The sequence below is a fragment of the Sparus aurata genome, chromosome 16 (genome assembly GCF_900880675.1).
Source record: "Sparus aurata chromosome 16, fSpaAur1.1, whole genome shotgun sequence".
Classification (NCBI taxonomy): Eukaryota; Metazoa; Chordata; class Actinopteri; order Spariformes; family Sparidae; genus Sparus; species Sparus aurata.
In genome coordinates, this window is record NC_044202.1 from 9,661,237 (window position 1) to 9,723,518 (window position 62,282).

General features: G+C 41.5%; 3 protein-coding genes and 3 non-coding genes across 11 annotated transcripts; 4 read left to right on the forward strand and 2 right to left on the reverse strand.

Annotated features, from left to right (window-relative positions):
• Positions 1-1,144: 1,144 nt before the first annotated feature.
• Positions 1,145-14,278, forward strand: dpysl5a (dihydropyrimidinase like 5a). 3 transcript variants are annotated; one of them, XM_030391869.1, is made up of 13 exons: positions 1,145-1,346; positions 4,630-4,900; positions 7,451-7,609; positions 7,848-8,027; positions 8,191-8,259; positions 8,368-8,412; positions 8,518-8,593; positions 9,209-9,365; positions 9,452-9,593; positions 9,801-9,943; positions 10,052-10,259; positions 11,860-12,028; positions 12,535-14,278. In XM_030391869.1, exons 2-13 carry the CDS (start codon positions 4,640-4,642, stop codon positions 12,618-12,620), a joined length of 1,695 nt encoding a protein of 564 aa, XP_030247729.1. In that variant the 5' UTR covers positions 1,145-1,346; positions 4,630-4,639; the 3' UTR covers positions 12,621-14,278. The 3 variants fall into 3 exon arrangements, with proteins under 3 accessions (XP_030247729.1, XP_030247730.1, XP_030247728.1); XM_030391870.1 differs by lacking the exon at positions 1,145-1,346 and adding an exon at positions 3,354-3,397; XM_030391868.1 differs by lacking the exon at positions 1,145-1,346 and adding an exon at positions 4,365-4,475.
• On the reverse strand, positions 10,952-11,023 carry trnaw-cca (transfer RNA tryptophan (anticodon CCA)). Its single transcript has one exon. It is a non-coding gene; the product is annotated as a tRNA-Trp (tRNA).
• Positions 14,279-15,528: 1,250 nt separating the features above from the next.
• On the forward strand, positions 15,529-21,965 carry mapre3a (microtubule-associated protein, RP/EB family, member 3a). 4 transcript variants are annotated; one of them, XR_003980962.1, is made up of 8 exons: positions 15,529-15,682; positions 17,682-17,809; positions 18,098-18,243; positions 18,351-18,543; positions 19,504-19,646; positions 19,744-19,896; positions 20,126-20,184; positions 20,485-20,675. XR_003980962.1 is itself a non-coding variant. In XM_030392031.1 (7 exons), exons 2-7 carry the CDS (start codon positions 17,689-17,691, stop codon positions 20,551-20,553), a joined length of 825 nt encoding a protein of 274 aa, XP_030247891.1. In that variant the 5' UTR covers positions 15,529-15,682; positions 17,682-17,688; the 3' UTR covers positions 20,554-21,965. The 4 variants fall into 4 exon arrangements, 2 of the variants coding, with proteins under 2 accessions (XP_030247891.1, XP_030247892.1); XR_003980963.1 differs by having other exon boundaries at positions 18,351-18,507; XM_030392031.1 differs by lacking the exon at positions 20,126-20,184 and having other exon boundaries at positions 20,485-21,965.
• Positions 21,966-23,805: 1,840 nt separating this feature from the next.
• Positions 23,806-23,878, forward strand: trnaa-agc (transfer RNA alanine (anticodon AGC)). Its single transcript has one exon. It is a non-coding gene; the product is annotated as a tRNA-Ala (tRNA).
• A 15,895-nt stretch (positions 23,879-39,773) lies between these two features.
• Positions 39,774-39,846, forward strand: trnaa-agc (transfer RNA alanine (anticodon AGC)). Its single transcript has one exon. It is a non-coding gene; the product is annotated as a tRNA-Ala (tRNA).
• A 1,563-nt stretch (positions 39,847-41,409) lies between these two features.
• LOC115565934 (otoferlin-like) lies at positions 41,410-60,437 on the reverse strand. Its single transcript, XM_030391603.1, has 43 exons — positions 60,241-60,437; positions 58,950-59,020; positions 58,459-58,585; positions 58,309-58,363; positions 58,006-58,137; positions 57,569-57,631; positions 57,382-57,466; positions 57,134-57,293; positions 56,729-56,915; positions 56,438-56,624; positions 55,926-56,149; positions 55,412-55,520; positions 54,876-55,059; positions 54,569-54,689; positions 54,354-54,454; positions 54,008-54,098; positions 53,797-53,913; positions 53,525-53,677; positions 53,251-53,440; positions 52,920-53,044; positions 52,667-52,801; positions 51,598-51,759; positions 51,393-51,512; positions 51,145-51,306; positions 50,845-51,007; positions 50,519-50,592; positions 50,305-50,331; positions 50,077-50,208; positions 49,889-49,961; positions 48,977-49,086; positions 48,707-48,844; positions 48,397-48,528; positions 48,164-48,291; positions 47,888-48,058; positions 46,607-46,767; positions 46,306-46,448; positions 46,113-46,201; positions 45,917-46,015; positions 45,568-45,809; positions 45,270-45,448; positions 45,043-45,143; positions 43,686-43,895; positions 41,410-42,141 (listed from the first exon to the last, which is right to left on the reverse strand). Exons 2-42 carry the CDS (start codon positions 58,993-58,995, stop codon positions 43,715-43,717), a joined length of 5,379 nt encoding a protein of 1,792 aa, XP_030247463.1. The 5' UTR covers positions 58,996-59,020; positions 60,241-60,437; the 3' UTR covers positions 41,410-42,141; positions 43,686-43,714.
• Between the last annotated feature and the right edge of the window lie 1,845 nt (positions 60,438-62,282).

Genomic DNA, 62,282 nt, shown 5'->3' on the forward strand with positions numbered 1-62,282 from the left:
AGCCGGAAGATTTGCCTAGAAAATAAAAGCATAGACGTGTTTCCCAGTTTGTGATTTAAGAGGACATTATTATCATATTATTTTATCATGTGGCTAGCATTTGTAAGGCAAAGAAGACAGGTAGGCCTCATCAATATCTGTATTTAATCATGTAAAATTCATCCAAATTGTTGTGATAGAGTGGGGATAATATTATGCAAACAGGACATGGTTCTCTGTTTTTACAAAATTTCTTACGTTATTATTATAAAAGGGGCAGGTGCATTAAGTTTTTCTCCTTCCTGCTACTGTTTTGTTTGTGAAATGTGTGGATGTTTTTGGAAACTATACATTGAAATTAGCAAAATTATACAAATGTGAATTTTTATATTTGTATATATTTTATGTCTTCATAGTGCTATCACATATGAACACTTCCGAAATTATGTTAAACCCAGCAAGATCTGCTTTGAGTAGTCTAGTTGGTCACTCGATGTGCAATTTACCAAATCCTCTTTAATTTTGAGAGATATTTATTGACTGATTCATACTAAAGACAACATAAATTACTACTATGCTGTGTAAGTATAATTGAGACTGTAGAAAAACATTTTTCTAATCAATTTTGGCAACCTAGTGGACTTAAGTAAGGCATTTTCTCTCCCTGTGCATGTCAGGAGAAGGTAAATATCTGAAGATCTGACTTGGGCTTGTAGTAAAATCTGTAAGAAAAACTTGGTTTAGCTTTTGAAAAGGTCAAAAATAAATATATATCAAAATAGTTGAGATTCATAGGCACTTTTTTAAGCCTTTCAATGTCCAAAGTTCATGTAGGAGAATTACTTTAAATGTAATTCAGGTTGCATTTTGAGTAGAATCTATTTAAGTTATTTCACACCAGCTTACAATCTGCAAAAAAAACCTTAAAACCTTAAAATACATATAAGGGAATAAAAGTGAAATATTTGTAGTGGAGAGGAAGTTTAACGTAAAGGGAAATGGAAATAGTCAAGTAAAGTATTTCATAAAAACCATTAAACCTAAAACAAATTGTCAGCAAGGGGGGAAACTATCAAAATTTTATTTCGAAAGCCATGACCGGAAGTCTCCCTTATACCTTCCTGCTGACTTGACGGTTATGATGCTTGCTGGTCCCGGACCGGCCAGGAAGGCATCCATCTGGTGTATGTATGTGTATGTGTGTGAATGTGTGTGTGTGTGTGTGAGTTTGTGAGTGTGTATCTCCACGGGAAGTGCCATCCACGGATTGTGTTGCGTTCAGTTCCTGTCAGAAAGTAAGCAAGCAGAGAGCCGAGAGGAGCAGCAGCAACAGCAGCAGCAGGAGCAGCAGAGGGCCCACAGAGGAGGTATGTGCTCCACACCATCAGCTTTATTCTCACTAGTCTGTCTGTCTGGAGGAGGTGGAGGGAAGGGGGGGGGGGGGGGGATGGAAATCCTGGACACTTTGTTTCCATGCACCCCCTTTTGGCTACACGGTCTGAGTGTCTTGCCCTGCCAACCCTCCCTGGATCTAAACACACACACCCTGGAGTAACAACTAACCGCACCTCTTGAATCTAAACCCGGCTGCGTGATTATAAGCGTCTGGCTGCGAAGTGGAGGAGGAGGAGGAGGAGGAGGGAGGAGAGGTGAGGAGAGGAGAGGAGAGGAAGGCGGCTTTCTAGGTCGCTAATGAAGGGCTGTGCAGCCGATCATGCCGGATGGAGGACCGGTTTTCTTTGTGTCAAGACGCGCAAGTGGAAGTGTCACCGTCTCAGCGCGATCACACCGTGGCAGCGAAATCACATGATTCACTCTGTTTCACGCTGATTCTCGGATCGCAAGTGATTTGCAGCATTGATTTTAATGGGCAAACGCAGAGAATTGGAGACGTTTGACATCACCAGGGGCCTGTAGATACACTCCAAAGTGTGTTTTTAAAAAAAAACAACAAAAAAAAAACACGTGCGTAACTGTAGTGGCACAAATTGAGACAGCAATCAATTTATGTTTTATTTATAACAGAATTCATTTGCGATAATTTACCGTACGAGCCTTAAAACAGGTAACTCAAGCTCACCTGTTAATATTGACTAACCGGCGTCAACTTCCTCACTGGTTCCTGATCAATGAGGCCCCTATATTATAATAATAATAATAACTCTACTATGGCATGTAGCTGCCTCCAGGCACCATAGTGTCTCCCCCCTCTCTGCCTTCCAGCCTGTTACAGAGAATGCATGGCCGTTTTTTTTTTTTTTTTGTTTTTTTTGTGTGTGTTTTAAGGTTGGAGCCTCCTCCACTATCAGCCATCAGATCTGGATGTGTGAAGGAGTCCATGCCATGCAGTAAAGTTGCCGCACCCTCATACGCACGCATCCTGCACGCACACACGCACGCAAGCAAGCAAGCACGCACACACAGTACATCACAGCATTAATACAGTGGTGTAAAAAAAAAAAAAAAAAAGGGAGGAGGCAGATCTGGGAGATTCTTTGTTATTGGTGAATAGATGATCGCTTATGATGAGGGTGGTGGTCACAAAACCATGTTGGGATCTTGCCTGGTGATTTCTGTGCTCAGAGAGGAGAGCAGAGTGGGTGATATAGCCAGGATATTTCTTTTTTCTTTTTTTTTTTTGAAATAGTGAGGTCATCACGAGACCCCACCCTCTCACCCCCTGCCAAAATTCACCCCCTGCAGTTCAGCAAATTGAATTTCAGAGCAGGGAGATGTAAACGACGATCCAATTCTGCACGCTGCCAAGAACACAGCTCGGGATGCTGAATCCAATATTCCTTTTATTTGTGGTTCAAAAGTCATTACATTTTCAGAATCTTCTGGGACACAAACTAGAGAGAACTGGTTTAATAATACTCACAATGTGTACTGCATTCATGATTGTTGCAAAAATTCAAAAATTCCCTGAAGAAATGGTGAGGACTTCCCTCTGCTGCACCTTTGAACCGTCATCACAGGATGCATGTGTGTGAGCTGTGATCAGCTCAGCACCGACAGGGATTTTATCTTTTCAGACTACTTCGTGAGATCATTTTGAATGCCGAAGACTAAAACTGCTGACGTCTAATATATTGCAAGAAATAAAAGCATAGGATGGAGAAAAGTTCAAACACGTTGACATTCACATGCTCATTTTGTCCTGTTCAGCTCCGCCGTGTTTTCAGCTTCCAGTTAGAGTCACTTCTACTGTGAACGTGTGTGTGACGTGGTGATGTAATGTGATGTCAAGAAGTCACAGAATCAAAGGCGGGGCTACTGATGGGGCGTTTCATGAGCAGTGTTTTCTGTGGGAGAGAGAAGCTCCCGCTGGTGCCGACTTTGGGCTTTTTAACTTTCAAGACCTTTTACATGCACAAGAATCTGAACACGCGGAAGAAAAAGACAAAGAAGACAAAGGGTTTGTAACTTTTTTTTTTTTTTTTTGCATTTTGGCTTTTATTTCACAGATGATAATCTAGAGACAGCCAGGAAACATTTTCTGCATTATAATCTCTCTACGAAGGAAAAAAAAAGTCTTCATATTTGGACTTTTGGGACATCTTTTGGATGACAGTGATATATCTTTCATATGCTGATATAGGCCAATAATATCATGTACTGTATATGTACATAATATATCTGTTAGGCTTTAATAGAAACAGAAGGCATGCTCACTGGTACTTTTATGAGGCACATAAAGAACAGTAAGAAGAGGAGCAGTGGAGGACATTATGTGACTGGAACATTTAATGAAGAAAGATACAATTATGTAACAGAGGTTCCCAGCTGGGATTGAACCAGGGATGCTGCCTTTACATGGTATGCTTCTCAATCTCAGCAAATATTTTGATAACTGATTGTCGCTTTGAGTATTTTTCAAAGAAAAAAAGGCAAAATTCTCTGTTTCCAGCTTTCCTCATGTGGATATTTTTGTGTTTCTTTACTCCTCCGTGACAGTCAACGGAATATTTTTTATGTTGTGGACGAAACAAGACATCTTCTGAAACACTGAGCAACATTGTCACCGTTGTCTGATATTTTATAAACTAAACAACTAGATAGATTACTTGAGAAAACAGTCAGCTGATTAATCAACAATGGACATAATTGTTGGTTGCAGAGGAGTACAGTAGAGCTGTCTGGCGAGTGTGCTGTGGAATAAAACCCACCTAAATGTACTTAACTCATATTTTTCAACCATTATGAGTCCGTCGAAATATAGTGAGTGAGCATCATTGTAAGCTTTACGCTGCTTTATTCCTTTCAAAATAATGGCCTCATTGACCCTACTCCTCTTATTGTGATCCACAACTGGACTCAGCTTCTTTTCTTTTCGCCACGACGTCACCGTTCGCTGGGACGTCAGGTCACAGGCGGTGACTGACACGGCCTACTCAGCCCTGTGGCTGATGTCAGTCACAGCCTGACCGACTGGCCACAGAGCAGCACCACTGATTCTTGTCTCTGCTAGAGTAACTACACTGTGTCAGGATGAGGTACTGTAGGAAGTGATTTTAGTCAAGTTTCTTAAGGAAAAAGCTGCTGGATGTTGAAGTTGATGTTTGTAGTTCAGCTGCCTACAACACCTAATGAAAAGGTTTCAGAACCCATCACTAAACCCTTCTTTTTCTCTCTTTCTCTTCCACGCAGAGCTATAGCCATGTCTTCCAGCTCAGCGATGGTGCGGATCCTGATAAAGGGCGGCAAGGTGGTGAACGACGACTGCACCCAGGAGGCCGACGTCTACATCGAGAACGGCATCATCCAGCAGGTGGGGAAGGAGCTGATGATCCCGGGTGGAGCCAAGGTGATCGACGCCTCGGGGAAACTGGTCCTCCCGGGCGGCATCGACACCAGCGTCCACCTGGAGGAGAGCTTCATGAACGCCACCACGGCGGATGACTTCTACAGCGGCACCAAGGTAAGCGTCCGGCTGGAAATAGAAAGATAGAGGGGGTTCATATTGGAAGTAGGGCGACTGGCGGTGTCCTAATTGTAGAGAAGAGCAAAACTGAATGTCACAGCATGTTTTTTAAGTCTTTTCGGCGCAGTTTGTGTGCTAAATTTACCTGAGCTCTCTTGGATGGCGCCCTGAGTCGGATATTTCTTATGATCACAAGTGTTTTTTTCTCGATCAGACAGATCAGTGAAAGCTTTCCACTGATGCTAACTTTAGCCGAGATGTCAGTGAGACTTCTTCAGTCCTGTTCTGATGAGATGAAACAACTTGCTGAATATTTTTGCTTCAAATATGCGGGTTATTTTAGACACGAGCTCTCTCCCTGTCAAAGTAAAATGATTTAACTATGATATTTTAAGCATTGAAATGGCAAAACTGCCGGATTAAAGTTATTTAAACTAGGCGGATGATGTTGGCAGTTGGAACGCTTAGTTATTTAGTAATTACGTACTTTGGATGTTCTTACAGCCGAGGCATCCATCTTGGAGCTAGAGCCCCACAATAAGTTGATTTAGTAATTATTAAAGGGACAGAACATGATGAAGACTCTATTGTAACTGCGTCAGCGCATAATATGTCATTTTGAAGACAAAAAAACTCCAAAAAACACTGAAAAAATTGTATTCATTTACTGAAGTGTCTGTCCTTGATCGCTGACATGGAGCCGTCGTGTCAGCGATGCATCGTTCATTTTCCCAGCAATGTCCTCGCAGGAGCTTTTTCTTCATTTTTGCTACACTACTGTACACACCCAAGCAAAACAATAACAATTCATAAATCATGCAGGATATGAACTGCTGCAGCCAAAGCAGAGCTGCAAGTGTGAGTTACAACTACTCAGAATTCCGGTTTAGTCTAATTTTTTAGGACAATTAGGACGGGAATATTTCAGGATCTCTGGTCACCCTAGAGTCCAACAATGTTAAAAACCAACATAATATGTATTTATACTCGAGGCAACAGTGGGTTTTGGGAAAAATCACATGAGTCGTCAGAGAGTGAGGAAGAAAGAGGGTGACGTGGCTCGTGGCAGACAGATTTTTGTGGAGTACGCTGGTTGTTTGAATAATGAAGACGACTCCCATGATCTCCTGCTACTCCACGATGTCATTAAGCTGTCTTTTGTCCCTGTTGTTTTGATTGAGAGCCCCCCCAGCGGCAGAAATTATATGCTGCACGTACGTACTTGAAATAGACAAAACAAGCTTAGAGCTAGAACAGCAGGTGTTGAGATGCTGAGATGGGCGTGGACAGTTTACAGGCAAAATGATGAATAGCCTTATTCAAGAAATTAATCAGTAGATGTGTGCCTAGATAATGAAATAGTTGCTGGTTGCTCCCCCGCTTGGCAGTTGTATGTGTTATTTTTCTGGACGAGTCAGAGAGCTGCACGGTCTGTGTCTCACAACATCACACAAAGATGATTTGGCACTCCGCTGCTGACGAGGCTGCCAGAACACTGTGCAGCGAGAGTCATCATGGCTGCTGATAAGACGGGATACCCTCACTCTGCTTCAGGGCACCGTGATGACTCATCGCTCTGTAGCACTCTGAGATGATGGAGGTTGAGAGATGATGACGGCCGCCGGGCTGCGGTTGCTCCAGGCAGACTGCAGCCGGTAGACGCCGGTGACAGACACTATTCTTCACCGCTCTCTTCGCCTCCTCATTCCTCTCTCTCCGTCACTCTCCCCCTCGCCCCTCCCCTGCCGCCCATCCGCCATGCTCCTCGAGAGCGAGCCCAGAGACAAATACGGATCAGTATCTGTTTCCATGGATACCGGGGGGCTGCTGCAAAGACTGCTGCAAAGCCTTTTCAGTCGCGCCATTGTGCTTGGGAGACAATGGTTCTCAGACCCACGCCCCCCTCGTCCTCCCTCCCACTGCACACTACTCCACTCTCTAGGGTCAGCTGACAGATGCTCGTTGGAGCATGCACTTATACACAAAACACACTCTGTCCTCACGTTATGGCTTTTTTAAAGGATTTACTGTTGTGTTGATTTAGAACACCTACGTTTGTTTGTTTTTTTCAATGGAGGATAAAAAACTGAGAAGTGCTGACGCTGAGAAGAAACTGCAAAGTTATTGCTTTATATGTCTCTTGATTGTGCCGTGATGGGCAGTTAATCCTGTGCTTTAACTACCAAAGGATTTATAGTATTTCCCTCAGCAGCCGTCTGCTAATAACCGTAAAGATAAAGCATAAAGGACAATTGAAGCTTTTACTTATACGCTGAGAGCAGGGGCTGCGTTGATTAGCGGATTACTTCAGTATTCCCGGGGCCCGATAAATCAATGTCAGCTTCTTTATCAGCATCGTTTGATGCCTCAGTTTAATGTTCATGTCACTTAACCTCAGTTCATTTTAATCTTTAACGGCAAATAATTAAAAGGAGAGCCAACCCACTGAAAGATTCTAATGCAAAAACCAAATACAATCATTTTGCATGTCACATCCCACGTTTTTTAGGTTACTTGAGAGCTAACGCTGTGGATTTTTCTTTCCAGGCTGCTCTCGCCGGAGGTACAACCATGGTGATCGGACACGTCCTGCCAGAGAAGAACGACTCTTTGCTGGAAGCCTACGAGAGCTGCCGCGGCTCGGCCGACTCCAAAGCCTGCTGCGACTACGCTCTGCACGTGGGAGTTACTTGGTGGGGACCCAAGGTACTCCAACGCTGAGCCTCCGTCTGCACAGGATTATATTTTACCCACAATCGTTAACTGTTTCTGCCTTCCCTCCTTATGGATGCTTCCAATTCCTAGAGACCTTTTTGACATGTTGCGGATCTGCAGCGAAAGTTGATGGGGTCCATTCGGGGATGAGACCCATCCTCCATCCTAGTTCCTTTGAAAAGTAGTTTTTTGTGTCAACCCCGTTGACCGACTGTTCCCCTCCCCGCAGGTACGAGCTGAGATGGAGAAGCTGGTGAGGGAGAAAGGGGTGAGTTCCTTCCAGATGTTCATGGCCTATAAGGACATGTTCATGCTGAGGGACGGTGAGCTCTTCCAGGCCCTGCAGCACTGCAAGGACATCGGGGCCATAGCGAGAGTCCACGCTGAGAACGGGGAACTGGTGGTGGAGGTGAGGGAGAATCACTTCACCGTACTCGCATTCACATTTCTGTCTGCTGTTGTTGAATGCTTGTGTTGATGAACTTTGTCTGTAGTTTTATTGATTTTCATTTATTCTGTCACGTCATGTCGCGCTGATTTGTTGTATGCATAATTCATGGCATTCTTCTCAGGGTGCAAAAGAAGCGCTGGACCTGGGCATCAGTGGCCCAGAGGGGATTGAAATCAGCAGGCCTGAAGAGGTATGGTAATCAGGAGGATCCTGCTTTTGCCCGTCAAGCTAAAATAAACTTTTATTATATCCATACTCTTGTCAGGGCGATTCCTCACTTCCCTCTGTTTCTTTACAGTTGGAAGCAGAAGCGACCCACAGGGCGATTACCATCGCCAACAGGGTGAGCAAAGACCTCTCCAGCACAAATAAACAAATGAATCAAGCTGAAAAGAGAAGATCAGTTTTAATATACCACATGCTGTACCTTGTGTGTGCTTTCTGTTAGGCCCACTGCCCGATCTATCTCGTCAACGTGTCCAGTATGTCTGCAGGGGACGAAGTTGCGACAGCTAAGATGCAAGGTAAGGCCTTTCTTCATTGAAACAATAAGCTTTTTTGTTTAAATAGTGTTCTATATTGAGTCATGGCTTTCTTACTTAAAGGACAGGACTCAAAACTAAAAAAATCAGTGACTGTCCACTCACCCCCCTTTGAGATGGAAAGTCGGATTGAGTTTCTTAGTCCACAAAAATATTTCTGGAACTTCACAGCTAAACAGCATTGCAGCATTATGCTAAACAACTGACGTAGATGGCTCCAGAAGTCTCCGGAAGCACAGAGATCTCAAACTTTATGTGAAAAGATGTTTATTTACACCTGCTTTAAAGCCAAAACCTTCGCTGTAGCTGCTAAAAGCGTCAGGGAGCACCCTGCCTGAGGGAGGTGCACACGCTGAACCACATGTAGAGGGTGTAAATAATGCCTTTTTAAAATGTGGGACTTGGATTGTTTTACTGTGAAGTTCCATAAATGTTCTGTGGACCAGGAACTTTCACCTGACTTTACATCTGCCAGAGGGTGAGTGGATAATAACTGAATTTTCCTTTTCTTTTGGGTGAATTTATCCTTTAATCTCTCTGCCCCTTTCTTCTATCATTTGATCCAGTGTGCATCCATATTGTACTGTCTGATCACAGGTAAGGTGGTCCACGGGGAAACAACCACAGCCTACGCTGTGCTGAACGGCATGCAGTACTATCATCAGGACTGGGCCTACGCTGCCGCCCACGTTACTGTGCCCCCCCTCCGCCTGGATCCCAGTACTCCCAATTACCTAATGAGCCTGCTGGGAAAGTGAGGAGAAACACCATAAAATCGCACATTAAAGGTAACATGATGTCATGAATTAAAACCCCTCCTCTCGCTCCGTTTGGCCGCAGTGACACTCTGAACGTCGTGGCGTCCGACCACCGTCCGTTCACCATCAAACAGAGAGCCATGGGCAAGGACGACTTCACAAAGATCCCCCACGGGCTTCCAGGAATTCAGGATCGCATGAGCGTCATCTGGGAGAAAGGAGTGGTATGTGTAGCTCTTTTGTTCCTGTCTGGCTGCCAGAGAGCTTCAGCGAATAGGACATCTGTTTGGGTTTGCTGGTTATCGATTTGAACTTTAAAAAAATTAAATAAAACACAGACAGCAGAGACACAAAAACACCTTCCCTCAGGCAGACTCTTGCCTTCGGATTACAAACGTAACTCTAAATTGTGTCTTTGTTACGATCCACAGATCGGAGGGAAGATGGATGAGAATCGCTTTGTGGCGGTCACAAGCTCAAACGCAGCCAAGATCTACAACCTCTACCCCAGGAAAGGGAGGATCATCCCAGGAGCAGATGCTGATGTGGTGGTCTGGGACCCCGAGGGATCCAAGTATGAAACCTGATCCATTTTATTGATCGACGGGCTCATCTTGCTGCAGCTTTTATCTCAGCTCTGCAAAGCTGATTAGGTTGTTTTTTTTTTCCATCTCTGTCTCAGGACCATTTCCGTGGATAACCAGGTCCAGGGAGGAGATGTGAACCTGTATGAGGGTCTGCGTTGTCATGGTGTGCCCCTGGTGACCATCAGCCGCGGCCGTCTCGTCTATGAAAACGGCATATTCACGTGTGCCGAGGGCTCTGGAAAGTTTTGCCCCTTGAGAACCTTCCCAGATTACCTTTACAAGAAGATGGTTCAGAGGGAAAAGGTACCTGACAGATGCATCAATGTGGGAAGCTAGTTAGTAATTCAGCCTTTGATCATGTAATAACAGAAGCCGATTATTAAATATTATCATGATAAAACATTGGATATGAGACAGCTGTTCAGGTTGAAGTCTAGTCTTTTATTAATTTCACTCACACACTTGGATAAACAGCTGTTTATCCAACTGTTGCCTAATTACATTATTGACACTAAACTCCACCTCCACTACTATTATTACTGCTATGGCTACTGCCATGACTGCTTTTAATGACGGCTACGCTAAAACTGACCTGACCGCTATATTTCATTTTTGTTACCTTCTCTTGTTTTGTTTCCTTTTTTTCCCACCTATCTTTCTTCTTTCCTTGATCACTTGCCTCGTTTCCTTTCCTCCTTTTCTTGTTTCCTCGTTTCTTATCTCCTCTCTTGGTTTCCTTGCATCTTTGCATGCTTCCTCGACTGGAGGGGACAGGAAATGAAAGTAGAACATGCAAGTGAGAGAAATGTGGATGCAAATTGGGATGCACCCAGTCTATCCTTCTGTACTATTTCTCTCCTTGTTTCCTTTCCTCACCGCAGAATAAGTGTGCCAGCTGCACAAGAGTGAGACAAATTTAACTGGATGTGTGTTTTTTTCATGTGGAAGGTTGTTCTCCCTTTCCTAGTTTGACTTTAATGAACAATCAAAAACATTGACCCTGACGTGATTTGAACACGCAACCTTCTGATCTGGAGTCAGACGCGCTACCGTTGCGCCACAGAGTCGGTGGTAGGGAGAGGGATAACTGGCTACCATATCGGTGGTCAGGGGAAGTTCAGCTGGTTGCAATCTTCAATCTCACCACTAGATGGCACTAAAGTTAAGCTACTTATTAATGCCGTGACTAAGGGGTTAAGAATAAATAACAGGTTACAACGCCCTCAAAACTTGACTACCTTTCCACATGTGAGAAGTATAGTGACTTATTTTAGTGTGATAACAAAATCAGCCAGATATACAACCTGTATTTTTCTCCTTTCTCTTCCTTGTTTTCTTCTGTGTACTTGTTTCCTTCCTCATTTGTTTCCTTCCTCATTTGTTTCCTCTGACCCATTTGTTTCTTTTTTGACCTCCTCTTGTTTGGCTTCCCAGTTTCTTTTGTTTACTTGTTTACCTCACATATTCCCTCATTCCTTGACTCTTGCTAGTTTCCTTTCCTTCCTTCTTACTTTCCTTCATTTTTCTTATCATCCGACTTTTCTTTCCCCTGCTTCCTTTCCTTCTTTTCCTTGTTGACCTGTTTGCACTACAAGTACCCTCGGTGCTTATTTCATGTACGTTTGCAAGAACTCTAAGTTCATTCCTTCTTTTTTCATGATCTTTACAAATAAGCAAAAGATTTGAGCCCAACGTGATTTAATCACACAACACTCTGATCTGGAGTCAGACACGTTACAGCCACACCACAGAGTCAGTGTAATGAAGTGGAATAGAGCATTTTGTGGCTGTCGTCAGCCTTTAAAACTCATATTCTTCATACTGAGTCTTACTGTCTGGCTGTCATTGTGACCACATTTATCTAAGCTCCTGTGTGCATGTGTGTTGTCATGTTGACTACCAGAGCCAGGCTGTGAAAGCTGTTGAGCGGGAGCCCTACGCAGGTGACGTTGTTGCGGTGGCCAACTCAGGAAAGAGGGACTTCGGGGCTTCAGATCTGGACACTCCGACGCGCCCCTGCACCCGACACGGGGGCGTGAGAGACCTCCAAGAGTCCAGCTTCAGCCTGTCCGGTAAGAATCACCAAATCTTAGTATTTTTAAGGTTGTTTGTAGGTATTCTGTTACACTGCTGACTGAAATGCTTCTGCTGAAACTTGAAGGGATGCTGTATTTTGTCAATGCCTTTGTGACTTTTAATAGCTACACTAATTTTCCTGATGAGGGTGCCATATTTAAGGAAATTTGGGGGGAAACAACGTCTTGGGGACCCCATACAGTTTACTGTTGGTCCAGTAATTGCCCACATCAGTTGTGCAGGATGAAATGCTGAGGTTGTGGCTTAATTTCACAGGATTTCAATGCTTTTCCCAAGACAGATTTGGAAATATACAGCACTTTATATAACAATGTCTGATTCTATGGCATTTAAAAGTATGTCCAGGGCTTTGTTATGTTTTAATTAGCAGACATAAGCTGTTTAAAGAAGCCTTTACAATACCACACAAGCTGTGCATATAGTAAACACTGCCAGTAAATAGTAAATCATCATGCTTCCCTGTTTGTTTGTGCACCTCTAGGGGCCCAGATCGATGACAACATCCCAAAGAGATCCTCGGCCAGGATCCTCGCTCCTCCTGGGGGGAGATCCAGCGGGATCTGGTAACCAATCAGACGGGGCCGCTACACGAGGCAGAAGAATGATACCCGAGGGAAACGTATGGCCAAGCAGGATGACTTGTTTTTCTTTCTGGAAGCGTAGAATGTGTGTCGGGGTAACAAAGTCATGTTTTTGTTTTGAACTCAGTTACATAGGACCGTAAAAATGTTTAAACCGTACGACATCGCCGTAATAATATTGGAATATGGATCAAGGTAAAGAATTTCAGTCAAACGTTAACCAAATATAAGCAGCACATTAAAAAACAAACAAAAAACAAGTTGCCAGTGAAGTACTTTGTCTGACGGATTACGTTAGGGGGAAATATCTTACTAATAGTTTTAGGAATATGAAGGTGAGTCGTGGTTTTTATGATGCGATTGTGTTACCTCACTGTAAAATACGATTTTGCACTTGTATCATGTACTATTTAGATGCCTTTTTACATGATTTCATGTCACAAATATCACAAATGTCTTTTTACTGCGAGCCACGGTGAAATGAAATGTAATAAATTATTACAAGGGTGTCGGCATGACGTTAACATGTCAGTTACGAAGAAAAAAAAAGAAAAGATGTAGTTGCAATTGACCAGTGGATGAATAATATCATAATGGAAGCTAACCTTTTTTTTTTTAAATGTTTGTTTTTATTTATTTTTTTTATATTTTGTTATTTGTGGTTAGGGCGACGGTCTTTGTTTCTTAGCTCGTTAGAATTTCAGGTCATGTTTACAGCCTTATAGCAGAATAGACTTCTGTTTCCACCCCACCCACACCCCACCAAATGTGAATGAACCTATGCCTGTGTGTACTCTGCATGGTAGCATAGTTAGAACTACTGTTGTGAGCACTGACGCTGCTCGTGTTACGCGGCATTCCTCGTGATCGTATTCCATTTTTTCCACAGAGAGCAAAAAGTCTCACCCAAACTGCCTTTTTCTCACCCGAGAACACTGACACCCATGAAAACACGTCGTCCCGTACAGATCGGTGCAGATCGTGACGCGATAGGTTCGCTGTCGTTTCTTTTACAGCAGGCACACTTTTTTTTTTTTTTACTGCTGGGTTTAGAATGCTCCTCTGATCGACACTCCCGATGTAACACACCACTGTGAAGCATAGAGAAAGGTGGAGGGGTCCTCTTTAGCGTTCACAAGGATAGATCTTTGGGGGGATCAGATGCCTTTCATACTGTGTGTCACTGGAAGCTCGGCATCATAACTGGAAGGCATGCTTGTTCAGCAAACACAAAAAAGCACTGATACTACTACTACTACTGTATTTTTTATTGTTCGTCTTTAGTTGCAGAATGTCTTTTGTGAATAACTCTCGTAGTTTTGTTATTTTTTTCTGTCAACACTGCAGTGTAAGCAGGGGTGCACGCAAGGTTTTACTCATGTTCAGACCCGGTTATGTTCAGGAGAACATCATGTTACAGTTAAAGTCCTAAATGTTTCTTTCTTTCAGGACGGATTTCACTTTCTGATCTTTAGCAGCTCCAGTGAATTTTCCTGTTTCCACCCCCACTCCTCCCCGCCCTCCCAAATGTACACTGGTGCTGAACAATGTGTCATCACATTGAATTCCTTTTTATCTCTTATTTTGTCTTGCAGCTCTTTATCACATGATTTGAGTGCAAATAAACCACAATGAAATCTCCAACTGAACCCTCCGTGTTTTTACTTAATACACTTGACAGCTGCGTATCGTCTGCTGCTTCAAAAGCCATGAGTGTTTCCGACCTCCGTGGCTTGTGACCTTTCGACAAAAAAACCAACAAAGTCGCATGTGAACAAACTGAATGCAAAAAAAAAAAAAAAAATCAGTACGGATTTGTGCAGCAGTACCTCCTGTGTTCTCCTTTCCTGCTCACTCATCTCATTTCACAACTCAGGTTTGTCTTGTGACTTTGGAGAGGCGCTACCTCATACTTGCCCGGCTTCTGGTTTCCTCTGAGGGTCATAATCCCTCTATATTTCTTCTGATTTATGACATACCTTCACACCTTTTTTCCCTTTTAGTTATCATGACCTGTTCCTGGCTTAGTAAAGTGTGTAGTCGACTGTAGTTTAAAAAGGAAAGGGTCGTGCATTTTGTAAAACCTGCCTGGTCGATTTTTCTGTCCGTCACAGGGCTCGCACCATGTCGCTCATTGACTTAAACAGGGCAGTGGTGTGCACTGACTCTTTAAAAGTCAGGGGCAACAAAATTAATTAATGAATGAGTGGTAGTTTATGGCAGAATTTCTTGCAAAGAACATGCCAGAGGGGGAATTATTAGCAGTTAACGTTTCTGCAGACCACATATGTGCATGTCATAGTCTAGGTACCATACTGACATGTTTACTGCCTGTGTTCCATGCTGTGAAGTTGAGGGGACCGAGGTGGAGTCAGAGGCGCCAAGTCTATACGTTTCAGCATTTGTCAGTATGAAACCATTTGATATTTTTAAGGAGACCTGGGGACAATTTACGGCTGTGCTCCTTGCTTCTAAAAATGAAAGTTGAACCTGAAGAAATGTTAAGTTACAACATAATGAAAGTCAAAGTTTTAACTTATCAGTGCTTTTTGCAGACATTTACTCTGCTGTGTGAGTTGTTGAGAGGTTGTGATGGACGGTTGGATTTTCACTATTTCGTGTCACTGAGGACCAAGTAACCGGCCTCAGCCCTCACTGTCCTGTGAGCGCTTCAGCTTGAGTAAAGGCTTCCTCCACCACCGCTGCTGACTTTCCTCCTCCAGCGGCAGATAAAACATTCTTGTGTGGCCTGACCTCACCAAAAACCTCGTTCACCAGCAGGCCTTAAAAAAAAAAATAAATAAAAATCCAACCAGACGCATCATGTGTCTCTTAGCTGGAACAGGCCAAAGTCCTATTTATAATGAACCTTTAACAGCATGGAGTCGGGCGCATGCGCGCTGGGGGCTGGATTGTTGCAGCCCCAGACAGGGCGGCCCGTTACCAAGCAAGCACTGCACCGCGCAGGGTCTGACAACGACGACAGCAGCGGGCACTGACACAGGGAATACAGCCAGCGTGATAACAACACAGACTCTCCTGAACACAGTGAGTATCGTGAGGAATCCTTCCGACCAGCCCGCGTTGTTTGTGCCTCCTTTTTTGTGCGTGCGTTCGCTGGAGGGGGGGAGCGGTTGTTTTATTCCCACGCAGGGAGGATATTTCCCGTGCACTGACAGTCCTGAGGTATTCCGGGAGGCCTGTAGAGGGGGCCGCTGGTGGAGCAGCAGCAGCAGCCAGCGTTGCGGCTTTTTTTTTTTTTTGTATCCAAAAGGCACCCAGCAAACGGCCACATTTATTGTTCTCAGCTCGGGCTTGAAATGTCAGGGCCCCCCTCCTCCTCCTCCTCCGCCCATTTGTCCTCGCTACACTCCGGGCTTTGCGTCCTGGATTTTGCTGCAGTCATTACCCGAGCTTTTCTCACAGGCCTGGCACATTTTTTTTTTTTTTTTAGGGGAGAATAGATCAGCTTTTTCATGCGCCCTTCTCGATACGACCATGTATTATGACATTAAAACGCACTGCAGGATGCGCGCCTGACGCAGCTGAGCCTGCGTGGATCCGTCTCAGCAAACAAGATACTGCTTGTTATTTGCTTTGTAAGTTGTAATCGTGTAATTGTTGGCTAGCCGAGCACCCCCCCTACCGCCCCCCATGGGAGCCTGCTGCTGGTGTAAAGCACGCTGCTGAGGGTGCATGCACAATATTATTAGTGGCACCATCGCCAGAAATCACCGCGGACGCCTGGCCCGCTGCAGGGACGCGTCATTCGGTTGCTACTAGGAAATGTGTTGACCATGCTGTAATTCCTCCCAGAGTCGAGAGTGACCTTAAACTATAATCTTTTCACAGTTTGACTCGTGTTAAAGTGGGTGGTCAATGTGTCACAGGCCCGTTTCTGACGCTGCAAAGGCAGGCAAAGTGAGCACAGAGGGATGGTGAGGGGCTGCTGCTGCTGCCAGATGTGTAAAGCTGCTCACAAACATTAGGATATTTCTGTTTAATCTAGGGGGGGGGGGGGGGGGGATTATGCTGACCACACATGTGTAGATTAAAAACTGAAACTGTAAAGATGCAATCTCAGGCGACTGTGTTGACGGTCCCAAATCCGGGGGGGGGGGGTGTTTCACTTGGTGTCAGTGGATTTTTACGGGCCCTGCCCTGCGCAGCTGCAACGGTTTTCTGACCCAGCCAAAAAAATCTCCACTTCCAGAACCATCCAGAAAGTACAGAGACCCTCCCAACACACTGACTGATCATTTTTAACAGTTTGCTTTGATAATGGTAGGGTCGAAATGAGTGCTACCATAGTGGATCCCCCATCAACAATTAGATCAAGAAATGGGTTAATTGAAATAAGTCAAATAAAGCAGGTCCATGATTAAATCCGGAGCTGAAACAATTAAAGCCCGCCTGATGCTCAGTCTTTTGGGCTGATGTTGATACTGATGTTAATATTATGAAATTCCAATAGATGATGTTTATTTACAAATCATGTATGAAACCTTTTCCAAATTGGAAAAAATTCAAATATTGACAAACATGGCATTATAAACACACCATACATATATGCATAGCATAATATGCATATCTATGAAGTAGTCATCAGCTCGACTCGCAACAGATATGTTTTCAGGATGTTATGGCATTTACAGACAGATATAGGATCAGTAGATTGATCTGTATTGATAAAATCCTTACTTGTAGCTCTAAATAAGTATTTCAGTTCAAGTCCAAGAAGTCTGTTAGGTTGGGTAAAGATTACTTGGCGGGCAGCTTGGTTTAGTACAGGGTTGGATCTTGACGGATAGAGAAGTGCCCCGCTTGATTAAAGGATTAGAGCAACCGGTGTGTATCTGTTTGCATACAGTCGCCGATCAAAGACACATGAAGTAATCAGTTTGAAATATTGTGATTTGTCTCAGGTCGTTCTTTGCCCCATGACCCCACTGTCAACCAAGGTCCATTCAAAGTTTTTGAGCTCTAGCTCAAAGACAAACTGAATGAAACTGACTCCCTTCTGACTTCTTCTGTTGTTTCTTTGCAGGTAGGGGATGGCAGTGAATGTGTACGCCACATCGGTGTCCATTGACAACCTCAGCCGACATGACATGCTGGCATGGGTCAACGATTCTTTGCATCTCACCTACACTAAGATTGAGCAGCTCTGTTCAGGTAAGGCTAAAGCTGTGATTAAAACAGACTTAGACCTAGGACAAGTTCACAAAGCTGTGAAAAGCATTTTGTGGTACAGCACAGAACATGTAGACGCATTTAAAACACAACTGATTGGCAGAAACAACCGTCAGTGTATTTCCTCAGACTGCCACAGCTTGTTTAAATAAGTTATTGCAAGGAGAGTATCTTGTTTGCTTTTGATCTTGGGTTATCCATACCTGCGATCAGTACTGCTCAGCAGAACAAGACATTGAAAACTAATTGTTGTGTGTCTGTGTTTTCCAGGAGCGGCATATTGCCAGTTCATGGACATGTTGTTTCCAGGTTGTATCCTTCTGAAGAAGGTCAAATTTCAAGCCAAGCTGGAGCACGAATTTATACACAACTTCAAAGTTCTTCAGGCAGCCTTCAAAAGGATGAGTGTCGACAAAGTCAGAACATTTCTATCATCATTTCTGATCATATTGAAGATGATTTGTTGATCATTTCCCTACTTTTTGCGTGATATATCCCAACATTTCCTGTTTCCGCCCTCCAGATTATACCTGTAGAAAAGCTCGTAAAAGGGAAGTTCCAGGACAACTTTGAATTCGTGCAGTGGTTCAAGAAGTTCTTCGACGCCAACTACGACGGGAAGGAGTACGACCCTTTACTAGCCAGACAGGGCCAGGACGTGGCCCCCGCCCCCAACCCAGGTGATCACTTTATCCACAAACCAAAGAGAAATCCAGGTAAACCACACAGTTCTGCCTTTGCTGCACGGTCTTCCTGAGCTTTGGATGGCCTCGAAAGCGCTCCCTGCAAGCGAGTGGTGTGAGCAGCACGATTCACAGAATGACTGCTGTCCTCTTAGATCCATCTCACTGCCCGGCACTCACAAAGCAACATGATGGCACTGTGTAGGTATGACTGAGTCACTGCTGGGATAGTCACCACGGTGACTATTGGGATGCAGCATTCATGGGGTTGAACATACAAAACATGCAACTCCAGTTGTTATTTGTTTTCCCGATTCTAATTGATCATGGTCTGTGATGCCAGAAGTCCTGCATCGAGCAGCTGATGCAACAGCTCCATCTCTCTCTAAAAGCTGGACTGATAAGAGAAGAGAGTTTTTGTTCATTTTACTAACAAGGGTAATGTCAGCTTGAACAGCCTTGCTATGTCTCTGTGAAAGCTTTTTGCTTGAATATCATGGCGGACGACCTAATTTGACTTGTAGCGTGTCATTAGCCTGGTTAAGCAGCGTGGTTGTTAATGGGCAGACTGCATTTTAAAACAACAGCATTTTGTTGGCATGTTTTGAGTTGATCTGAAACACCTCTGCTGAAGCACTTATAGAGGTTTGGCAGGGCGTAGATTTTTTTGTCTTCAAAGATTTTGACTTCAATCAGTTTGACTTTGAGGCATCTTAAAGTATTTATGTTTTTATTAATAATTTGGATTTTTAAAATCTGGCAACCCAAATTTGTGTCTTTTATTCTGTTGTAAAAAAAACAAAAAAAACATTTGAAATCCTTTCACAAAAATGGCATACCAAAGGCACAACATTATGCTGTAAGCTGATATCATCAGCTCTCTATAATGTGCTATATCCATCGCCACAATGCTACACAGCAAGTATAAATGCAGCCAATCCCTTTTTAATTCAAATAAAAAAAAACATGTCTGATCACCTCTGACCGCTCCAGGACCACAGAGGACATCTCCAACAGTTCCCAAAAACATGCCAACACCACAGCGGGTCCAACACAACGTTCCAGCTATGAGGAAGAATCCATCTTTGTCTAGAAACGGCGGCAGCGACGCTGAGATCATGGAGCTAAATCAACAGGTAGAGTTGCCTCGAGGTGAAGGACAACTATACTCTGAAACCACGTCATCTATGTCTTTGTGCACAGTCGCTCACTGTTTTCTCTCTCCTGTCCAAGTTGATGGAGCTGAAGTTGACTGTAGACGGACTAGAGAAGGAGAGAGACTTCTACTTCAGCAAACTACGGGACATTGAGCTGATCTGCCAGGAACACGAGAGTGAAAACAACCCCATCCTCAGCAAGATAATTGACATTCTCTACGCAACAGAGGTATCTATCCATTATCAGCAACAAATACAGGCTGCGCTGCACCATTTCAATCAAGATTCAAGGGTGTATTGCTATAGAGTCAAAGCGAAATCTCAGCCTCTGTGCTCTTAAATAGACTTAATTCAAACATTAACGTTTTTTATAACTGTTCTCAACAGTACGTTGCGTGGCTTGCTCCGTATGTTTCGATGAGGATAATACTGTTTTTTTTTTTGGGCCCATTTCTCAGTAGTATATCCAGCTGCAGCTGTAGCACGAACGTGAATGAAGAGTGTTTACGAAGTTTAAGTGAGTTGAACTTGTGAATGTGGTTTTGTGGGCTGGTTGGGTAACAGAAGTGACCAAAAACTAAAAACACTGACGCGAGGCTGCGTAGCCCGAACCAAGACGACACATTTTTATTCCATTCTGTCAGACTATTTCACTATTGTAGCTCATGATATTTATGTATAAATACAATTTTAGCCTAGAAGTTAGCCTTGCTGTATAAGAGATTGCAAAGAGTGAGAGAAGTGAGTGGAACAGCAGAAGATGTTGTATTGAATTGAAAATAACCCTAAAAATACCTCATTTTGTGTGTTTTTTTAGGAAGGCTTTGCGCCTCCAGAGGACGAAGACCTCGATGAACAAGCTCACCTGGACCAGGATGAATACTAAACCCGTCATCTCCCTCCACCCTGACATCTCCATCTCCATCTTCCCTTTCCTTTTTCTTTTTTGCCCTCATTTGTTTTCTACTCTGCACGCTCTATAAATACTCCACCATTATCCCTGCTCTCTGTCTGTCTTTTTCCTTTCTTCCACACACGTATATCTGTTCGTAACCTCCCCCCATCCGCCCTCTGGCCATCATCATACTATACACACAAACACACACACACACACACAACTACTCTGCATCATCATCTGCTGCTCCCCCCCCCTTTGCCTACACAACAGTAACGTACAACATATCCCAGTTATTTCAGCATGAGTAACACAGAACCTGGCATGGAGGTTATTATGGAAAAACAGTGAATTTTAAGTCTGTAAATATTACCGACATTGTGATTTCTGAGAGGACAATGTCTTTTGCTCATTATGGAGTTATTTATTTTGCCTTTGGTGCGCTGTGATACTTCTGTTAGAGCGCAGAACAACGCCGCTCTGATGTGCCATAAGGACACTCCCCGAGCAACTAAAACTGTAACTAAAGTGACTTTTTAATAGCAATTTTTTCTTATTTATTTTAACTTATATTTCCTTTAGATTAACTATCTGTAGCAAAAAAAATTGGTGCAAAACCTACTGTACATGAGTTGAAAGCTGAGGCCATGTTTGTTTTTATTTTTGAGTTGTGGTTTGTGCTTGAGTCAGCATCAAGCTTCCAGTTTTCTGTTACGGTGGGTTCATGGCATGTAGAAACGCTGAAGGAAATCCCTTGGTGTAATGACTCAAGGCGTATGATCAGTGCTCCGCGATTTACTCGTTATTGATCAGCAACATATCTGAGCATGAGAATGTTACACACTGACTGTGAATGAGTGATATTTTGTATATGTATGTATTTTGTGTGGAGGTTTTTTGTCCGATGTCGCACGATCCTGGTAAAAAACTGCAGTCGCGTCTTGAAGGCCGAGGTGAAGACGCCTATATGTTTAAAAGTTAGAGGTGGAAAGCCACCCGCAGACTGACAACATGGTTAGAGATTATAGCAGTTCTAATGCTTTATTCTAAAATATAAGGGAACCTGACACAGAATTAACACAAACACATTTTCCACATGACAGCTCTTATCATGTGTTTCTTGCTAATCTTGTGTTTTACACTTTTGATATGCTGTTCCGGGTTGCCCAGGGTGTATGAGTTGCAGTTTGGAAGAAAGCCGGTATAAACAAATCTGTGACCAGTCGACTGGTCACTATCTGCATCCAGTTAAACACAAGGAAGTCTCCTAGTCCTTCCCCAGCTATTTTTTATTTTGCAAACTGGCTGTCATCTGCTCTGGAACTCGCATTCATCGACCATGTTAACATCTACAGAACACTCATCTTTTGAGTTTTGAATAAATAAACCGTTGTGAAATAAATGGCTGTGGTTCATTTGGGTGAGAATGGACTTGTGAACCACACAGAGCCACATGTGTGAAATTTAGCCCACAACTTATACATTTTTTGGTTTGTATTTTTTATGTTTTATGTCTGAGATTGTGACGGACTAGTTTCTTGAGAGGGACAAAAGATGAGTAGGATGAACCTGAGATCTGTTTTTTGTTTTAATGGGTGTGTTCCTATCTCTGCAGTGTTGTACAAAGTACCCAAAGCTCTTGAATAAAAGCAAAGATATTGTGCTAAAATATTACTTTGGTAAAACTGAAAGTCCCCATACATGTAGTGCTTGAGTAAACGTTTAAAGTATCTGATATGAAATGTAGTTTAATAACAAAATTGGAATTTTTATATTGTTATTATTATTATTATTATTATTATTATCATAATATACTATTTTATTTCCAAAATGTGCTGACTTGGCTGTGATGCTCTGTGTAATCCGCAAAGTAACGAAAGTAACTAAAGTAATCGAATACATGTTGTGGAGTAAGAGTTACAGTATTTGCTTCTTGTGGAGTAAAATAAAGTAGCAGAAAATGTAAACGTCATATAGCAGCGTCATGGACCTAAACATTAGCCCTTTTTACACAGCGTCTCCGCATTATCTCCGGAGCGGTGGTTCGCCAATTCTCCACCGATGGTGATTCACACAGAGCGAAGCATCTCCGCTGTACCGCCTGTAATTCACACAGAAAGCCGGCGCTGCGGCTCCTAAAGAGGCGTGACGGTACACGTCATGTTGATGATGTCGGTGTTTCCCCAGGTGTTCCCCCTGTTAATCCAAACTCGCGGACAGTTTACAATCATATAGATTGTTGAGCTTTGCAGCATCACCAGCGCTGAACTCGGGGGAATAAGTTAACGGAAGAAGAAACCATCTTTAGCCTCTCTGGCGTATTTATTTGAGACAAAGCAGTCTTACACGTTGTCTTCACAATGCGGGAATGAACTCTGAACTCAATGATGCTGCATGAGCCCTTGACCTGTAAATTTGCGCCACACTGTGGTGAACATAAAATACCTCAGTAAAACAGCAGTAACACAATAAAGAATGTCTCTTAACATAGATGCTGTTATAATGTGTAGTGATTGAGATCCTGACCAACCAAACATCCTGGAAAGTGACGAAGTTACGTTTTTCGCGCTAAATAACATAATCATCAGTAAACATGACGCTGTCTGACTCCCTCACTGGCGGGGATGGAGGCTGTTTTCTGGGGGAAAGTTCCCTGAAGTCTCGGTCGGGAGGGCTGACGGTCGCGATGGTTTATTTTCATCAGAAACACTCGGTGAGTTAAAGTTTTTTGCCGGTGACAGACGCTGTTTTTTTTTAGCAGAAATGTGAGGTAGAGTCAGTAGGACAGGCGGGAGGACGGACGCTTCTCCACGTACAGCGGTGGTATTTGTTTTCCTCATGTAAGTTGCCAAAGACAGTTACAGTTACTACGTTACTTTTGTTCGGTCCTGTAACGTTGCTTTGTGGGACATTTCTCTGTATTTAGTTGAGTGAAGGACCTGTGCAGTTATCAGACTGTCAGACCGACACGCCCTCGCTCCGCGCCTCCGGATTATCCGTTCACACTGGGACGGTTTACCAATAATGCGGCCCTGATAGTATCCAGAGGCGGATCAGCGCCGGAGCGAAATTTCCCCCCTCTCCGCATCTGAAACTTTCACACAGGGGAGGGTGCGGAGAATTGGCGCAGGATCCCCGCATGCAAACGGCAGTGTGAAAGGGGCTATTGTAATAATTACAAAAAGTTCCCACGACTGCCCATTCACAAATTTTTTTAAAGGCTATGAAGCCAACGTACACAACGGGGGATTAGCTCAGATGGTAGAGCGCTCGCTTAGCATGCGAGAGGTAGCGGGATCGATGCCCGCATCCTCCAAGTATTATTTTTTTCGCCAGGAATCGATTTAAACGCTGAATAATAAAAGTCATATGATATAGTAATAATATTATTAAAATATAATGGACAAGATGCACATTATGCTTAATTCCCATGTTGAGTCATAGTTATGAGAGAGATAGTCGTATGAGATGTAAGAAACAACAAAGCTATGGGGAAAACTAAATAAATAAGACATAAAAAGTCATAATTATGAGATTAAATAGCTGAATTTATGAGTTGCCAGTTAAAAGTATGGGTTAAAGTTACAACTATGAGAAAAAAAGTCGAAATTTTGATTTAAAAAGTCGTCATTTCACTTTCTATCTCACACAAAAACCCTGGTTACAATGTACGCACGTATGCGCTTCGGCACTTCAATAAATAGCACTACACCCCTGCAATACTTCATATCCGGCAGACACCGTAAGGTCGTTAAAATCGGGTTAGCAAAAGATGTTAAAGAAGAGCCTTCGACGAAAATATTATTTCTTAAGTGCGTCACTGAGTTTCGACAAAAATATCAAGAATAGTTTCCTATCAGTATTCAATATTATCGAGTCTCGCTGTGATCCATAACGCGTCAAAGTGAAACGCTTTTGCAGACAATATTAACCTACCAGTTCCAGGGGAGCTTCGGTGTTGATACAACAGAGTTGGCTCAATAAACAACTAACAGTCCCATTTAGTACCAGCAGATGGCAGCACAGCACCATGTGTGATGGGGTCTTCTCTGAGGGGGCCAGTGAAAGTTATAAATATCTATGAATCTTGCAAAGAGGACTATTATGAAGCACCCTTCAAACATAACGCCACATATTGATCTTAGGAAAAGTTTTCACTTCGAAATCGATGAGATGATTTCAGAAGGAGTAGCTTTCAGAGGGGAGGCAGGGGGCCAATGTTTACGCTCCCTCACGCAAATGAAAAGACACGCGAAAAGCACGTAGGAATTATTGAATGGTGAAATATCATAGACAGTGTCCCCTGTATCTTTATATAGATATTTCTGGCGTATGTTAACCGAGTCGCCCGCCGTGCACCTCGCCGTGAGCTGGATTCGAACCCACGACCTGCCGGCAAAGCCTGGGTCTCACACTCACACAACAGGATAATATTAAGATTATTGCCAGGATAATATTAAGATTATTGCGCCCGTGGAGCAGCGCATTAACGTTAAAACTATTTTATTTGAGTTGTGTTGGTTATTAATCATCAGCAAATAAAACATTGTGAATCAAAGAGTGGTATTTACAGTGGAGCCCAGTAGAAGGGGTTACAGTCATATACTAACAAACCAGCCCAGTGGCATTATATTTGCATATTCATCAGGGAGCGGTACCCATCCAACAGTCTCTCAGTGCCACAACAATCTCAAGCGGCACATACCGTCATGTGTCGGTGGAATAACAGCGGCATAATAAAAGCATACCACTCCGAGAACCTTTATACCACTCCAAGAATCTTTGTACCACTCCGAGAATCTTTATACGAACTGGGGATCAGTAGTCCCCTCCCACGCGTGGGCGTGGTTCCAGCGCCTCTATCTGACACGCCCCCAGCATTTCACAGCAGAGAGAAGTGCTTGTTTTTCCATGATTTTGAGACCTAATTTTATATACTTGGCAATTTTTTTAATCTTTCAAATTTGGCTGAGTCGTCAATGACACATGTTTCTGTGGTGTCACAAACTCATAACACACATTTATTTCTGCTTTACAAGGACTTTAACATCTGTAATACACATGTAACTACTTGGAGAGAATTTTAGTGGAAGAACATTATTAGGTTTTTCATCACCTCAAAGATAAAATGGTTTAAGAGTGGCAAACCAGGACAGGGTCACTGCTGGGTCAACATCCCTTTGTTCTGATGTTGACCCAGGTGTGGTCCACATGCCTGAACCAGTGTCTAGGAGCAGGTCCTGTGAAGGTCATCGGGGCTCTGCTCTCAATTTCTTCCATGTAGAGGTTGGATACTCCTGTGCACAGCGGTGAGCCCAGGGCCCAGCTGTGCTTCTGTCTGTAGTAACCTTCACTGGACTGGAAGTAGGTGGTCGTCAGACAGAGGTCCAGTAAGACACAAATGTGGTCTGGGGTGAAGTCTGGAGTCTGAAGTCATTGTTTGGTCTGGGCCCAGTGTTGTCTCTCTCACCTTGTTGGTGATATCCTGTGAGTTTTCATGTCTTGTTGAACTTGATTTATCACTATATTTAGAATAAATATTAAATTAATTATGATGGGGAAATCATTTAATATAGCTGAGACTTTGAGATGAGGGGACAGGAAGCGCTAACATGCTAACATGCTAACATGATAACTGATTTCCAAGTTTTAGGACAACTGAAAGTTAATTGACCCCCTCCAGCAAATCAGAACGGAGTATTCAGTCAGATGCTTGAGTAAGTCATATAGAAAACATCCTCATATGAAAGTGAGTGAACAGCTCGTCTGCCAGCGACCCCCAAACCAACATTATGTGAACTTAAATAATAAATAATGTAATAAAGCACCACTGAAGACTGAAGTTGCACAGGGACAAATAAAATCAACACAAAATAAATGCTGTCAGAGGAACATTTTATTGTATTCATTTCAAATCCTTCAGTTTGAACATGTTTGAATCATTTGAATACACAATTCAAACAGAGGAAGAGGATTTCCAGTCTCCGCTCTGATCTGACGTCTGATCAGTCTGATGTGTCTCGATAGCCGTGAACAACAGAGTTTAAAAAAGGCCTCAGCCTCGCACACGCCTGCAGAGAAACACAGGCAGCGATGAGAAACACCAGGAGAAACAAACACAACATGAAGGAACAGTCTGTAGATTAAAGGAGCAGTCTGTAGATTAAAGGTTCAGTCTGTAGATTAAAGCAGCAGTCTGTAGATTAAAGCAGCAGTCTGTAAATTAAAGGTTCAGTTTGGAGATTAAAGGAACAGTCTGGAGATTAAAGCAGCAGTCTGTAAATTAAAGGAGCAGTCTGTAGATTAAAGGAACGGTCTGTAGATTAAAGCAGCAGTCTGTAGATTAAAGGAACAGTCTGTAGATTAAAGGAGCAGTATGTTGATTAAAGGAGCAGTCTGTTGATTAAAGGTTCAGTCTGTAGATTAAAGAAACAGTCTGTAGATTAAATGAACTGTCTGTAGATTAAAGTAGCAGTATGTAGATTAAAGGAGCAGTCTGTTGATTAAAGGTTCAGTCTGTAGATTAAAGGAACAGTCTGTAGATTAAAGGAGCAGTCTGTAGATTAAAGGAGAAGTCTGTAGATTAAAGGTTCAGTCTGTAGATTAAAGGAGCAGTCTGTAGATTAAAGGTTCAGTCTTTAAATTAAAGGAGCCGTCTCTAGATTAAATAAGCATTAGTTTAGAGAGAAAGATCTGAATTGATGGATTTTAAACAAACTATATCATCAAACTTTATTTGTTTTAATGACTGAACAACACAATTCATACTATTTTACTTTATTTATATGTGGCGGACCTTGCCAACTTTTCTTGCTTCAAAAAGTGTTATATGCGTGCATGTGTGTGTGTGTCTGTACGTACCAGGCACAGGTGTAATACATCTCCACAAACACGTTGTACGAGCCTCTACAGGATAACCATGAATATTTGAACACACTTGTATTGATGCTGAATTTACAGGATCGCTTGCCCTGACAGCTGGAAACAGAGAGGAGATGTGATCAGAACCAGAATTGGACTGCACATCTGTATGTCTGCTGTACTTCTCATTTCACTGCCCCTATATTTGTCCCATAATCACTATCACTATCACTTATTTTTGTCTTCAAGTGGACAAACATAAATAATTTAATGGATGTTTCCTCACAGTTTTTCCACGGTAGCAGAAAGAGCTGTCCTTGAGTGGCAGGGCTTGTAGTTGTAGCCTGGCTTGGGTTGTCCCTTTAAACACTTTTTCCCTCCGAGCTCGAACGAAATATATGTCAGCCTTATCTTCTTGCCATTTTCTAGAGAAGAGAGGAGTGTGAAGTGTCACGCAATGAAGACATCATTTCATTTGGTCACAAGTTGTATTTCGTGGTCAATTCAGTTCAGTTGACTTTGATTGACGGTGTGATGCCTCGGCCAGTGAGCGCCTTACTGTGCTACCACCAGTGGTACTTTAGCTCCACTCGCTGGTCAGCAAGAGCCTTTCTGAAAGTGAACACTGTGAACTGGTCCAAAGACCAGAAACTGTCATTTCATTTCACTGTGTTACACACAGAAGTTATATAAACACATCACAAGAGAAAACAGAGGTTATTCCTTTCTACATATGACATGTTGACATGAAGTTGGCCTCACACAGATGTGAACGTGACACGACGTGAATAGAATAGAATAGAATAGAACAGAATAGAATAGTCTTTATTGTCATTGTACAGGAGGGTACAATGAAATTGAGGAACTGGTGTATAGATGAGATACAGAGAAAGATATAGTGTGTGATTAATAGTCTTTTATCTTCTTGGATCAGTTGTTGCAGAGTTTTTGTGTGACTCATGTGTCCTGTCTGTGCTCGCATGTGTTTGCTTGTTGTTTAGTTGTGTGTCTTTGCTGTGGAGCTCAGAAATTGTGACTGTCATGCTGACTGACATCATGATTGTACTTTTACAATTGTTTCTTGATTTTAGGTTGGACAACAGATGAAAACAAGCCTCTCAGCTAATGGTAGCCTATTTATAGTAAGGTTCATTAATATTCAGTGTCCCAGAAAAATAAACTGGATACAAATAATTAACAACTCAGTGAAGTCTTACAAAGTTTGGAGAGCAATGTGTGAGTCCAAACTCAGGTGTCAGAATCAGATCAGTGAATCTCTCATGTTCTGTCTCATTTGTTAAATCTGTACAAAGAATCACAAAACACTGCTTAAGGAGGGATTGTGTCTGAAAGTAAGTGAACTTTTGTTCCCAGGTTAGTTACAATGATGGTGAAGTCAAAGAGACAAACAGACTGTTACACAAGGACAGAAAGACGAGTGTGTGTTGTCTTACCACAGTAGAGACTAATGGTGTCATCGCGACAGGCTTCGACACGCTTTCCCTCTGTGAAAAACACACACAGATCAGACTGCAAGTGGTGACATCATCACCATCATCATCAGCATCATCATCAGCATCATCACTTCTTTTTTTTCTTGAGGCTTTTCCACTTTGTTTTTGTCTTTATTTTGTATTTACAGTCAAATATATCATATATGTATGTATATGTTTAAAGAAAAAAGGCTGTAAAAGCACCAGAACAGTGAATAATGTAGATGAACTCCAGCAGAGCGAACAGAAAAAAAACTCACCAGCAGCTCCAGAGAAACACCAAGTTGCAGCCAGCACTGTAACACAACACAACACTGTAACACAACACTAACACTGACACACAACACAACACTGCTACACAACACTAGCACTGTAACACAACACTGTAACACAACACTAGCAATGAAACACAACACAACACTGTAACACAACGCTGTAACACAACACTAGCACTGAAATTCAACACAACACTGTAACACAACACTAACACTGTAACACAACACTAGCACTGAAACACAACACAACACTGTAACACAACACTGTAACACAACACAACACAACATAACACAACACTGTAACACAACACCAGCTCATCTGTGTCACTGCAGCTTTATCACTTTGACACTGTCGACTGCTGCGACTCACAAACTGACAATGAAACAACATCTGAGGCCAAATTAAGATCTGAAGAAGGTGGTTTTCTTCTGAGAACACGACAGCTGGCATGGAGGCAAATTAAAAAATATATAAACAAAAGAATAAAATCATCAGTTGTCTTTAATTGGAAATAAAAGCTGATGTTGATGTGAAGATGCGAAGGTGTCCGGACCCTGTGAGGGTCAGAACATCTACACCTGGGATCAGTTCACCTTCAGCACTGACATCATCATTAGAAATGACAACATACGTGTAGGAAGAAAGTCAATGACACATATGGAGTCATGGAGAATAACTAAGTACATTTACTCAGTCAGTCAGTAAGTACTTGACTTTATAAATGTACTCCACTACATTTGAGAGGATACTCACAGCCGAGGACGATGAGGCTCAGTCGGACCATGTTTGCTTCTCTCAGCTTCTCTTCTGTCTTCCACCTGCAGACCGTCTGATGCTGAGAGCATCTCTATGACCGGTATTTATGCTTCTCTCCTTGCAGCACACCTGTTGACGCCTGTCCACCGTCGGCGAAGGCAAACAGGACCTGGTCTGTCACCAACATGCAAATCCCCTTTAGAGCTGCAGGGGAGAAGCTCATTCTACACGACTGGTCATATACAAGGTCTCAAAAGAGAAGTGAATCTTTGTGATAGATTAAAAACAGACCAGTGATCTTTTTATTTCTCCTTAATTTAGACCAGGTGAGTCATTCAGAACAAGCCCTGAAGTTAAAGAGCAGTAGTACAAGGTGTGGGCGACAGGGCCCGACCCATGTGACCCATAACCCATTATTAGAAACCAAGCAACCTGAAAACTGATATTTGGGACCGATAATCATTCGCAGTAAAAATTAAACTTTTGTCAAAATATCAACAACCAGCAATAAAATGAGCCAAATTACAGTTCACTGAAGTTCTGTTCTTCAGTACAACTGGGAGGAACTTTACTTGAGTACTTAAATGATCTGCTACTTTATATTTCTACTCCACTACATTTATTTAAAACATTTAGTTTTGTGTTACTTTACAGATTCAGATTACTCTGTGTTTATAGGGTATTACAGTTTTTATTGATTGCTTTGACCTGTTTAAACAAACTGGAATCCACTCGGTTTTCATCATCACTGTCTCAGCAGAGCACAAGACACCTCTTGCAAATGTGTTGACCCTTTCTTCTCATTGAATTGACACATTTTCCCCACCCTTTTGCAGAACAGTTAACACGGATGTCATTCAAGCAGTCCAAACTCCATTGTTTTAGCTATGGTAACCAAACAGAAACCATCTGTTCCTAACTATTAGAAACTACCTACATCAGTATGAAATCACTTAAGCACCTGTTTGACACGCCTAAACACAAATCTTCAATGAGCAATCAGTCTGCTTTGCCAACATGGATGGAAGAGGTCTAAGGCAGATGAGAGTGAGAAATAGGTGCAGAGGAATGTCAAGGTTGGATGGCATGCAAGAAGATTTTTCCCTTGGTTCATTGCAAGAGAGGATAATGAATGTGATGTAGTGAGGCCAAGTGGCCCCATCATCAAGACAGAAGAGACTGAGTATCAATAGTGGCTATTTCTTATACTCTACAGTAATAGATTTGTATACTTTACTGTAATATTTTATATCTTTATCTTCTTTTCTATGTTTTAAAACAGGTCAGTTGTTCAGGAAAATGCTTGCTGTGAAGCTGCAGAAATGTTTTGTGAACTATGAGACTACCAGCTTTCTTATTTTCTTATACTCTAATAGATTTTATTTTGTATTTTGTGTAATATTTACAGTATTTCAGTTTTCAGCCACAGTTCGAAAAAAAAGAATCAATGGAATCAAAAAATGCATCAAAGAATTTCTGATTCTGGATTATTTGCAAGAAGGCAAATTTGACAACAAATGGCACTGGCATGAAAGCTACGTAGAGTACTGTAATAGGGAATTGTCTTATGGCAAAGTCTCATTCAAAGACCTCAGCTCGCCATTTTCTTCCACTTCAAAGCAGAAATATTTGAGAAGAGCTGGCATCTCAGTAACTGAGTAATCGTGTCTGTATGTTAAAGCGCTGTTTGCATGCAGCTGCATCAGGCCATTTCACCTGTAGTAACCTCTGTCAGCCCCGTCTTATTCTAGAACTCCCATCAACATCTCATCATCCTGCTTTGTAAACTATGGCACAGAGAAGCCACCTTGAGCGACACAGTGTACGGCCTGCATACATGGAAAACCAAGGGAAGAGGTGTTTCTACTGTGTGAGCGATGTGACCTGAAAGAAACATACTCAGAGTTCTGCTGCAGTCAAACTACTGACTGAACCTTCATCTTCCTGAATATTACAGAGGAAGAGAACTGAAGGATTTTCTTTATTCAAGTTGAAGTTGGTTTGAATCCACCGAACTCTTTAACTGGAAACATTTCTCATCTCCTACAAAGACAACGCATGACAGGACTGAAACAAACACAGTGTCGTGATCAGGACCAATGTCCTGTTACGCTATGTGTCGTGTTTTAACTGGTCTAACATGCAACATAACATATGTCAACATGGAGCTGTTGACACATGTTAAGAATTGTAATGTTTCTCAGGAGACAGAGCTTCAGGCAACAGGCTGACTGCTGGAAGCTGTTTGAACATTTCACATGTCATCATATTTGTTCAGTAGGTGCTGGGGACAGAGCTTCAGTCAACAGGCTGACTGCTGGAAGCTGTTTGAACATTTCACGTCATTATATTTGTTCAGTAGGTGCTGGGGGCTGATGTCGGTCTCCAGTTAACTTGTCTTCTTGTATTTCTTAATGTCAGTGAATGTCTCACTGTCTCCATGATGTTTCACAAACTACATCTGAGAAGGACGACAACAGAAATATAGAAATGGATATTAGTTGCAGGTTCTTCAACAGCTTCCAGGTCATGTGACCCCTTGAATCAAACTCAGTCTTGATTGAATGAGACACACCTCTTTTTATTGGATTCTAGTTCCTCCTGATCACATTTGTAGACCAGCAGCTCAGTTGACGGGGCTCATCCTGGCTCACCTCACATTATACAAATAAAAGTGTTATTGATAAGAAACATAAGGAGCTATAATCAATAAAAAGAGCTGTGTCTCAGTCAACAAGAAGACTCTTGTGGCATTTTCAGTGATCTTGAAGCTTCTGAAAGAAAATGCAGACTTAATAACAAATACTCATATAAAATATGACAAGCACTAAAATCCATAACAAAGATGTGTGTCCTAATTATCCAGAGCAGTGAAACGACTCAGCATTGATCTGGAGTATCCAGGTCACATGACCTGCTATCATCTGATGAACCATATTTTTATTATTCATGGACGGGCCCTCAGTGGAACCTCTGTGTTCTGTAGTTGATCTAACTGTCCTGTTACTGCCAACCCCAGGTCAAACTAACGCAGCTGGATCTGGAATCTCACTTCACCACAGTCCCACGATGTAGTCAGGCGTTTCTCCAGAGAGGGGAGAAGAAGAGTTGCTGTTCCCTGTCCAAACATTGTGTCACAGTACAGTGTCCACATGGAGGAGTTGACCTTGCTGACATGATGTTGGCCTTGTACCACACCCCTGCAAAGTCCCACCGGTGGTACCTGCACCTCTTTTGGCAAATGGCTGATATAGCCATCAACAATGGATGGCTGCTGTATCGCTGAGATGCCAAAAGCATTGTTGTGCAAAAGCACAAAAAGCTCAAGGAATTCAGGCTGGAGGTTGCAGATGCCCTTATCCACAGTGGAAAGGAGAAGGGAAGGCCTTCCAAAGAAGGGGATGAGAATGTGCACAGCCCCACCAGATGCATATGAAGGCCAACAACCCCAAGACCCACAGTTGATGTCCGCCATGATCAAGTGGATCACATCCCAGCTTTCACAGACAAGGGAAGGTGCAGGCTTTGCCCAGAGGGACAGACAACAATCTACTGCACAAAATGTGGTGTTCATCTGTGCATCGTCACCAGGAAAAACCCACGCAACTGCTTTCCATAAAAAATGAAATATAGACAGGAAATGAGGGGAACTGTTCATAGAGTTCCCACCATTATGGAAAACCTGGACCCATAAAACTTTTTCTAGCGTTCAGTTGTGTATGCATCATTTGAGAAAATGAAATTGCTGAGTTGTTTTGTTTTTATGTAATCTTCAGTGCACACAAAGTTAAATATGTTTATCATGAAATGTTCCGTTTTTGCTTCACTTTTTTATGAGATTGCTTTGTTATGAGATTACTAAAATGGATTGGTAAAAATGAAACAAATCAACTTTAAAAGTGCTATGTGTAATGTAAATGATCAAGGAATACAACAATCTATAATCTATCTTCATCAAATTGAACATTAATATGTTCATCATTTGGGCTCTGTTTATACCTTAATAAGGCAACGTTTCCTGGGAGATACAACTCATAAAATCCAAAATATTGAATATATTTTTTTTTTGAATGTGGAAATATTTTTCTTAGGGCCTAAAGAGATGATTAATAACATTAAATTATTTTTTGCAACTTATTTTCCACTCCTGCCTGTTTTAGGGTTAAGATGTATCTTCTAAGAACAAGAACTGGTTTTAGGATTTTGGTTTTAGTTTTAATATGGATTTAGGTTTATTTCAAGATGAGACAACTTGTATCAAGAAACAGTTTAATCATTTTTCACTATTACCAAGTAATTTTTTACTTAGATTGGTGATTTTCTTCCTGTTCCGAAGCCTTAATTGCTAAAATTAAGAAACATTTTTTTTTAACAAGAATGATTTGCTTATATTCAATATATTTCACTTAATATTGTGCTGTAGGAAGTTTGATTTTGAATAATTTGATCTAATTATCAGCCATTTCTGCTTATTTTAACCCTTTATAGTACTTATCAGGGCCTTCTTATTTTTAGATTTAACAAGTAAATTTAACTTGCTGCATGGACAGATAATTTATCTTGTTTTAAGAATTCTCCTCAAATGTAGTGTTTTTTTTCTTATATTTTTGCTACACTTATTTGCAGTGTATATGTGTGAATATATATCTTTGTGTGTTTGTGTATGTGCAAATGTGTAGGCAGGTGTCATTATTTGTGTTAGTGTATATACATATATATATATATATATATATACACACACACAAACACAAACCCCAATTCCAATGAAGTTGGGACGTTGTGTAAAATGTAAATAAAATCAGAATACAGGCGCGCAGGTGATTGAGTGGTTAGAGCGCATGCCATAAACGCAGCCGACCCCGGCTCGATTCCGGCCAGAGGTCCTTTGCTACATGTCACATCCCCTCTCTCTCCCATATTTCCTATCTGTCTACTGCTTAATAAAGGTGTCTATGCCAGAAAAAATCTTTAAAAAAAACAAACAGAATACAATGATTTGCAAATCCTTTTCAACTTAAATTCAATTGAATACATTACAAAGATAAGATATTTAATGTTCAAACTGATAAACTTCTTTGTTTTTTTGCAAATAGTCACTCATGTTTAATTTGATGCCTGCAACACATTCCAAAATAGCTGGGACAGCAGCAACAAAAGACTGGGAAAGTTGAGGACTGCTTAAAAAACACCTGTACACATTCCACAGGTGAACAGGTTAATTGGAGGTGAGTGAGTGCCATGATTGGGTATAAAAGGAGCATCCTCGAAAGGCGCAGCTGTTCACAAGTAAGAATGGGGTGATCGGGTTCACCACTTTGTGAACAACTGTGCGAGTAAACAGTCTTACAGTTTAAGAACAACATTTCTCAACGTACAGTTGCAAGAAATTTATGGAATTCATCATCTACAGTCCATAATATCATCAAAAGATTCAGAGAATCTAGAAAAATCTCTGTTCACAAGTGGCAAGGCCGAAAACCAACATTGAATGCCTGTGACCTTTGATCCCTCAAGCGGCACTGCATTAAAAACCGACATCATTCTGTCAAGGATATTACCACATGGGCTCAGGAACACTTCAGAAAACCACTGTCAGTTAACACAGTTTGTCGCTACATCTGCAAGTTAAAACAAGTGCAAGTTAAAACTCTACCATGCAACGCAAAAGCCCTATATCAACAACATCCAGAAATGTCGCCGGCTTCTCTTGGCCCGAGCTCATCTGAGATGGACTGAAGCAAAGTGGAAAAGTGTGCTGTGGTATGAGGAGTCAACATTTCAAATAGTTTTTGGAAATCATGGACATTGTGTCCTCCGGGCCAAAGAGAAAAAGGACCATCCTGATTGTTATCAGCGCAAAGTTCAAAAGCCAACATCTGTGATGTTATGGGGGTGTGTTAGTGCTGATGGCATTGGTAACTTGCACATCTGTGAAGGCACCATAAATGCTGAAAGGAGTGTTGTTAAAAGGTAACACGGTAAACATGCCCCTGTCCCAGCTCTTTTGGAACGTGTTGCAGGCATCAAAATCAAAATGAGTGAATATTTGCAAAAAATTATAAAGTTTATCAGTTTAAATATCTTATCTTTGTAGTGTATTGAATTGAATATAAGTTGAAAAGGATTTGCAAATCATTGTATTCTGTTTTTATTAACATTTTACACAACGTCCCAACTTCATTGGAATTGGGGTTTGTATATAACACACACGTACATGTATCATTATTATTATTTTATTAATTATGTTCTGTTTGATATCTGTATGTTTGTTTCTTTATCTTTCCTTGTGCATCGTTTCCCTCCGAATTATATCGTGGGTGGAGGATGTTAATAAGTTCAGACATGTTCATGCAACCATTTGTTAACTGTTGTAATAAAATATAAAATATATGTAGTGATCATTAGCAACATCCTGTCCTGCTTTGTGTCATGTGACACCTGGAGGCTGTTTAATGTCACCTGGAGTTGTTGACATACGTTAAGAATTTGAATGTTTCTTCTGTTTGTTATATTTAAGGAGACAAGGATTGGTTAACAGGCCGACTGCTGGAAGCTGTTTGAACTGAGAACAAACACTCAAACAAACTACAAACTGTTAGTTTGCCTGATATTAATTAATTTGCATTTTCATTTTCATCACCGTTTCTCGACACCTTGTTATTTCTAGTTCTTGACTACTTGATTTCCAATATTTCTTATTGTCAGACAGTGAATGTCTGTAGTACATTAAGTAATATTAAGAGGCAAAGAACCCAATGTAAGCACATGGAAAATTATGCAAAATGAATTCATAAGTAATAATGAAGTATTAGTGTGAATGAGAAGAGCATGCAGTGTAATTGTGAAAAAGGGTGTGAAAAAAAGGCATTAAAATGTAGGTGATTGATTTAGAGCACATGGGTGAGTGGAGTTAAGCAAAAAACACCAAAAAACAGCGACACCTTTGTACATTTCTAAGGTTTGCATCCTGGTTGATGTGGTTTTATGCTGTATTGGGAATAAAAATAGATTTAAAATGTAGAAATGTTCCACAAAATAATATTCTTAATGTTGTCGCTGAACATTCACATCATATTTGCATTTGTGTCATATGCCACACCTGTATTTAGCTGTGCCTCACATTGCACTGCAGCAGATACCATTTCCTCATCATCAATCTCAGCAGAGTCTGGAGAGGAAATGTTGAAAGTATTAGGCCTACTGTTAACAATACACAGAGACAAATGTCTGTAAGATGGTGCATACTTACCAGAAGGGAAAAGCTGCCGGGGTTTTGAAGGTGGGGGTGAGGTGAGCTGCGGTGCTGGAGCTGGAAAAAAGTGGACAAGTTTGTATAATCGGTTAAAATGGTACAAGCTATACATGTAGGATTGCTGTAGGGGAAATTCAAAATTCACACTCCTACTCACAGAGTTTAACTGGTGACATTAACTTTTTCACCAGCTGTGAAGGAGACAGATTTTTCCCACGCGCCAGCAGAGATTTCACAATGGCGGGCTTCCACGCGCCACTTTGGAATCCTACTGGAGGTGCAGAGGTGCAGTGCAGTGCGTCTCTTCAAGACATATGTCTTGAAAATGGCCATGTTGGTGTTGGGCCGGGCATCAGCAGTCTTCAGGTAATTGATGACGGCCTGGGCCTTCTGGCTCTGGTCCTCGTAAACTTCCTTCATGGAGCGAACCTTAAAATCTCCAAACTCCACCATCAAACAGCCCTGGTCTCCAGTGTCATCTGCTTTCCTCTGCATCTCCTGCTTACGGCTGAACTTGCAATAATTTTTGCAAACAAACAAGATTAGCAATTACTTTTGATTAAGTGTACATATTTTCTTAATTTGAGTTTATTGGTATACACCACATAAATTGTGGTTAAAATTTATCGTCATGGCATTAGAGCCAACTATATAGCGTATATATGGACATATACATAGCCTACATACTGAGGTGTTTGTTATTATTATTAATCATCAGCAAATAAAACATCGTGAATCAAAGAGTGGTATTTACAGTGGAGCCTAGTAGAAGGGGTTACAGTCATATATATTGTATATATCTATGAGTTACAGTCACGTGATCTCATGAGAAAGCAGTAGCCAGTGTAAATAACAAATCCCATTAAATCATGTTCTGAATGACACAGGTACTTGTGTTGTTGCCAAAGACGGTTTATTGTTGCTCCCTCTCTGAGATTGTTTGTCCGTTGCCATGAGCACGTCTCCCCCTAGTGGGAGCAATCACGGTACCAGATGTTTTCCTGAGGTATTACTCCCGATTTAAAATCCATAGCAATTTGATGTTATTGTATTGATTAATACTTCTGAATTTGTATTTATTATGAAGACCATTGCTTTGGCTTTAAGATATACCCCCCAATGACTAGTAATGTTTATTTCTGTTTCTATTAATATAATAATAACATTAAAATGGGACAATATGGACAGTTTTTTTTAATGATGGACACACTGAGTCATAAATGTTGGTACAATATGATGTAATGAACACAAGATCTAAAATAAATAAATATTGAAAAGAACACACACACACACACACACACAATATATATATAACTATACATGTTATCTCACAAAAGAGGGTGCATCCCTCACATTTTTGAAAAACTTATTACATCTTTTCAGGGGACAACACTATAGAAATGACACTTTTATATAACTTAAAGTAGTCAGTGTACAGCTTGTATAACTGTACAGATGTACTGTCCTTTGAAAATAACTCATTAATGTCTAAACAGTTTATCGTTGTCTAAACAGTTTATCATTCATATGGACGGGAATACAGTTTATTGTCCATATGGGCGTATTGTACAGTCCGTATTGACATATGTATTAGTATTAATAAATCATTGCTCTTAACACACCTGTGCCTACAACCGACTCAGTTAATTGCTGTGATTATGGTGACTACCTGTCCCGTTTTCGGCAATTTTACATTTTATATTAACTTTAGCAACCCCTTTTTCTCTTTATTTACTGTCGAAAACCTTAAAAGTTTACGTTCAATAACAGCGTAATACACTACCAAAGCACAGACGGATTGTCATAGAGAGAGAACGATCGTGAGAGCAGCGCCTAAATGTAAGCCGCAGCGGGAGGAACGTGATTGGTCAAAAGTAAGCCCACCGGGAGGAACGTCATTGGTCAAAAGTAAGCACACAGGACGAACGTGATTGGCTGATGTGGGCTTAATTTGGGCTTACTTTGACAGAGAAGGCAGGATGAGGTAGCGGGAACGATGCCCGCATCCTCCAATGAACCTTTTCTCCGCCAGAAATCGTTTGAAACGCTGGATAAATATAATCGTCGTATGATATAGTAATACTATTATTAAAGTATAATGGACAAGATGCACATTATGCTTAATTCCCATTTTGAGTCATAATTATGAAAGAGATAGTCTCATGAGATGTAAGAAACAACAAAGTTATGGGGAAAAAATAAGTGAGTTTCTACAAAAATATCAAGCATAGTTTCCTATCAGGATTCAATATATTATCAAGTCTCGCTGTGATCCATAACGCGTCAAAAGTGAATCTCTTTTGCGGAGAATATTAACGTACCAGTCTCAACAGGAGCTTCCGTATTAATACAGAACTGGCTCAATAAACAACTAACAGTCCCATTTGGTACCAGCAGATGGCAGCACAGCACCATGTGTGATGGGGTCTTCTCTGAGGGGGCCAGTGAAAGTTACAAATATCTTTGAATGTTGCGAAGAGGACTATCATGAAGCATCCCTCAAACATAACACATGTCAACCCTAGGAAAGGTTTTATGTCGAAATCGATTACATGATTTCAACGGCCTGCGGAGGGGGATTAGCTCAGATGGTAGAGCGCTCGCTTAGCATGCGAGAGGTAGCGGGATCGATGCCCGCATCCTCCAGTTTTTATTCTGTACTTGCACTCTGTGTCAAAACTTAGCACAACCATGTCAACCTGTCAATTTCATAGTTATTTGGAGCCTAAAGATGTTTTCAGTAGAAGGATACTAGGAAAAATAATACTGACAAAATAGTTCTGTGCCAAATATTTTTTTATTTCCTACATAATGTCAAAGATACAGAAATGTATTTCTACCTGACAGCACTAGATGTTATCTTCTTCACAGTTTTTCCTATCTGAGATGTATATTATACTCAAATAAGGCTATCAAAACCAACAGCCCAAATCTAAGTAATTTTCATAATTATTTGCAAAGAAATACCACCTAAAATATATATTTTTTTCTATAAAAGAAGACTGGGATGTCTTAAATTCGTCAATCAATATATTCGGAATGTCATGTTTGAGACCCAGTGAAAGCCGCTGTCACTGGAGAGTGTGAGCGAACAGATGGTCGAACAGATGACGTTAAGATTAGAAACGCTTGTAGTCGCCACTTTATTCACAAATTCAAGACAGACAAATATTGCACACTGATGAGATCACAATAAATCAGCACAAAGGTGACAGTCCTGCAACAGCAACAACCACAATAATAATAATAATAATAATAATAATAATAATAATAATAATAAATAATAATAATGATTTTAGCAAGATAAAACTAACCATCATTGTGAAATAATAACAAATTCTCCCCACTACATTGCAGTAATGGATTTTAGTGATAACACGTCAATATGAGAACGAGCTTGCCGTATTGAGTACTGCAGCATCATTAACGCTTATAATCTACAACTTGATGGTGTCTTCTGTCAAGTGGCAAAACTCTTTCAAGAACACAAGGAAAACTTACAAGGGAAACAATTTCTGTGTGTGTGAAACAGTAAAATCCAGCAGATATCTCAGGCCCCCAACATTTTCTTCACCATGTATCCAGGCATGTTGTAGAGGAAAAGACCCAAGATGGCCAGCAGCAGGAGAGCAGTGACGATCTTGATGGTCAGCCACCTGTACTGGTCACATATCAGGTGCTTCGCAGCTTTGAATGGGATGAGGAACCAGAGGAGGGCGATGTCTGGGCGGCTGGTGGAGCACAGAGACAAACAGTGTGTTAGAAATGTTATCGCAGATCAAATATCCACTGGTTTTGTTTCAAAGTAATATACCCAACCTTTTTTTCAACCAGCTTTGAGGGTTACAAATTGTAAGGAGTGTTTTTTTTAGACATTTCTGTTAACAAGGGGGATGCAATTTGGTTATTTTGCTAATAAGGCGGATGCATTTTGGTTATTTTGCTAATAAGGGGGATGCAATTTGGTTATTTTGCTAATAAGGTGGATGCATTTTGGTTATTTTGCTAATAAGGGGGATGCATTTTGGTTATTTTGCTAACAAGGGGGAAACATTTTTGCCATTTTGTCCAATAAAGGGGATACATTTTGTAATTTTACTAACAAGGGGGATCCATTATGTCCATTTCGCTAATAAGGGGGAAACATTTTTACCATTTTGTCCAATAAAGGGGATACCTTTTTGTCATTTTGCTGACAAGGGGGATACATTTGGGCCATGTTGCTAATCACGGGGATTTAAATAAAAATAATACATTCTCAAATATACAACACAATCAAGGAAATTTATACATAGATAACAGGACTACTGGAACTTGGAGGGTTCAGAGATCAATTTATGCACAAATAAACACAAACATGACAAAACATTGTACAAGCAATAAAATATGAAGGGCACATATAAAAGTGAAATTATTAACATAGTTGGCTTGTATAGCCAGCTACTCTAATAATCTCACTTTTTTAATCAATAAAACCTTTAATATCTCTGTAGTAGGTTTAACATGTGAGCAACGGAAAACAAATGAACAAACAACACCATATTTCAAGCAACAAGAAAAAACACTTAGTCATGTCTTGAACTGCCAAAATGTACACAAAACTGCACACCCTTAGATAAAGTTAACATGTGTTGGTTTTTGAACAGGACACCAGACATATGAAGCTAAGATTAGGAAATGTTTACAGTCATCACTTTATTCACAAATTGAAAGTCAATACTGCACACCGGTGTGTGAAACAGTAAAATCCAGCAGATATCTCAGACCCCCAACATTTTCTTCACCATGTAACCAGGCATGTTGTAGAGGAAAAGACCCAGGATGGCCAGCAGTAGGAGCACGGTGACGATCTTGATGGTCAGCCACCTGTACTGGTCACATATCAGGTGCTTCGCAGCTTTGAATGGGATGAGGAACCAGAGGAGGGCGATGTCTGGGCGGCTGGTGGAGCACAGAGACAGAATTAGGCAATGCCACCAGAGACAGTCGAGATTCAAAACAGAGAAGGAGGATTCCTACAAAGCACTGATATGATTTGAGGCAGTACCTGCTTACCTCCACACCAGGGAAGATATTCATTTTGGAGTTTATACTTATGATAGACGGATGCACGTGTTTGAGCCTTATTGCTAGAGAAATGTGGCTTGAATGTTTCATACTTGATGAATTGAACTGTCACTTATCATTCCCCTTGTCCACACTAAGCATAAACACAAGCATAATCACTACATTGTGACTCTGCTGTAAGAAATGGAGGGCAAAATCCAGCTCTGAAGCTCATACAAGACTGCATTTAAGTCTAAAGTAGTCTTAAGTAACAATTTCCCTCTAAGTGTTACTATGCATGCACTGCATCTCTACATTAAACTACATAAAGATTTAATTTCTTAGTAAACATACATGTAGTAGTTGCACACTTTGCTCCTCAGATGGCTAAGACCTCTCATGTTATTACTTTTTGCACGGATCGAGGGCTGTGGATTTTGTCCAACATCACTTTTATTGAAGTCACATTACTGAGGATGGAGAGGAGGAGTGATTCAAGAGAACAGTAGTTCTTTTAATATAGATATAGACACGTGAGTGTTGTATTAAGGTCTGAACGTAGCCGCCAAGATCAGTTAGATCTTTCTCAGATCTCTAAATTCTCATTTACACACACACTGCTTAGAGGTAAGGGAGAGTGTGGTTGTTTTGAGGCTTTATTCACAAATACTATCATATTTTGATGTGCAAACGAACATTCATTTATTTCAAACCAGTAACAGTTAACAGTGCAAACATGACTGGAATATTGATAATTACTCAAGAGTAAGCGTCACTACAGGGATGGTTAAATCGCTCGCTTTAAATGGAGATTTGGTTCCAAGCCCGTTCCACAGTCCAAATTAAATTCAAGTGATAAGAGTAATTCCCACACCAAATTTTTAACTCCGCATTGATAAATCGATATCAATTGTTTTAATTAATTGTTGTTTAGGGGGATTTGATTCTCTGCGCCAAAAAGAAAGATCAGGTGGTGTGTGTGTTGCCTTTGGCTCATCGGACACTCTGAATGCAGATTGACGAGTCCACATCAAGTCTACTACAGCTTGTGAAACTTGGTGAACTAAAAAATTTACGATTCTTTGTCAGGTACATTTTAGAATGTTTTTACTGGTCACATTTTATTTGGATCATAAACTGTAGACTTTCAGGTGAAACAAAATCTGCTATTCGTCGCCTGATTGCAAGAGTAAACATATTAATATACAACTCAGCATACTAAATCCTAATATTGAGGGGAGAATATGTTTTTCTTAAAGCACTCTCAAATCATACTGCTTTGCTGTTTTTATTCCGTCTCAGCTCTTACAATGACTCGTGGTCTATCTAAATTGTAACACTTGTTCTGAAATTCTATGATTGAAGGGAAACTGTGGATAAAGTGAAAGAAGAGAGAGAAAGGGGATTGGAAGCCATCTGGTTAGTGAAACTGCTGGAACCTTCTGCAGATGTGTCTGAGAGTAACATCTCAAGCTCCCAGCATTTTCTTGACCATGTAACCAGGCATGCTGTAGAGGAAAATGGCCAGCAAGGCCAGCAGCAGGAGAGCAGTGACAATCTTGATGGCCAGCCACTTGTACTGGGTGCAGATCAAGTGCTTAATGGCTTTGAAGGGAGTGAGGAACCACAGAAGGCTGGTGTCTGGGCGGCTGGAGAGATACAAAAAAAAACAAAAAAAAACACAGATGTTCAGAAGCACAGACTTTTAGCTTTATGGATCTAATGTTGCTCTCTTCTTATGTATTTTTTTTAATTTGAGATTACTGATACAAGGACAAAGCAAAAGTCAGAGAAACACTTTACAGTATATTGAGAACTTAAAGACGACTCACAAAAAGATATGAGGAGCAACTTACCATGTAAAGAAAGAAGATCGTAGAGATAAGTCCAGAGCTTGGTTGAAGTAAATGCAAATAAATGTCTCCTAAATTCAGGAAATTGCTTATTGTGGTTTATTTTTTATTCTTTATTATGAGTAACTTATAAATGTTTAGGAATATGTTTATGCTTGTTTTATGATTGTTAGGAAACCCGTGTTCTTTGGTTTATGAATGATTTATCTTTGTATTTATTCATGTGTTTATGATGATTTATTTATCATAGGATTTATTTTGTTATTTTTGGCCTTTTTGCGCATCAGACCACTTTTTAGTTTTGCGTGTCCATGTGTATTCAAGGGTGAAAAGTAGCCAAGCCATGGAATAAACTGAACAACGTAATTAAAGGGGACCTATTATGCACATTTCCTGCTCAATATTTTTATTCTGTGTCTCCACTAGAATAACATTTCCTGGTTCAAAGTTAAGAAAAATCCTTATTTATCTTATACTGGTCCATTATGGAGCCTCTCAGTTATCTTCTGTCTGAAACTCAGTGTTTTAACCTCTGTCTCTTCACAGCCTCCCCTAAAAGCCTGCTTTCTTTGGATTGGACCATAAATCCTTACTGTACAAACACACACCTTCCTAACTTTATTCGCTGATTTGTTTTTTTTATCATGTTTTATGGTGAGTTTTATTTGTTGCTTAGCTAGTTAGCTCAGTTAGCAGCAGCAGCTAGAGGTCCTATTAGCTACAGTTGACTCTGCTCGGACTGGGACAAGTGTCTATACCTCTAGCAAGGGAGATTTGGACGGTTTTCCCGGAGGTGGGGAGAGTCAGATAATAAGACCGCTAACTGCATGGCTAAAAGCAACAAAATAAAAAGCATAATAGGTCCTCTTTAAGGAAAAATAGATAAAGAGTGCTCGGTAATAAATATTTGGGCAGCAGGGTGATGACAGAACATCCTTCATACTTGGGTTTCTCCAGTGGATCTGGTTCGTTTCGTCCTTCACCAGCTGGGCTTCTCTCTGCCTCCTCTCCTGTCAGAAGGTGCAGCTCTGCTTCCACTTTCCCCTAAAAGCACAACAAAAACATGTGCTCCTAAGCTATTGTCCAGCTCTTCATACATTCATCCAACTTTTTACTTTTGGTTATCGCGGCAATGACAAACATTATGGGTTACACTTTGCTCTCGCTTACCGTGAGCTCGAACTCGTCCTCTTCATTCCTGGCCACAAATGGCCACCAGCCTTTGATCCTCTTCTGTTTGAAGATGGAGACCATGGGCATCTCTCCTTCATTTGTCACCATCTCAATGCTGCACTGCTTGGCGGTCTTCGCGCCACGAGGGAAACGGTTAAGGTCCAGCTCAATTGCACCTATAAAAGAGACATTATTGAACATGATGGGAATTAAAAAGAAGTAGTGGATGGTCTGATGAGCTCCACTGTAAGATGTACCAAAAGCCAATTTTAACATAAATGACTGTTCGCCGCACCTAAGAAGTCGTCTGCGGAGAAATGGTCAGCGTCCCACACTTGCAGATTGAGGCGAGCTGGGATCTTGTACTCGGTCTCGTCCCAGGCAAACATGGACTCTTTTTTCGAGATGACGATCTTCTCCTCAGCCATGAGGTAGTCGAAGGGGTAGACGAAGCGCCAGTTGAAATTGCCCTCCCCGGTGATGGAGTGGTAATGGACATCTGTGTCCTGCTTGTCCTCCTGCTGCCCCTTCAACCAGCTGTTACAGTACAAGGTGAAGGATGGATTCACAATATTTAACAAAGCATTGTTTAAAACAATTGGTTGTTTTCCTCACCATCCAAATCATACAAAGCTTATAAGTACCCTCGAACAAATATGTCACTGGATTTCTCGCCAGTGAAGATGTCGTCATCCTCCAGAACGACCTCGTCTGTGTTCCAGACGATCACCCTCAGTTCAAACCTGCACAGAAGCGTTGATTAAGCATTCATTTCCATAAAAGCTCTCCTCTGGCAGTTGGATTAGCTAAAACTGTGTATAGTGTATACAGAGAACATACTTCTTCGGTTTCCTTGGTGAAATGTCAAGAGCAGGGCCAGGTGCAGTCATGTCCTTAGGGAACATATCCACCCACATCTCAATTCTCCCCTGAAAGTAAATGAACACAAGGAGATGTTTGGTCTTAAAGTGTGCGTAAGAGTCTTGACACAAAGGTAGGAATAGAGCCAGCGCGAGCACACCAAAGGACGCACTTGTTCAATTCCCGGTTTGTCAGGGTGGAGCAGCGGTCTGGTTTCCACATGTTCTGGGACGAGTTTGCAGCCGACCTTTGGGATTTCCTCCCAGTGCTTCAACACGGTCAGAGCCAGATGTTCCTCCGTTTGCTTCTTCAATCCTGATGAAAACCAATTTGTCAATACTCACTTTTAGTCACACGCAATTCTCTGCTGCTCCAGTGAAACATCAGTAAGTAAGTTGTTTCTTGCTCCATGATAGGTAATTAGTTTAATGCATTAGGAGAAACAAAAGAGTTCAAGTGAAAAGATCATTTACCATTTTCATCCTCTATCTCTGTTGGTGCCATGAAGACACGGTTCTCCACCTTCACTCTTCCTCCAGGGCCGTAGTGAGGCCCGTCGAGCTTGCCATCCTTGCACAGCTTAGCCAGGATTTGTGTGGGTTTCAGTGGGTCCCGCCACACGTTGTAACCATGGCTATGGGAAAGCGCAAAAGTAGTCACAATTATATAAATCTGCATTACAACCAGTGTTGGGCACGTTTCTTTAAAAAAGTAATTAGTTATAGTTACAAGTTACTTCTTCCAAAAAGTAACTGAGTTAGTAACGAAATTACTCCACTATAAAAGTAACTATTGCGTTACTTTTTATTATTCCCCCTTTTGAGCTCTGCATTCATTTTAGCTACTTGGCATCCATGTATTTAGAATATGTCTTCCTGCATGGCGGACCAGCCCCTGTTCTCCCCGATATTTTACCAGTGAGGGCTCTGAAGGAGTCTCAGTCAGCTGTTGATAACAGGAGCATGTTCTCAACAACATACCTGCCTATCATAGCATTCAGTTCAGTCTGTGTCAAGTTTTTGTGAAGCTGGAGCAGAGAAATCCAGCTGTAGCTGCTTGGACAGCTTTGTGTCCTTCTGTGTTAGCGGAGCTCACATTAACCACACTTGGCCTGCTATTATCATCAACAGTGTCAACAACTGTGTTTTTTGCCACTAGTGTTGTAGAAGCGGGTGCCGTTGAGAGATGATTCATTAGATTAGAGTTGCTTACAACGGACGTAGACAAAAGAGATTAAAGTAGTGTCTGTACTCCCACTTTGAAAACGTTAACTTTCCCTGCGGACTCGCCATTGCTACAGTTCACTTCTGCTAGTTTGTGTGTGTGAGGCTGCTGTGTGCGTGTGTGGTTTGTGTGTAAACTGAACACTGCCTCTGATTGGCTTACAAACTCTCACTCTACCTTAGAGAGCCAATCACCATCACTTATGCGGTTGTCCCGCCCCTCCCTCCTCCCTCCTCCCTCACCAAGCTAAAAAAAATAATAAAATAAAACAGCTTTGCAGCTCTGGTGGCTGCAGCCAAGTCGGATGACAACAGCTTCAATGAGCAGCTTCAGTTTGTAACGCGCCACATTTAATAGTCGGTAACGGTAACGGCGTTGTAACGGTGGAAATAGTAATTAGTTAGATTACCCGTTACTGAAAAAAAGTAACGCTGTTAGTAACGCCGTTTATTGTAATGCCGTTATTCCCAACACTGATTACAACTGGCTGACATGGCCGTAAAATAGAATATTTGGCCGTTGATTCTTACATGGCGTAGTTACTCGTGATGCCACATGTGGCTCTGTGTTTGCTGTAGAAACGGTTCTCGAGGTCAAGTTTGGTTTCTCCGATCAGATCATCGGTTCCCACTAGGTCCCAGTCATAAATCGACACTGTGAGTGTGGAATCCATCGGGAACGTGGCCTCCACGTCAAAGGATCTGATAAGATGAGAAATACACCATTTGTCTGGTTTTCATGTACATTAAAACAGTTGGATCATATAGTAACAACACTTTGATCAGAAACAAAGAGTTTCTACTTACTTGCCGAACAAAGGGTTCAGCTGTTTTGAGATGTAGTTTTCTTTGTCCTTGATCTCTGACTTTCCCAGTCTGATTGCGATGTATGGATCGGCCTTCCCATTAATGTCAGCTGGATGCAGATCAGTTGCCTACCAAAAAAATTTGATAAATTAAGAACGAAATGAATACTCTCATCATCTGAGAGATCGATGACAGAATTCTCATTAAACTGTAAAAAAGATCAGAACATGTACCCTGATAACGTAGATGCGGACGAGGACATTGATGGGGTCGTTGTGAGGAATGTTCTGAAACATTCCCATGTTGGAGTCGAAGCTCATGTCTCTGGGCATGTCATCTGACACTTTGTACATGCACAGCGAGCCCTAAAGGGAAATAGTTAAACAATAAAATACTTAACCATTTATTAAGCAATTGTTCATCATGTATTTGTCTGTTTCCAAAATAACTAAGAACTAAAGTTTAAGTTGAGCCATTATAGAGTATTGCCGAGCAATCTGTGCCGAGCTCCTAATGAGAATAACTAAAACATCGTGTTCTTACTTTGAATTTTCCGACAATTCTGTCCTCATCCATAACGTTTTGGTCGTCATCATCGCCGCCTTTCCCCCTGAACAGGTTAAAACTGTGCAGCCAGTCCTCAAAGTTGTCAAAATCACTCTCCAGTTCCTTTGGGTACACCTAAAAAAAATTATCAAAACAGCCATTCATTTTTTTTATATGTTTTTCTCAGAATGGCCCCTTAATTCGGGATGACACTTCACAATGAATGAGAATTGCTTCAGGCTGCGGCATAGACACCGAGTCCCGTACCTTCAGCTCATCCAGCTTCGGCTTCTTCTTCTCGAACATATCTGGCATCTTCTTCTTCTTGCCTTTTCCTCTCTTGGTGCCTTTTACAGGAGAGTCATCAGGTTTGATATCTGAGTACAGGTTAGCAGTGAGGACGGCGTGAAGAAGGGGGGAGCAGGAGTGGGGGAATGAAGGAACAGAGCACTCGAGACATGAATTCTACATGAAAGTTGCCAGAAACCAGCTGTTACCGAATATGACAAGCATACCAGTGAATTATATACTATTGAAGTATACAGTTCAGTGGGGATACTTGGTGGTGTGACAAAAACGTCCAGACAGGCCGCTATGTTCTTGAAAGTAAAGATAAGCTCACAATTGTTTCCTTTCATTATAATTCACAATGAGGTCATAAAGTGCAGTATACTACATTTGCACACATGAGATATATATATATATAAACCTAAATTAAATGCCTGTCGTCAAACTGCATTGTCTGTGCTTTTTGATGATTTTTCTCATTGACAACTTTCATGGTAGGCATACGGATGATATGCACGTGTGGGAGAGGAAAAAAGCGGCGGTTGCACGTATGGGAATTTGGATTCATGTCAGCATCTACACATGGAGGCATTCTTGGGCTAGGAGGATCTAAGAGGTTCACTACTGCACTGTAGAAGGAAATGACAATCAGAGTTAGTCAGTTCGTAAAAAAAACAAAAAAAACAAAACATGAACATGCATAAACAATAGCGAAACTAGTATCCGAGTGCATTTGTTGTTGTTTCTCCCCTCTGTCGTATGACTTTAAACCATCACAGATTTCCTAATCCACCGTATCAAGGCCAGGAGAACTTGCAGCTACTACTTGGCACGGAGGTACACGAAAGCATGCATAAAAAACTTTAATGATGATGAACTCTCTGGCTTTACCTCCGCCGTCTGCAATGTCCATGTCATCTTTGTCCTCTGAATCTGACAGAGCAGCTTCCTGAGCCTTGAGAGCCTGTGGGAGCAGAAGGTAACATCTCAACCGGATTCATCAAGAAGAACGAGATCCAGGTTAAGATCTGAGTTCACTCAAAGACTCAAAATGGCCGTGCAATTTCCCTGTTACTCACCTCTGTCAAAGTTTCAATGGAGGCAAAATATTTGGACCACCAGTCCAACATGCTCTCGTCAAGTTCCTCCTCTTCGATCTCATCGCCCTTCTTCCTCTTCCTCTTTTTTCCCTTTCCGTCCTTGTCATCGTCCTGTTTGTTTGTTTTTTACACAAGATGCAATAAATATATTTGGGCTTCAGGGCTTTTGCAACAGCACAACACATCTTTAAAAAGCACTCTGCTTACCTCAACCTTGACCACAGCATCAGAGCACTGGGTAGAAAAACAAATTGTATAATGTTACATAATGTGACGATATCCTTCAGTGCAATTACAACAAGTTTTTTATAAAAATAGGCTGCCGTTTGTCCTGTCTGTGAAGCTGTCTGTTCTTAACGTGCCCTTTTGGAGAATGACTGTTTGAATCAAGGTTACATAAAGATTTAAAGACAGAACTCACAGAGTCTAGCTTGACCACAGTGTCCATCTTCTTACAAGACGGCTCAGTTTCCATGCTGACGACAATAATTTCCTCTGAAAGATGAAAAGATAACAAGGTGAGGGAAGTTTATCAATAAAGCAAAATTTAGACACATGGCAAAGTGCTATACAAGGGCGCAGAAATACATTTAATATTAGACATTAAGAAAAAAAAGGTTGTGTAGTGCTCTTCTTTCTTGGTGTTGTTCTCTGGATTTTGGATTATGTTGTTCTTCATTGTCAACAATCGAAAGAAAATACACTGTGATGTACAATGTCTCCAGGTTTTACTTTTTTTTTTTATACCTGTCGTGGAGTAGTTGTTGGCCTGCTTGTCTGTTGCCCTGTAGATGAACTTCCGCAGGCTGGTGACAGCGTTAGAGCCGACCAGAGTGTAGCGGCCAAAAGCCCTGCAGTCCACCACTCGGATGTTCAGCGGCGGGTGAAGCAGCTCATTCTCAGGCAAATCCTGACACACAATATCCAGAATTAATTTGATCGATGACTGAATTTATTTATGAATATCAGCAACACACTCAATTTGTGTTTTCCAATGCGCTTGGCATATACATTTGATCTATTGGATTAATTAAAATGACAAAGTACCACTTCAAACCACTTGACAAGGGTGCTGAAGTTGGGGTTTTTCTTGTAGTTGGGAATGAGGGCAGACTGCACTCCCTTTCCAGCACATTCAATGTCCACACGAGGCCGATCCACCTGGGCCAGGTTCACCCTCTTCAGGTCCCTCAAGCCCCAGAACAAAACCTGAGAGTTGGGGAGGTTCAGTGATTTTATTGTCTATACTTTCATTTTCTTACTTAAAGAAGTTAGAGCTGAGACGAAATCTTCACCTCAATCCTGTATTTGCTGAGCACTGGTCTGATCCCCAGTGGTACAGGCAGGATTGGACCACGGTCCATATCCGTGGGACCGTCTATGGGAGGCAGGTCAGCTTTCCCATTGGGGCCAATCTAGCACAAGACACAAGCGATCTTTAATTTTCAACACGATCAGACAACTTTAGTTAATAGTACCCTGTGTATCTGACAGCCTGACCTGCAGCAGCTCAAAGGCTGCCAGCATCTCTCCGGCGCTGCAGTTCCCACGGTAGATCTGATAGTACTCCAGTTGCGGGGGGAAGCGCGGTGGACCGTAGTGCTCGTCCGCCATCTTGACCACAGGCTTGGCAAATGTTCTGCCCATGAAGTCGGCCTTACCCTGGAAGCATAGGAGCAAAAGAAACCTTGAATACATGGCACCACAAAACACAAATTCTGGTTTGAATATTTGAAAGAATGGTCTTTTTAGCCTACCATTTCCAATCCATCAGAGTTCATATATCATGGTCACTTACGGTGCAATCATTAACTATTTGATTTGTCCTGTCAGAAGGAAGAAACATGGCTTGGGATGCGCATGTTTCTAGGGAGGCTAAATAAAAGTGCATGGAAGATAAAAGTAAAACAAAAAACAACATCGCTGAAATAACCAGTGAACTGCAAAACAGACGCGTGTGCCTTTTAAGAATATACAATATCAAATCTCTCTTGCAGTTAGTGGTTATGAAGAGTCCAAATTCTCTGTCGGCCACATACAGAAAGCACAACATTTAAGTTAAAGGGATGCAACAGGTTTAAGTTGATCAAGGAGGGTCCATCTATCCTTATGGACATTGCTTATTCCTCTTGCATGCCTTTTCTATTCAATCTACTCTGCACACATTGCAGCGCTGCTACAGTATACCAAGCCATCAGAATCCACACTCTACTTATCCACAGGGTCATCCAAAGCAATGGTGTAATTGCCAGGAGCAAATGTAGAATTGACAGTCAGCAAAAGCATTCTTTCAAATATAAATCATATCAGGTTGTCATTAAGGCTAGCAAAAGTGGTTTAGCTCCTATATTAATCACAATATAAAGTAACATCACACGCTGGTTTTAGAATCATTAGGTGACATGTTTACTCTTACATCTCAACTGAAAGACAGGCAGGCTCTTAAATTATTAGGATGATAAGGACGGACGATTGCTATCTGGAAATTCAAGCTGTGTGAAGGCAGACTGTTCGCTTGCTTTGACACAAATGGAAAGAGACTCGTCTCTGTTTTCGAAACCACTCTTACCACTGTGTCTTGATCATAGATCTCAATGACGATAATAGGAGGGTCGTCTCTCAGCTCGGTGGCCTCTCCGAACAGCTCCACGTTCTCGAAGACCAGCAGCTGGTCCCACGTTGGGCACAGCGTCTCAGCCAGCACCTAGAAGTAAAAAAGTAAAAAAACAAAAAACAATTAATGAAGATTAAGGATCTGTGATGCACCGACTCACATTTTTAGGCTGATGGCTGACTTCCTGAAAAGCATTCTGAGTGCTCACCTCAGTGACCTGACTTTGTGTCGAGAAGAAGACCCTCGCGAAGGGATCAGACAGACCTGTGCTATCGGCAGCAAACAGGCTGCGAGCCTGGTACATGTGGACCCTCAGCTGGAAGATCTGCTTCACTGTGGACGGATTAAGACTCTCAATATCAACCATATAGCTATACTCGATCCGTTCCAAGTACAGAGATTTGCAAAGATGATATTAGAATTATCCTAATGTCATAGCCCAAAAATATGGTGGATAAGGTGAATTATTATTATTTTGTCAACTGATAACACATATAAAATGAACAAATAAGAGATATGGAATTGGTCGACGGTCTTACTCATGTACGTGAGGCTGATGGGAGGTGAGCACGGCATGCCAGGTCCTCGGGACAACTTATTTTCTTCAAATCCGTTGGGCAGGCCGCACAGGTAGTCTTTACGCTGTTTACTCAGACCCAGCCACAAATAAATCTCTATCTTGGACTGCACTGTCCAGCCGGCAGGCCCGAAACCTTTCTTACCAGGGATCTTTGTTACGAGAGGGGAAAGACAGCATGATTACAAAAGCTGCAGAATTAAAAAAAAGATTTACTATATTCAGTGTAAGCTCACCCTGAGAAAGATTGTCTTGACTTTGCCGCAGTCCTTCCCTTTCTCCTCCTCTATGGTGGAATAAAGGAGGTCTTTGGAGGGAACGCGTGCATAAGCGATGCGCTTCCCGTTGCTTATCATCCATATGAAAACATCAGGAACGCTGTGTTGAGGCTGCAGAGAGAAAGAAGGCTCACATCATCATCATCACATCAACACGAAAGGACCAAAGTGAAACGAGCAGGCACAGCAGATACTGTATGTAAATGGCAGACACATGCTGTAGATTTCACCTCGTCAGCCAGGAAGCGCAGCTTTGTGAGGAAGTTCTGAGCCAGCTTGATTTTATCTCTCACTGTGCTCTTCTTCACCTGCGACCTCATGGCTTTAGCTTGCTGGCCGATGCTCTCCTGCACCCGGACACAGCAGAGCATTTAGCGAGACAAATATCAATAACAAACAAGCGGAAGAGAAAAAACGACAGCTCCTTTTTTGTTGACGTACCACTTCTGACAGACACAGCTTCAGTCTCTCCCTGTCAAGTTTGGTCCTGCCAGACTGGTTTGGATCCTTGTTCGCCAGCGCAAGAAACTGACTGAAAGAAGTGGTGCTCAGTCAGTAACAAAGTTTCTTTTAACCTATTAGACTTGAATCCCAATTTCAAAAAAAAGTTTGGACACTGTGGATCTTCTCACATTGTATGTTGTGGGCACCACTTTTTACAAATAAACAATAAAGTTTGCATGTGAAAAATCGTGATAAGGATCTGCATCGTTCTGTTTCTATTAATGTTTTGCATAGTGTCCCAACTTTTTTTGACATCAGAGTTTTAAGTTTCATGACCACACACTTGCAGCCCTGGCTGAGCTCCTCGAGGACGCCTCTCAGTCTGCGCTCAGGATAGGTCTTCTCTGTCTTAATGATCTCCTGCACATCATTCAGTCCATCCTCCTGCAAAGGAAGATGTCATCGCTAAGTGAGCACAATTAAACTGCAAATAAATAGCGCGTACTAACTTTCTCTAATACTTTGCTCATCTAGTTATTGATAAAGTGTGAATCTTGCCAGTTTGTCTGCGATGTTGTCGATGATGTTGGCGTTGTACAGCCTCCTCCTCTGGTCCTGCCACCAGCTCTTGATGTAGATACAGGGCTTCCTCTCAAAATATGGCAGGTGGAAGTAGTTTCTGATAATACAAATAAGAAACACATTAAAATGCATAAAAAAGAAAAACTGTGATGTTGAATGAGGTGCAAAAAGGGGAGGGAAGAAACTCTAATATGCAAACTTCAAAAGACACATGTATGGTTAACTAAGTACTATTTATTTAGTTTGTTGTTATTTGTTCAGATGGTGGTATTTTTGCTCTGACCGATCGGTGATGACAGGTTTCATTGGAGGAGTAGTCGCCACTGAAGTCAGGTCCCCGTCGTCGTCCATCTCCTCCTCGCTGGAGTTGTGGATCAGTTCAGTCTCCTCCTCTTCACCGTCTCCTCCCCCCTTCTTCCCCTTTGTTTTTGGCCTGCCAACCCCGTCAATCTCGTTCCCGTAATAACCTGGCACACGGGTCACACTCGTAAACGTCATTATTACTTTAAATGGAAATCCTGGTGTTTTTAAACGTGTTCCCTTTCCTTTATTTGGTGTCTCAATGACATACCAATACCAATGACATAGGTATAGAAAGTTTGGGAATTGGTCCAGTAGATCCCTTTTGGTACCTATATGAGTCATTCAGGCCCAATAATATGTAATAATTGGGCCATGTTTATCCTTTAATGGCTTGTGATCAATCGTAAATCAAGCTCAGCGGTAGAGATTTTTACAAAAAATAAATAAATAAAAGCACATTTGTCAATGCATTATGCTCAAAAATTAGAGTCAAAATGAGGAAAATTACTAAAATACCTATGGTGAGCTCAAAGTTGATGGGCTTATCACCAATCTTTCTGTCTATCATTGTCGCCTCCAGGAAAGAGCCAAAGAGGAAAAACTCCTCAACCTTCCCGGTAGCGGTCTGGAAAAAAAAGAGACAAACCAATGTGAGTTAATATGGGTAGACATGGCCTCACTGTCTTAATCGAAAACTTAGACAGTAATAGGAGACTTCAATCGACAACTTTTGACTGGATGACATAAACTAACGTAGGGACGACCCTGTCATACAAGCCCATGGACAGTGCCAATGGTTTCCCTGGGGACTTGGGATAACAGTCCCACTGTGCTCAGCTGAGTTTGGTGTGTGGCTTACATTGCCCACCAACAAAAAGAAGCCACATTAATGCAGAAGGCGTGTTAATAATGCACAAGGTGGGCTAAATAAAGACAATTAATAATTCAATACAACCACAGCACAATGACCTGTCAGCAGGACTGACAATTAACTTCCTCTGCATGGCTGCCCATCCAGGCAGGGACCCACCTCTGAGATGTTGGGTACTCCCTCCAGCTGCACCTCTGTGGAGCTGGTAATTTCAGGTGAGGATGGGTCCAGGATCTCCATGCCCAGGCTGATGAGCAGCCGGGCCCTGAAGGACACTCCCTCTCCGAGGCCCTCATTTAGCTCCTGGTACTCGTCCATCAGGGTGTAGGTACGAGTGGAGCCGTACATGTTGACCCAGGCAGGTCCCAGCGTGGGAAGAAAACCTGAAGGATGAAGAATAAATAGGATTTGCATCTGATAATCTACTAATTATGGATATTAGGCAGAGTGCAATTCTATGCAAATCCTTTTTGAACTAAATCCAATTCAATTCAATCTTAAGAGAAGATATTTAGTGATCAACCTGATAAACCTTGTTTTTTTTTGTGAATATACAATTATTATGAGCATGACGCCTGCAACATGAAGGGTAAGAAGAACCATAGCGTTCCAGAAGAGGAGTTGTAAATTGACAGAAGAGGAAAAAATTGAAATAAAAAATGATATGTCACCTTTGTCCCCATCATTAGAAAGCGTCCGTAGGTCCAGGAAGTGTGTTCCTATAGCGACATCGTTCACTTTATCCGAGTCACGGATCTGGATCTTCATGCGCTTGCAGAGCGGTGGAAACATCTCGGTGAAGACAAGCTGCTCATTCCAGATAGGCTCGTAGCAGCTCTTCTGAACTGACGTTTTCCCCTGTAATCGCACGTTACAGTCATAAGGATACGTGAATTCAATCAGAAATTGTACTGTCAAAAACAGAGGTCAATGTACATTTCAGGATCCTTCATACTACTGACCTTCTGCCCAGCAAACTGCACTTGAACATAAGGATCGACCAGGTCCTTATTCTCTCCTATGAAGGCCTTTTTGACATTGGCCATGATGCTGGTGTTCATTCTGGGGAGTCCCTCAGCCCTGTAGATCTTCAGATAATAGCGAGCCCACTGTCTCTCTGCAGGCACCCCCTCTGGTAATAAAAGGTTGCTGTAACAGAAGTTGGACACAATGAATTCATAACAAACAACTTACCATCTGTGCTAAAAATGCTTTTTCTGCATTTGGTCAATTGCTTGAATAGAACATTTTGATTGATAAAGCAGTTCTTGCACTCCCAAACAACGCTATTGGTCCAACTCTGCAAAGTTCACCAGGATTCCTTGTCGACAATAATAAAGAATAATGTTTAGGTAGAATTTAGTTACCCCTCTATGTCATCTTCATCTGTTTCGTTGGCCTTGTGTGGAGTCTTTATAGTGTCTCCTTTGGCCACAACTGCAATATCACACTTAACGTAGCCTTTACAGCCCGCTGAGATGTCATCGGGGTCAGACAACAAAGCCCACTTGTGGTAGAACTGATGTTCTGCAAGACGAACAAGATGAAAAATTCACTAAAATATCAGTACAATCATTTTTTTTGATAAAGAAAGCTGATTTTAATGACTCTTTACCAGGCTGGGAGTAGATCGTGCCGACGTCCAGTTTAAAAGATCCAACCAGTGTTCCACTGCGCAGAAGATTTTTGGAGTGAATTACCTAAAGGGTTTTGGTTCAGGGAGACAAACATGGCGACATTAGATACAGTTGTCTTGTCTAAACAAGCAATCATATGAATCAATTTAACGTAAATCAACTTACAGACACTTTCAGGATTTTGTCGAACATGACGTCTGGAGGGACGTGGAAGTCGAACACGAAATACTAGAGAAAGAAATAGTTAATCACAACATTGTTAACATTGATCCTGTACTTGTATTCATGGTGAGGTTTTACCATGAACAGAAAATAATATGCAACCCTGATCACATAAGTTTGGACAAAGTGTAAGACATGTGATAATTTGCTGGACGGGGCACATTCCAGGTTAACTGGTAACAGGTGATAGTATTGTGATTAAGTATTAAAGGGGCATCCTTGAACGGCTCAGTTGCTCACACATTTGTTACTAAATGGGCTCAGAAACACTTTGGAAAACACAGTTTGTTCGCAAATTATTGCATTTGCATTGCAATCTATGTTTTACACAGCCTCCCAACTTTTCAGGGTTGTTGATACACTATGTTGTAATGACTGACTTCATTGTAGTATGGGCAGTTGGTTGATTCCTTCATCGAGGTGTACTTCTTATCTTCTCCGATCTCCACGCAGACCATTGGATCCATGTTCAGTCCCACCAGCTGCCTGGCTTCAACCACTGTCACGCTGACCTGAATTAATGAAATGATCAAGAATGTGACAGGCTGATAATGTGCCAATCGTGACTTAATATCAACAAAGCAATTTTATCATATTCTCAAAAAAAAGGTCAGTAAATCATCAACACAGGCTACAAAGATTAAAGATCTGGAACAATACAATGATTAGTAAGATGATCTTACTTGGTAATCTACTGGTCTTCCAGAACTGGGCTCCATCTTTATGTCTGGTTTTGATCTGTAAGACAATGATGTCAGACATTAGTGAGAACCTTAAGATGGATTCACATAATGTTTAGAAGGCAGTCGTGTGCACAGAAGAAACAAGCTTGCCTCTTATTTGAGACATTGTCGGTGACGGCTGTGACTGAGGCCAGCGAGATGGTGTCGGGATCTGGGCCTCCTCCCATGAACATGCCCTGACGATCCAGGTTCTCCGTCTCAAGAATAGCTGGCTCATCTGGAGATCATATAATGGACATGATAAGGACAACTTGCACCGAAATTAATGTGCCTAAAAATAGTGACAGTGAAAGCTTTCCAAGGTTTTACAACAGCAGTCCTGCTCAGACATTCTGTTTTATTTTGAAATTCACTCTGGGACTTTTCCTTTTTTTTTTTTTTTTTAATAAAAGTTGGTGACAAATTATAACAAGTGGAAATGGCCATACATAACATCTTTGGTATTTTTGTTTAACAAACTGTTCTCAAGTTGGCTGAAGCACTTTGAAAGGAGTTGTAAGCCAATATGAGTTTGTAATATTAGCCAGTACTTCCTCGCTTATTTGACCTTATCTTCGGTCATCCATCTTAGCTACTGATACCTCCGTTCCTGTCCTCCTTGTGTCCACGGTGCTTACTGCGCTTCATGGTTCAAAACAATCCTTTATTTGCTCTGTAGAGAAATTGAAAGAGGACAACAGGTTTGCACTTTTGTCTAGGAAACAGTCCTGTATAATCGTCGATGCAACTGCCTGAACGTCTCTTTTATAACCTGCTTTTAACTAGTTGAAAATCCAGGGAAGTTGACCAACGTTTTATGAACGTTAATCTCAATCCCAATGCATGTTCTGCAGTCAGAACCCCACTTTAACAGTCTGAATAGGAGAGTACAGCTACGACAAACAACTAAGCCGCGACGCTCTCCTCCAATGTCTTAGAGATAGAAGGAGGCCGATAACTAATTGCTATCAGGTTGCTGTCAAGTAGAGCAACTGGAAAATGCCTAAATATTTAAAAGCATCTAAATCATTGAATGCATTTTTATTTATTTTAATCCAAAAAGGTATGACTTAGGACGCATATTTCAAAATGCCATAACAGAATTCAAGTAGATCATCTGCGCTGTCATTTAAAGAGGGATGACTGCGTGCCACCAGCCCCTGGTTTAGCCTTCAAAAGGGGCTTTCAATTATTCAAATCAGCTGACCTTAATACATCAGCTAAACAGGATACATTTCACATGCATTGTGAAAAATAATACTCCTAAAATAATAACCCCACTGTAATTATTCAGCACAGTTCTTTGCGGAGTTTAAACTAAAAAAAAATCATGATAACTCTCAGTTGTTTTCAAGATCGGCATTTGTCAAGGATAAATGACGTACAGCTTGTCATGAAGGGCTCACACTTACTTCCCAAATATTTTATTCACCTTAGGAATATCCTCTTTACATTTTCAGAGTTCTGTGTAAAAGTTCTAAAAGCGTAAAACAAGCACCGTATATATATTTTTTTAACCCATCCCACAATACTTGAAACTTTGCCGAAACCAGGAGCTCAGCAGAAATAAAGAATGGCAATGATGAGATGATGAGCGTGTTGCACAGACAAACACTCAAGAAGTGTATGATAACCATTATGCAGTCAAAAAGTGCACAAGAACTACAATGCAAATATAAATATCGAAATATTTCTGTCGTATCCAAACAAAAACAATTAGCTCGACAACAGAGAAGCACAAATGCTAGTCATCAGAAAACCCCTCCTTAAGGAAACTGTCTTTCAAGTATTCTGCAAAACTTTGAGGCCTAAACACCAAGACTTAGCTTGCTACACCTGATCTTTGCTTGACGTGATGTAGCAGAGGAAACAGTATGATCTTATAATACATACCATACAAGAAAATGATGCTCACGTCTCCTTCCTGTGAGTAGCTCCAAGAGGTTCCCTGCAAGGGAAACAGCAACGTCTTCTTTTCTCTCTAAGGTGGAAGAAATACTACATACACATTTTAGACATTTACTCAGCAGCAAGAATAAGGCAACAAGGTAAAGTTCTTCAGAAAAGAATTGGGTTTGTCCGGGTCTGAAGTTGGGCAGGAGTGATGTGATACACCGATGAATAGTGCATGAGTGTTGAACCCGAGACTGGTAACTATAACTAGGCTCTGCTGAGAGACGTCACTGTGAGCGGAGTCTGCCAATCCACACAGGCTGCTCGCAAAACAAAAGAGAAGAAACAACTCTTTAAAAATACTAAATCATCTTTTAAGAGGGCCGCTGAAAAGCCAACCAGCAACTTCTACATACATCAAATGAATCCAGCTGACAAGTTGCTCAAAAAGCCTGATCCTAACTAAAGTAATAAATAGTCACAGAGTACAACGTGTTGCCTTTTGCAGGTTATATTAAAAAAAAAACATTTTGTCACGTTGCATTTATTTATTATTAGTAAAAACAGTGCCTCGCTCAAAAAGCTTCAAAATGCGTGAGCGTGAGGAAATCAATTTACTGCCTCGTCACTGGTGATAGGATTTCATGGAAGTAAACAAAATGTCAGCTCAGCCTACTTGGAAGAATGCTCCCTTTTTAATCTTTAACAGGATGAGGCTCCAAATTGGGCCTCAGTACAGACACACTGTCTCCTGTCACGGAATCACCCGTACTTATTTGCAATGCCCTGTGTGTCCAATCCATTCAGGTTTGAGCCTTAGCGTATTAAAACTGAAGCCAGTTTTGAATCGCACCGGTGCTGTTGGTTTTCTTGAATAAACAAGATCAAATAAGAAAAACATGACACGTGTTCCTCCGCAAACTTTACAAAGGAGTGTCAAAAGCACTGATTATGTTTATTTTTTGCTAAGATGCCACATGCTTTAGCAACTTCTATTCAATGCAGCTTCTTTTAGATGCCAAAGTACAACTCATCATCTCATCAATTACACATACAGCCAGTCTGTAAGCCATACGTCAAAGTCTAAAGTTGCTGGTGTCCGATGAAACAAGGCCCTGAATTATTTACGGGCTCCAGTCAGTGTTGCATGTGGCATCCTCATTATGAGGAGGTATCACTGTTCACAACAAAAGAAATAGATTTCGGTCTGAGGGAATAACAGAAAAACACATTCTCTCATTATTATAATTTTTACATTGAGTAAATATGGTCATGTTTTAGGAAATTATAGTATTCTACATTCAAGGACACTTAAATAAATTAATATTTAATCGATGTGTTTAAAACAAAACAGCAACTTTATGCGAGTAGTTTTTCTTGTTTTAACCTAGAACTGTGACAGATGCATCCTTTTCCCCGTCTGCACACCTGAAAGTGTGTGATACTCCCAGCGACACCAACCCGACCAAACTGCTGAGGGATTCTGCCCTTAATTACCTGATTCAATAACAGCTACGAGGGGTTGAGGAGATGTCCCGGATCCTCCAGGAAGGCCGGTAACCATGTCACCAGTCGTGCAAAGTTACTGTTCGCCCCTGTAGTCTAATATACTAACCTCGCTCTCTGACGGGTGTTGTCATCGTATGCAACTTTAAACACTTTGAAGTTGACATCGGCCACCACAGCGATGTGTCGCGGATGACTTTTAGGGTCTGATAAAGAGAAAAAACTTGATTGAGACAACAGTTATTACATTAGGCTACTATTAACCTTACATTATATCAAAGAACCTCTGAGAAGAAACGAGTCCTCTTAGGTGCAAGACATCAGCTAAGACATCCGCTAAGAATACTGACATTTATGCAAAATAGAAGCAAGTTTTTATTTGTATTTTGGGTGTATAATTAGGTTACACTGATGAATATGCATGAGCAAGCAACCAAGCCCTTAAACTGACACCTTTGACAATGCCGTCTAGGGTGAGCCACAGAATGACTTGATACCAACCATGCAATCTTATCCCACGTAGGTCCAGTGTCCAA

Excerpts from the sequence above, each read along its gene's own strand:
- LOC115565934 (XM_030391603.1), bottom strand. The coding sequence starts at position 58,995 with ATGAAGCGCAGTAAGCACCGTGGACACAAGGAGGACAGGAACGGAG. Across the intron at positions 48,845-48,976 it reads CGAAGCTGGATGAGCTGAAG|GTGTACCCAAAGGAACTGGA; the intron begins GTACGGGACTCG and ends AATTTTTTTTAG. Across the intron at positions 45,810-45,916 it reads AGTGACATATTTGTTCGAGG|CTGGTTGAAGGGGCAGCAGG; the intron begins GTACTTATAAGC and ends GTACTGTAACAG.
- mapre3a (XM_030392031.1), top strand. The coding sequence starts at position 17,689 with ATGGCAGTGAATGTGTACGCCACATCGGTGTCCATTGACAACCTCAGC. Across the intron at positions 17,810-18,097 it reads GATTGAGCAGCTCTGTTCAG|GAGCGGCATATTGCCAGTTC; the intron begins GTAAGGCTAAAG and ends TGTGTTTTCCAG. Across the intron at positions 18,244-18,350 it reads AAAGGATGAGTGTCGACAAA|ATTATACCTGTAGAAAAGCT; the intron begins GTCAGAACATTT and ends TCCGCCCTCCAG.
- dpysl5a (XM_030391868.1), top strand. Across the intron at positions 7,610-7,847 it reads TTACTTGGTGGGGACCCAAG|GTACGAGCTGAGATGGAGAA; the intron begins GTACTCCAACGC and ends CCCTCCCCGCAG. Across the intron at positions 8,413-8,517 it reads CGATTACCATCGCCAACAGG|GCCCACTGCCCGATCTATCT; the intron begins GTGAGCAAAGAC and ends GCTTTCTGTTAG.